The following is a 72,089-nucleotide window of genomic DNA, read 5'->3' as shown; positions in this document are numbered from 1 at the left end:
CTACCACTAGAGCCACAGTGCCACTTCCGTTTTTTTCTGCTTATATGGTGCTGAAAAATTGAACTCAGGGCCTCATGCATGCAAGGCAAGCACTCTACCACTGAGCCACTTTCCCAGCCCAGCTATACAGTTTTTATAAATCAAAATGTAACAGTTTAAGTATATTTTAATTGTCATGGAAATATTTTCCTTGCATTATTTTTTATTTTATGTTTTTACAAGTGTATTTAAAATAAAAGAACAATATGAATAAAGTACATGCTTCATTTTTTCAGTAACAAGGTGAAATAGACAAACCAAATTGACTATATGTTGGTAAATGTTTAAGATCCTTTTTCCTAAACTTCGGCACATGACTTTATCTGAGATGAAATGTGGCAGCTGTAATACTGTTGTCTGTCTACAAGAAGTGAAAAATACAGTGTTTACTTAAAAATTCCAACACCTCCAGATAAACAAGTTAATCCGGTTATAGTATATTACCTTTTTCTAAAACTCAGTAAAAATTTTCAATACTACAAACCATTTTCAATATTTGCTCTTCCTTCTTCATACACCAGGCTCATTAAAAATGTGCTATCTCTTAAATATTATATTAGGATCATACAGTAAATTTTCCAACTGTTTCTCTTTATTCCAGCTAAGTACCGTAAAGAAGGTTCTAACATATAATGACCCTCCCCTGCTGGGAATACTACCACAAGATCTAAAGCTGTGGCTGTCCATTAGCCTTCAACTGTGGTCTTTATTTCTTGTGGTGAAACGATGTGCTTTTCCTTGCCTAACTCCCTTCCTGGTGTGTATCAACATTATTTTATGTCTTCTGATTTAGTCATTTCTTATAAATATGTCTATAAACATTGAACATTGAAAATTTTATTTATTTATTCCATTACTGTAGCATTTGACAGATATAAAAATATGTAACTAAGTAATTTCTTACTATATCCTAAATCTGTCTTTTTAAAAAAAATAAACTTAAAAATGGAAAAAAATTTTTTCATGAAAAAATTAAAAAAAATAAGCTGAATAATGAATATCTTGTGCATTATTTATTTTATCTTATTACTTTATGTTTTAAAACCTCTATCGTATTTTTATCTTATTTCACAAAAGTGTTCTCTGGGAAAATACATCACAAAATAAGTAAATAATATTATCTTTCTATTACATGTCTATACAGACATTTGGACATAACTCCACATTCTAAATTTATTAATGTTGTAAGACTGAACAACCAATTAAGCATTCAGTGATGCTTGTCATATTTCTGATCATCTTTATTTCTGGCTATATACATATTATAAAAGAATAGACCTTGCTATTCAAAGATATTACCAAAAGCAGGAAAGAAGACATCTAAGCAGAAATCAGAAACACAAGGCTACCTGTGCTGAATTAGACATTTCTAAAAGTACTATGGAAGGACAGTGACCTGGGTGAAGAGTTGCCAGTAAAATAATGTTCAAAGAGAAGCAAAAAAGAGAACTCTTATCATTTTTATGTGATAAAGCTCACCTTTATTGTCATTTCACTGGTGATCAGATCCTGTCCTTAAGTCAATTAATATCAATTACCATGTATTTAGTACTTCAGTGTTGTACTTAATTAACTGTACAGCTGTGTTCTTGTTTGGGAAATATTAGGGTGATAGGAGGTCATACATACACTTAATAGAAGACTCAGAGCTAAAAATATAGATGAAATAAAAATATGTAATGAAATATGTAATAAAAAATATGAACTGAAAAATAAAAAAAAACTCTCAGTGAAAGTAGAAATCTTATGCTCAAGCTAGGCGCTGGTGGCTTATGCCTGATGGCTGGTGGCTACTCAGGAGGCTGAGATATGAGGATCGAGGTTCAAAGCCAGCTCGGGTAGGAAAGTCCGTGAGACTCTTATCTCAAAATAAACAACTAGAAAACTGGAAGTGGTGCTGTGGCTCAAGCGGCAGAGCGCTCGTCTTGAGCTGAAGAGCTGAGGAATAGCACCCAAGCCCAGAGTTCAAGCCCCACCACCGACAAAAAAAAAAAGAAATCTTATGTTCATTGATAACTGGTTTCGCTCTGTTTCCTGATCACACAGTCAAACATTTCCAAGTGCCTTTTGTTTCTAGGAGAGACATTACAGTCATATCCTGTCCAACAGAATGTGAGCACAAGTGATGTATGTTATTTCTAGGACCATTTTCTCTCCTCATCTCAGGTATAGAGTTTTCAGCAAGGTCAAGTTTATGATGTAATAGAATCACATTAGTTGTTTACTAGATTGCTGCTCAAAGAATAAATATCCAGGACAGCCTCTCAACAGGAAACATCCTATAGGCCTTTGTTTGAATTAAAAACATGTTTTTTCCTTTATCTTCTGATTCTTCTTTGTTAGTTGTTCAATCAACTGGCCATACTTGGCTGGGAAGGTGGCTCAGTGGTAGAGTGCTTGCCTTGTATGCATGAGGCCCTGGGTTCGATTCCTCAGCACCACATAAGCAGAAAAAAGCCAGAAGTGGCACTGTGGTTCAAGTGGTAGAGTGCTAGCCTTGAGCTAAAGAGCTGAGGAAAGGTGCCCAGGCCTAGAGCTCAGGCCCCACGACAGGAAAAAAAAAAAAGAGTAAAACTGGCAATACTTACTAACTAATTAACAAAATTCTGAGTGTCAAAACAAGCTTAAAGATGATCTATCTTCATTCATGTATCATATATGATTGCTAATAAATAAGGACCATGTACTAATTTTCAAGCACAGAATATGTCATCATCAGCAATTCAATATTATTGTTACTAAGTAGTAAAGTTTGAAGCTCTGAGCAAGGAACTGACAACATCGACATCTTCATGCTTGATGGACATCAGCTCTTAAAAGATCTCATTGTTAAGCTGGGCTTCTAGTTATTCAGGAGGCTGAGACCTGAGAATCTCAGTTCAAAGCCAGCCTGGACAGGAACATCCGTGAGACTCTTATCTCCAGAAAACCAGAAGCGATGCTGAGGCTCAAGTTGTAGAGAGCTTACTTTGAGCTAAAGAGCTCAGAGAGAGTGCCCAAACCCAGAGTTCAAGCCCCCAGACCAACAAAAAAATCTCATTGTCAATTTGGTCAACAGATATTCAAGCATAGTAATTGCACTAAGAAAATGATGATTACTATGACAGAAGCAAAAGCCAATAGATGCTAGGAATGTGAACAGAAACACGGAGGAGAGAACTTAAATTATACTTTGAAGAGTGATGGTAATGAAACTTAATAAACCATTTCTCATGAGTGATAGACACATTTAAATATCTTACAGTGTTGCCAGTCTATAGACTAGACAGAGGGCTTTTTTATCTGCTAGATAGACCTGGGTGTGAACTCAAGCTCTGCTACTTGCTAGACTTACTTTCTTAAACCCATTTTATGATTTTTCCTAAGTATTTAAGATATAATGTCCTTTAAAAAAAATTATTCCATCAGGGCACTGGTTGCCTGTGCCTGAGTAGCCAGGAGGCTGAGAGCTTAGGATCATGTTTCAAAGCCTGCCTAGGCAAGAAAGTCCATGAGACTCTCACCTCCAATTAACCACCAGAAAATGGGAAGTGGAGCTATGGCCCAAAGTGGTAGAGTATTAGCCTTGAGCAAAGGAGCTCGGGGACAGTGCCCAGGCCCTGAGTTCAAGCCACATGATCAACAACAGCAAAAATTATTCCAGGAAATTGAAGAACTATCTCTCAATACATGATGATCATAGGTTAGATAATAGTGTGTTGACTATGCCATCAAAGGTATGATCTATATTAGGAAAACTGATTGGATATCATCAAAATGACAAATAAAATACATGTTAAGAAAATGAAAAGATAAGCCATAGTCTGGGACAAAATGTTTGCAGAACTGATAAAATTCTTTTATATAGGATATCTAATACAAAACTCTAAAATTCAGCTGGCTACCAGCAGCGAGTCACACCTGTAATACTAGCTAGTTAGGAAGTTGAGATCTTAGGATTGCAGCTCAAAGCCAGCTCTAGCATTGACACTCTTATCTGCAGTTTACCAACAAAAAGCCAGAAATGAATGTGTAACTTAAGTGGTAGAACAACAGCCTGGGCAGGAAATTCCCTAAGACTCTTATCTCCAATTAATTATCAAAAACACTGGAAGGTAAACTGTGGCTCAAGGGATAGAACTCCAGCCTTGAGCAAATAAGCTGAAGGACAGTGCCAGGGCTTTGGATTCAAGCCCCAGGACAACTGGCACACACACACACACACACACACACACACACACACACACACACACACACACACACACACACGCAGGAGTTAAACATGCACCTAAGAAGTCATTCTCCTGGTAAGTCTTATTTATCCAAAAGAAATGAAAGCATATGTCCATACAAAGAATTTCATACAAATGCTTATAGAAGCCATTTTTGAAATAATAGTCCAAAGCTGCAAATGACTCAAATGTGCATCATCAGATGGCTTACATCTATATCTGTATATTGATACACCACTTAAAAAACCAAAATGAATAATTATGCTGAGTAAAACAACAGATGCTGGAGGGGATGTGGACAGAAGGGAACTCTACTGCATTGTTGGTAGGAGTGTAAACTTGTTCAACCACTTTGGAAAGTAGTTGGAGGTTCCTCAAAAGACTCCACATAGAGCTCTCCTATGACCCAGCAATCCCACTTTTGGGCATTTACCCAAATGATCACAAACAAGACCATACTAAACCTACCAGCACAACTATGTTTAATGCAGCATTATTTACCATAGCTAAGATATGGAACCAACCCAGATGCCCCTCAGTAGATGAATAGATCAAGAAAATGCGGTATGTATACACAAGGGAATTCTATGCCTCCATCAGAAAGAATGACATTGCCCCATCTGTTAGGAAATGGAAAGACTTGGAAAAAATTATATGAAGTGAAGTAAGCCAGGCCCAAAGAAACCTAGGTCCCATGGTTTCCCTTATTTGCAATAACTAGTATATGTCTGAGACAAGCAGAAAAGGTCAGATAAGTTGATGTTAGGTGAAATGAACCCCAAGATAAGTATTCAAATGTCTTTTTCTTTCATGCGATTGTGTCTAACATATTTATAAGATGATTTCTCTGTTGCTTTGTATGTCCCTCTCCCACGGTATAACACCTGCTTTCACTGTATTTGATGTTGGTATAATTTGTGGGGGGAAGGGAAAAAAATCATTTAACTAGGGATACAAGTTGACCCATTGCAACAATGAGATGTACAAGTCGTTATGTCGAAAAAACGAACTTTGCAACTTTGGCCGGTGGGCGGGGGAGGGGGGAGATGGGAAGGATAGGAAGGGGAAACAAAGGAGGAGGCAACAATGATAAGAAATGTACTCATTATCTTGCCCATGTAATTGTAACTCCTCTGTACAGTATTTTCATAAAAAAAAGATACAACAATTACTTTAATTTTGGTGAAAATTTGCAAAAAGTTTGTGTGCCCTTGCTGGGGCTTGAAATCAAGGCCTGGACACTGTCCCTGAGCTTTTTTGCTCTAGGCTAGCACTCTACCACTTGAGCCACACCTCCACTTCTGGCTTTTTGATGACTAATGGAGAAAGAATTTTACCCACAGGCTGACTTTGAATCACAATCCTCAGATCTCAGTCTCCTGGCTGCAGGTAAGTTTTATATACCTTAAATATATGTGTTTTATTTTATACTAATTATGTCTCAAAAACTGGGGAAAAACAATGATAGGGAGATATAATATCTTGCCAATGCAATTGCTATTTTATAATATAATTGGCAATACTTAGGGCAGGGGAAGATGCAGTAAAATAGACCATTCCAATTTCTTTCACTACTAGTGATGCTTAATAAGAAATGACAGTACAGTTGGAGAAAATAAGGATGGATATATACATTTAAATTTAAATGCACGAAACCATCCAAATTAGTGATTCCATGACTGAAAGTTATTATATCTAACTAAATGGACAGATAGCTAAACATTACAGAATGATGACAATTTGTAAGTAAATAGTGGTAGGATAATAGTGTAGCAAATTATGGTCCAGTGTGTATAATATTATGAAGTAAAATCTCTATGTGTGCCTTAAGATCCTCAGGTCACATTGATAAAGAAAATATGAAATTTAGAATGGTTTAAAATCACAAAACTACTGTGTTTATGTTACTCTGATTTCAGCTGCTGAAACATTCTGTTCTATTTGAATTGAACACTTTTCCTCATTCTTTTGCAGCTTAGTTCCTTTAAGCATTCATATTAAACTTTCCCTAGTTACATTAAATTAAGCTAGTTTCCTCTATTTCATGCCTGTATGCATAATCTGGGATTCAACTAATCAAAATTAGGACTTTATAGCTCATTAAATTTTTTGTCTCTAGATTATGACTTCATTCTCTCTGTCTCTCTCTGTCTCTCACTGTGTCTCTGTCTCTCTGTCTGTCTCTCTGTCTCTGTCTCTATGTCTCTCTCTTTCTCTGTCTCTGTCTCTGTCTCTCTCTCTCTCTCTCTGTGTAAATGTACATGAACACATGCATGCCAGTCTTGGGGCTTGAACTCAATGCCTGGGTGCTGCCCCTTGGCTTTTTTGTTCGATGCTAGTGCTCTAGCACTTGAGCAACAGTTCCACTTCTGAATTTTTGGGGGAGGTTAATTGGAGATAAGAATCTTAGGGATTTTCCTGTTTTGAAACTCAGGCCACAGATCTCAGCCTTTTGAGTAGGTAACTAGGATTACAGATGTAAGCGACTGGTACCCAGCTATATAAGCCCATTAAGTGGACCATTGCCTAGCACATAATACGGGTTTTGTAGATAGGATTGGTACATAAATAAAATGTCTGACACATGGCTATTATTATTGTTACTACTCTGGCTAGATACTGTGGTACAAAAAAAGTAGTTAATGAAGATATTGAAGATAATTGAAGAATTTAGATGTTGAAAGAGAATTCTGAGGGTGGTACTGAAATTTTGATATAACTAGAGAGACACTTAGGAGACCATTTACTCAGAAGCACAGAGGTAGTTATTCAAGATTTCCTGAAAACCCAACTTTGTTCTCTGCACTTTACATGTATTAGGTAATTTGATCCTAAAAAAAAGGCAAGTTATCTGTCTGGGCACCCGTGGCTCACACCTGTAATCCTAGCTACTCAGGAGGCTGAGATCTGAGGATCACAGTTCAAAGCCAGCCAGGTCAGGAAAGTCCATGACACTCTCATCTCCAATAAACCACCAGAAAACTGGAAGTGGCATTGTGGCTCAAAGTGCTAGAACACTAGCCTTGAGCAAAGAAGCTCAGAGACAGTGCATAGGCCCTGAGTTCAAGCCCCATAACCAACAAAAATAGTTATCTGAAAGGTATAGCCTTCTATATTCTTTTTTTTGGGGGGGGGGTCCGGTCATGGGGCCTGAACTCTGGGCCTGGGCGCTGTCCCTCAGCTCTTCAGCTCAAGGCTAGTGCTCTTTTGCTTATGTGGTGCTGAGGAATCGAACCCAGGGCCTCAGGCATACAAGGCAAGCACTCTACCACTGAGCCACCTTCCCTGCCCGCCTTCTATATTCTTATTCACAGATAATAATAGGGAAGTGTAGAAGGGCTCATCAATATAATCTAATGTATGATGGAATCTGGAATTGATCCTGAGCAATCTTCAATCTGCCTTCACAGCCCAAGCCTTTAATCACTGTGCATTAGTGCCTCTTCCTAGATGATCAGTAGACACTGTGGAAATCCTTTCTTATAGCTAAGCAGAAATGAATAGTATCCGACAACTTTATAAATGAGGCTAGGAGAATAGGTGACTAATGGGAGATAGTTTATGGTAGATATATATTATGCAGATAGGCTACATAATATTCTAGAGTTAACTTTCACAAAGATGGAATTTTTAACCCTGGGAATATTTTGATAATTGATGTCGATTGAAACGCTCTACCACTTGGAACCAAGCTCCACTTCCAGTTTTTAGGTGGTTAACTGAAGAGTCTCACAGACCCTGTTTGGGCTTGTCTTTGAACTACTATCCTCAGATCTCAGCTTCCTGAGTAGCTAGGATTATAAGCATGAACCAACCAGTGCCTGGCTTCCTACTGGTTTTTATCTTGAGGTAAGAGGACAAATTTTGATTTATTATATTTGTTTTGAGGATGAAGAGCTTTATTCAGAAAAAATGCATCTCATCTGAAGGCTGATGCTACTCCATTTCTGTATGCAAAATGGATTTTAAATCAAGCATGAGATATTCTGAAAATAAATTTAACTGTTATAGTCAGTTGTATATTTTTCTTATTTAAGAAAACCCTAGTAAATATATGACTGTAACTTTTGTAACATTGCTTGAAGAAGGAGAAATAAGGAGGAATAGTGTAACTCTCAATAAATAAAGTCCTAAAGAGATAAGTTTAAAAAACACTTCAAGGAATATAATTAGTCCCTTGGGATGAAGGAATTAGAGGTGTCAGCTGATCATATATCACTGTTGATGAGGAAACAGGATAAAGTTGAAATAATATATAGAATGATCCAAATTTTGTAAATGAAGCAAAGCAGAAAGACATGGTCTATCTAAACACGTACATACAGTCACACTCAGTAATTCTAATCATAGATGCTGATTGTAGGAAACATCATACATGAGGTTGGGGGATTTAGCTCAGTGGAAGGGCACTTGCCTGGAAGTGCAAGACCCTGAGTTCAATCCACAGCTCTGAAAAAAAAAAAAGGAAAAAAATGCCATGCATGTATCCACAGATGAAATTTACAAACATACTAAAAACAAAACAAAACAAAACAAAAACAACAGATGAAATTTACAAACACAATAAAAAAGAAAAGAAAATGCCATGCATGTGTCCACAGATGAAATTTGCAAAAATATTTTTTAAAAACCAAAACCAAAACTAAAAACAAAAACAACAGATGAAATTTACAAAAATACTAAAAAAAGGAAAAAGAAAACGCCATGCCATGTATCCAAAGATAAAATTTACAAAAATACTAAAAAAGAAAACTGAAACCAAAACAAAAATAAAAAACAACAGATGATATTCACAAAAATGCTTTAAAAAAAAGAATAAGAAATTTACAAGAATACTAAAAAGGAGGGGGAGAAGAAGGAAGAAGGAAGAGGAGGAGGAGGGAGGAGAAGAGAAGGAAGAAGGAGGAGGAGGAGGAAAAGGAGGAGGGGGAGGAGGAGGAGGAGAGAAGGAAGGAGAAGGAGCAGGAGGAAGAAGAGGAAGAAGAAGGAGGAGGAGGAAGAGGAGGAGGAAGAAGAAGAGGAAGAAGTGGAAGAAGGAGGAGGAGGAGGAGGAGGAGGAGGAGGAGGAGGAGGAGGAGGAGGAGGAGGAGGAGGAGGAGGAGGAGGAGGAGGAGGAGGAGGAGGAGGAGGAGGAGGAGGAGGAGGAGGAGGAGGAGGGGGGGAGGAGGAGGAGGAAGAGGAGGAGAAGCTGCTGCTGCTGGCGGCTCACTCCTGTAATCTTTCCTAGCTACTCAGGAGGTTCAGATCTGAGGATGGGCCTTGAACTCCAGGATTCAGTTGACCTTTGCTGCTCAGGGCTATCGCTCTATCACCTGAGCCACAGCTCCACTTTCAGTTTTCTGATGGTTCACTGGAAATAAGAGTCTCACAACTTTCCTACCCTGGCTGGCTTTGAACCGGAACCGCAATCCTCAAACCTCAGCTTTCCTTTTTTTTTTTTTTTAAATGTTTTTTGTTGTAAAAATACTGCACAGAGGGGTTACAGTTGTATGAGTAAGGTAATGAGTACATTTCCTATCTAGCATTGTTACCTCCTCCTTTGTTTTTCCCCTACCATCCCTTCCCTTTCCACCTCCCCAACTCCTCCCTCCACCCTAAGTTTTCAACATAGTGTCTTGTACATCTCATTGTTACAATGGGTCAACTTGTATCCCTATTTAAGCATTTTCTTTTTTCCCTTCCCCTCCCCAAATTAGAAAAAAATGTATATACAAGATGCAGGGCACCGACATCAAATACAATGAAAACAGGAAACCTCAGATTTCTAAGTAGTTAGGACTAACTACCCAACACCTGGGTAGAGGATTGTGTTTTGAAGATAAGAAAAGTCCACCAAACAGTCAGAAGTGGACCTATGGTGCAAGTCGTAAAACTGACAGAAGTGGGTCTGTGCTCCAAGTGGTAGAGCACTAGCTTTGAGAAAAAAAATCAAAAGGGATGGGAAGGGGAAACAAAGGAGGAGGCAACAATGCTGGATAAGAAATGTACTCATTATCTTGCCCATGTAATTGTAACTCCTCTGTATGGTATTTTCACAATAAAAAAAAAAAAACTCTGGGATAGTGCCCAGCCTTGAATTAAAGTTCCAGGACAGGCACACAAACACAAAAAATACTAAAAAGAGCTTTATCAGTTCTAGTAAATTTAAAGAATATTAAATACAAATCATCAGCAGAAAATATTGCAGATATTAAGTGAAATATATAAAAATAACGTTAATGAACTAGACCTACTGGTATCCATATGGATAAAAAGTGCATTTTTAAACTTAAAAAAATAGTGCACTTTTAATGTAATGTGCATGGGCATATATATAGGTAGCAAATACATAACAATTTGATTAAATTTATGATAGCAGATCCCAGTGAGAATGGAGATAATACGATAATACAATGAGTCAGGTGAACAGAACATTTGGTGAATGTATTCTATCTGCAACATAAAGAATAGGGAGAAAATAGAATTTAATATTTAAATGAATACAAGTAGATACTGGTCATGTGGGTGTTTATTATATTAATTATTATTATATTATATTATTAATATATTATTAATTATTATATTAATCTCTTCTGCTTCCTTTAATTTGCACTAAAATACATTTTATCCCCCAATCAAATAAGCCACAAAATAACCCCACCATTTTTGTTTCAAGATGATAGGAATAGACACAATCTGCACTTCCTCATAATGCTCAATTGCCTTACAATTGTAAAAGTAAGTCCATACACATAGTGAAAAGCAATGTAGACAAATCACCATGGATTGGATTGGAATTCTGAGAAGTTCTCAAATGAGAGAAAGCACATGGAATGAGAGTCACTTGTTTAGGTAAGGCCAGTAATTTTTATATCACATTGAGTGCAAAGGTTGTTCCAAATGAAATAACCAATAAGAGTGCTCAATGCCCTGGAGAAGTACTTGTGGCTATGGAAAAGATGATTTGTGCTCCACAACAGGAATATCCCCTAGCATTTAGCTTCATGCAGTGGTGAACAGCTGGGACAATGCCTGGGAGAGATCAAACTACTAGATAACAACCAGAGAAGGAAAAAAGTACATCTACGCTTGCAACATATCCAGTCCAGTTCAAGTTTCACTCATGTCATTTCCCATACTTTAATTAAAAATATTCTAGAAATATAAATACAAATTCACCTCAGCAACAATCAGAGCTCTTATTCATTAAGTATTTGCCATAAACAAGGCACAAATGGCTTGTCTATTAGCTTCCTTATGGTTAGGTAGCAAATTGCAACAACTTTTGGAGTTTAAATGACTAATTTATTATTTTGCTAATCTGGAGGGAGGTATTAACTCTAAACTATGTATATGGAACTGTATTTCTTCTAGGGATTCTAGAAGATAACCCATTTTCTTGTACTTTCCATCTTCTAGAAGCTGTCTACATTGCTTGGTTATGTAGCTCCTTCCTTCATTTTCAAAGTCAGTAGTGTATCATCTTTTCTCTTCCCTGCTCTCTTTCCAACCTGAAATGTCTTATTGATTGTAATCTTACTTTCTTCCTTTTCTAAGAATTCTAAGAGCTCAACCTATAATCCTAGCTACTCAGGAGACTCAGATCTGAGGATCACAGTTCAAAGCCAGCCCGGGCAGAAAAGTCTGTGAGACTCTTATCTCCAATAAACCACTAGAAAACCAGAAATGGAGCTGTGGCTCAAGTGGTAGAGCACTCGCCTTGAGCTGAAGAGCGCAGGGACAGCGCCCAGGCCCACAGTTCAAACCCCATGACCAACAAAAATAAAAATAAAATAAATAAAAAGCCAGAACTGGAGCTGTGGCTGAATTGGTAGAGTGCCCCTTGAGCAAAAAAAGTTAAAGGACAGCCCCCACTCAGAATTCAAGTCCTAGTACCTACACACACACATACATACAGATAATCTCTGCATCTTAATATCCTAACTTCGTTACATTTGAAAGGTTTTTGGTCATATAAAGTCACTTGTTCACAGGCTCTGAGGATAGGAACAGGGACATCTTTGATAGCTGGAGGTCTGTCACAACCTATACAACTTACATTTCATTCTCCAGACCATCATTATGATACATACATTTACAAATGAAGAAATTTAGGCTTAGAAAGGTTAACAAATATTCTGGACTTGGCACAGCTTGAAAGAGAGAGAACCAACCAAGGATAGAAAATTTGGCTAGGTAAGTAAAAATCCTAGGAGTGCTCTTGCTCATATCTGTATTTTTCCTTGTTGCCTTCCCATCTGCTCTTATGAGAGCACAAAGATCCCCATGTTAAGCCTCCTTGTATCACTGAATATCTACTGAAGTGGATCAGCTAAGGTATAATGGCAGAAGTTAGGGTTTGGAAATCCAAAGGTGTGAGCTCAAATACTGACACTCAGAAGTGGGGGCTATTATCTTGGGAAAAATTAGTTAACCTCTCTTTCATTGGTAGTAATGATTTTAAAGATTCCAAATTGGAGGTAGGTTAGACAAATAACATGGTAGCCTATAACGTTTAATGTTTGGTTTCCCTCCACTTATTGAACTCTGAAAGTCCCCACAAATCACTTGTCTTCTACTATCACATATATCTTACCCCAAACATAAATGACCAAGCTGGGCATTGGTGGCTAATACCTGAAATTCTAGCTACTCAGGAGGCTGTGATCTGAGGATTGCCAGCTCAGATCCAAAAGACTCTTATCTCCATTTAACCTGCCAAAAGCTGGAAGTAGAGATGTGGCTCAAGTGGTAGAGTGGCAGACTTGAATGAAAAAGGAAAAGGAAAGGGCCCTGAAGTCAAGCTCCAGTACCAGCACAGACACAAGATCTCTAACTTCCCAAAGCATGATTTTATGATCTCCTCCTGTTATTTCCTTGTTGCCAGACATGGTTATATTATTACTATAAGCATACTGTTTATTGAGCAATAATTTCTGTGTCCTTGTCTTATAAATGTGATTTAAACTTTTAAGAACACTGACAATACCCTAGAGCCTAATTTCTGATCCTGATTATTCCACTGGAGAAAGTGGATAGAAGTTCAGGCCTTAAGTTGCACATTTCAGTAGGCTTTGGCTATAAAGAAAATTTCTGTAAGAAAGAGAACTTAGATAAAGAGTTTACATATCACATTTTCACGAGATCCCATCAGAATAGGGACAAAAATCTCAAAGAATATGCCTGACTTTGCAATGTTCTAGGCATACAGAATGCCAAATATGAAAATAAAGAGATGGATGGCTAGATGATGAAATCATGGAAAACTGCTTCAATTCAGAATTTGTGTAAGCTGTTGGTCTCCCAAGACATTGAACAAGTTGGACAGACAAAGCTAGAAAGAGATCAGACATTCCTGATTATATAGAACAAATCAAACCATAAGGGCATTAGGTGAATGCATCAGGGTCAAAGAGCACTTAAGTGGCACAGACTGAACTAGATGTTATGCTTCCAGGTCTGATTTTTCTGCCTGTTTCTCTGCATGAAGTCTATCCCAGAATCATTCACTCAATGCAGCCATATCTTATTCTACAAAATACACCAAAACCTGTGAGATAGCAAAGACCCTAGTAGGGTTGCAAAATAGGGATATGTCAAGCAAGAATGTACTCCTTACATGCAAAGAGGTAAAGAGAATTCACTTGACTTCTAAGAATTTACTTAAGAACACATGTAAAAAATTTCCCACTATGTGTTTTGTTCAACTTCTATTTATGAAAGGCCACTCTCACTGCTTGAAACACTTGGAGGGTCAAGTCTATGCTTATTGTGTGACAAAGTCTCTTCATTTACTATCTAATTCATACAACCTATGAAGGCAGTATTTTAATTACCTCCACCTATACTGATGAGAAAATACCCTTGAGGCAGGTTAGCTTTAGAGAAAGAATGCTTAAACCAACCCTTCTTTTAATCATGCCTATAGGAGACCCTTGAATTCAATTTCCTCCCTAGTACCTCCCATGGCCACTCACCTTTGGGGGTAATTAGTGGTCAATTTGTGATTAGGATTTCTCTCTAAGGGGGGCAGGGGTAACCTCTGGTTTAGTTCTAAACAGGACAGCGCTGGTATAGTGGAAACCTATGGTTCCTTAGCCTTACATTTGTGTAGCAAACTCCTATTTAAGACTTCATACATATGGGTTGCATCTCATATATACACCTAGAACTATAGGGTAGCAATCTTGTACATGCACAGATCCCTTCTAAAATATCTGTGAAGTTATGATCCTCATTTTCCGTAAGATCAGCCCACTCTCATTACTATGAACTGCTCCCACATTATTTGAAATCTAGAAAGCTGAAATTTTCTTATCCACGTTTGTTCTTGGGCCATCTAGCTCAGCTCAGTCCTGCCATTTTCCTTATGGAGTTTCTTTCCCTCTCCCTCTCTCCTCCCCTCTCCCTCCCACTTTTATTTATTTGTTTATTTTTGTGCTGGAGTCTGAACTCGGGGCCTAGGTACTGTTCTGGAGATTTTTTGCTCAAGATTAGTACTCTACCACTTGAGCCACAGCTCTACTTCCCACTTTTTTGGGTAGCGAATTGGAATCTCTCAGACTTTCTTGCTCATGCTGGCTTTGAACTGCAATCCTCGGATCTCAGCTTCCTGAATAGGTAGGATTACGGGCTATTGGTGCTGTTGGTGCCCTGCTCTTTTTAATTAATTGCTTTGTCACTTTACTTCTCTCTTTCCCTCTCAATTTTTGTCTCTGTCTCTCTGTCTCTGTCTCTGTCATCTCTATCTGTCTGTCTCTCTCTCGTTCTCTGTTCATTCATTTCTTGTTGGAGATACCAAAAATCTGGGATCTTCATTCCCTTGACTACCCACTGGTAAAAGCCTCAGAGAGGTGAATCTATTTGAGCAAGCCAGTATCTGGAACCTGGAATGATATTAAGAAGAAGAAAAAAAAACCCAGCATGATAGCTGTAGGGCCTCCCTCAAGGGAGTAAAAATGTCCCTTTGGGAGATAGAGATAAGCTTGGGGAGGGAGGTGGCTGTACGCTAGCAGATGGAATCTGGATAGTTGGAAAGGGAGGGGAAGGCTGTTCAGGCTGTGTAACTGCACAAACAAATGCAAGATGTGGGTAAGTTCAGCGTGTTCTTTGAATAAAGCAGGTCGAGTAAGGTGGTATGTAGGTAGAGTGGAGTCTAGAAACCCTGGAGCCCAGCTGCACTCCATCTCTGCTTCTCTATTCCCAGTTTCCATTAGGTCCTTACAAGATCACTCTTAAAAATGCCTTTCTGCCTCTTCATCCCCATGGCAACAGGCTTCAGACTCACTCCCCTCCCCCTTGCTTCGTAGGTGGTCTGCCTGCAGGCTGCCTGGGAGATTGCAGAAATTGAAGTCTGGTACTGTCACTGCCCTGTTCAATAACCTAGTCAATATATATCTGTGCCCTGCTCGCTTGACATCCCCATCCCAACTCTCCCACCTAGGCCATGACCTTATCATGTAATGGGCTCACAAATGAGATACACATAAGCGCCTTCTATGTATGAACGTGCTCTGTAAGCCAGGACAGGAAAGAATTGTGGTCAGCTGATGCCCCTCCCTTCCACTATTGGCCTTCTGTGTGAGTGGATTTGAGACCCACTGCTTTGGAAGACCTGGGAACCAATCTCAGAATGTCTGTGTCGGACTGAAGAATACAAGAACACTATAAATACAAAACCATTATGCATAAGAATGCACAAGCACTGTGTGCATTGTTCCTTGAATACCCCATTCTCCACCAATCCCTAGTGTCAAGTCCACCTTTGTCCCACCCCATCAGTAAGCCTACTCCTTTTCCTATCTGCTAGCGGAAGTCCCTGTGGAGAGTCTGCCCACTTCCTCTTTGGGGTTCCGGCGTGTGCGTGGCAGGAGAGGCGGGGCCAATTTTCTCGCGCGCTAGCAGCTGTGGCGAGTGCCGGCGGCTACTGCAGGCACTAGGCAGCTTGCCGGAGCTGGAGCTTTGTGGCTCCGTGCTGTGCTGCTACAAAGACTATTGACATTAGTGTTTTCAGCGGCAGAGGCTTCTTAAGGCAGATCGCGCCGCTTTCCACCAAAGCTACAGGCATTCATCGCCATTAGGCTTTGAGCGCCTAGCCAGAAACATGCCACGGGGACGAAAGAGTCGGCGCCGCCGTAACGCCAGGGCTGCGGAAGAGAACCGCAACAATCGCAAGATCCAGGCCTCAGAGGCCTCCGAGACCCCAATGGCTGCCTCTGTGGTCTCCAGCACCCCAGAAGACGAGCTGAGCGGCCCAGAGGAAGACCCAAGCACTCCGGAAGAGGCCTCCACCACTCCTGAGGAAGCCTCCAGCACTGCCTTAGCACAAAAGCCCCCTGTAGCCCGGAGCAATTTTCAGGGCACTAAGAAAAGTCTCTTGATGTCCATATTAGCCCTCATCTTCATCATGGGCAATAGCGCTAAGGAGGCCCTGGTCTGGAAAGTGCTGGGGAAGTTAGGGATGCAGCCTGGGCGACAGCACAGCATCTTCGGAGATCCCAAGAAGGTCGTCACAGAAGAGTTTGTGCGCCGAGGATACCTGATTTATAAGCCAGTGCCCCGCAGCAGTCCGGTGGAGTATGAGTTCTTCTGGGGCCCTCGAGCACATGTGGAATCCAGCAAGCTGAAAGTCATGCATTTTGTAGCAAGGGTTCGTAATCGATGCTCCAAGGACTGGCCTTGTAACTATGATTGGGACTCAGATGATGATGCGGAGGTGGAGGCTATCCTGAATTCAGGTGCTAGGGGTTACTCTGCACGCTAGGGAAATTTGAGGCAGACCCTTAAGAGTGGAAAAGAGAGTTCAAGGTATCCCAAGGAGTAGATGGCCTGGGTCTTGTGTTGACAGTAATGTGGATCGGGGGAGGGAACTGTAATTGCTATTTGTGATCAGTGCTAATTGTTTAACTGAGAAATAGAATGTTTGCTTTAGATATTGTAAACTCATAATCATTTTACAATGCTTTGATTAAGGATGACAATATGTTTCCATTTAAAATCGGTGTTTTTTTTCTGTCATTGAGATCTGTTATAATAGCTTTGTTATCACTCTGAAATGATTTCTTTTCATTATATTTTGTGATGTGGTAAACGATTATATCATTGAAATAAGCTGTTCTTTGGAGGTTTGATATAACCAGTAAAATGTGGAAGGAAGATGAGAAAATTGTTCATATCTGACCTTTCTGAAATCCTTTCTATCTGCTGTCTTGTAAAGAACACACTACTATGAATATGGTTACTTACACAAAAATATAGACAAAATAAAAGCATAGTAACTAATACATGTTGTCATTTATTGCCCACCTGTTATGTGAGACGAAAGTGTATCTGTTCTGAGAAGAGATCCTACCACACAGCACAGGTTCAAAGGAAGGTTCTGGATTGTGTGGGAGACAAAATTATAGAAACTGGCAGAACAATAATTGATATGCTACAGAAAAAAGCATGGGGTTCAGTAAAATACAGAAAAGCAAACACCACCCACAGGGAGATGCAGAAGACAAAGGGAGCATCACACTAGGATACTTGAAAGTTCAAGAGATGCTCACAGATGCTAAGGGAAGACTGAAAGGGGCATCAGTGCATACTGGGCTGTGGTCTGCGGTTGGATATCTATTACATACGAACCCAGATAGGCAGAAGGAGGTGTCGCCAAAGAGCAGGGAATATCATTTGGGTCTGTGGAAATAGAAAGCACCCTTAAATAATCTTGAGAGGAGGGAGCAGACTGAGGCATGTTTGGATGAAAAAAGACTACTGTGGGGCATTAGAAAAATGAGATGGTAGTGTTGATAAACAACACTCTGAGTTCTGAAATGCCTTGGGAGGTGGGGGAGGAAGGAAGTTGAGGCACTGGAGGCAGCATGGACACTGGGAAAATCACACTGAACTAAAAGGGTTCTGCCAAGGGGAAAGAAAGAACAAGAAATGAGGCAGGGAAAGGGGAACAGATCCACTGCCCCCAAAGGAGGGGTTGTCACTGACTTTATTCATAATAACATAGCAATGAGAATGAACTTGTATTAAGGGAAGAAAAGCTCTTAACAAGCAGAGAGACTGGAAGAGACACATGGAAGAATGAAATTGTGACACATCTGAAAGGTAAACTCAGAACTCTCTCAAGACTTACTGATCCTTTTAGTACAAACATTGTGAGAATTGTGTGTGTGTATTAGACAGAGGGGGGAGGGGAGGGCCAGAGGGCACTAGTATTTTCCCTTAACCCAGTTTAAGAAGTCAGAAGGTCACCCTCCCCTAGTATGGGGCCTAAGGTGTACTAAGTCACATAATAGGGTCAAGTTTGAGCTGTCCCACTGTGTCACCTTTGAGAGCAAAGAACTCAGTGTACTTCTCATTTATTCTACCATAGGCTCTCTGAATCCTTCAAATCCTCAGCCCCTGCCAACAAATCAGGAGATGTGGGAACCACCTCTCCCACTCTGCTTAGCTAAACACTCACTAAAAGCTTTGGCCAGCTCTAGACTCTACCATATTTGCCCTGCCCCCAGATCTCAATGAGGGAACTGAGAATATCCTCTGCTAAGAGAGCCAAGAGCCTAATCTAGATAGTCTTGTGGGGTTGTCAGGAACAACTGTCACACAGAACAGTGCGACCACGATTCTGCCTACTTTTTAACCTCCAGGTTTACTCAGAGGGCCAGCTGGATGCAAGCCAAAGCTCTGGTACAGGGTAGACAAGATGAAGAATTTTCTGTCAATGCCCAGAAACCCACACTCATGAGCCTGCAGGCCAGGAAGGCTTCAGACAAAAGTGATAGCTATGAAGTCACAGGAATTCCAACTTCATTCAGTAAGCCAGAAAACAGTGAGAGCCTTCTGGGATTCAGGCAGCATGAGAGAAAGCAGACACAGAAAATCAACAGGCATTCTGAGGCCCTGGGAGGGCCATGTTTGTCAGACCAGCTCCAGAGGTAGACAAGCTGCGAAGTCAAGGTAGAGATTACCAGATGACTTTCCTGCTAGAGACACAAATGGCAAGAGACCAACCCTAAACAATATATCCACATATCCACTGCTTGTAGTCCAGCAGCTGTCCTCCAGGCAAGCGCACTGTCTCTCTCTGCCTGCCAATTCACTCACAAGATTGCTGCCCTCAAAGAACCCTGAAGTTCCAAGCTTCAGCCTCCCATACTGTGGGGAAGGAGGCCCACTTGAACTTCTCCCTCATTTACAGAAGGAGGTTCTTCGAAGCTGCTCAGCTCCAGGTAAGTTAGACAGGAAGTGGCAGGGCCTGCAGATGAGAGCTGTCTCCAGGAGCTGCTTTTGGCTAGAGGCTGGTCCCATACATCCCTGCCAGACCTGATTGCCTGTGGCTCATTTTATAGGAAGCTCCAGCTACCTCAGGGGAGGCCTTATGTCCTTCCAAAGACTATGTGAATCTGTGAATTCTTCAGCTCTGGTGGGAATACACATCCAAGTGTTTATCCAAGGGCTTGTTAGCAAGTGCAGGCCAAGAAGCTTCATGCAGTCAGTGTACCAGCAGTATCAGGAAAAGGGGGAGAAATCTGGGAGCAAGTCTGCCTCCAGCCATACAGCAGGACAGCTGACTGCTGGAACACTGAGATCCTCAGGCAGAATCTCCACAGTGATTAGCAAAGGAGGACTGGCGAACTTCCCTAGCCAAGAGAGGGAGGACTCCAAGGGTTAGGTCCCCTCTCCTGTGGCCTGAGTTGCAGTCAGTCTGCACTGCAAAGAGTTAATTTTGTTTGGATGAGGTAAAAGCTGAAATAGGGAGGGGTTTCCGGTGGCTGTGAAATGAATGGCAGGGCTGAGGCAGAGGCAGGCAAAGGGGCTTCTGCAAGGTGCTGAGCAAAAGGAAGACTCATTGTACTATTTACCCCACATCTTTGAGCTTGGAGCTCTGTGCAGAGGAGCCACCATGCTGTGAATCTTTGGCTCTGTAAATCTGAAATGAAGCAGGCCCCACTCCAGCAGAGATTTCATTTCCAAGAAAGGAGTGGGAGAGCTGCAATTTTAGTTCCAAGGATCACTGTCAAGCTGCAAGGAGTTGCTGGGTCCTAGAATATTCCAGTTGTTTAGATAACTGAAGAGTAGAGAGACCCCAAAACCCCAAAGCAATCAGAAGTAGCATCTGGCTTTACTGATTCCCTGAATTATTCCAGGCACGTTTGATTGCTGTGTTTAGCATTGTCTCTCACCAGTGCACCAGGTAGGCACATTAGGTGCCCTCAGATCACATGTGGCCAAGTGACCAAGTTAAAAGCTCAGTCAGATCTCTCAGGGAAGCTACAAGTGTCATTTGGCTGGTCCTGACACCCACTCTGCAGTGTTACATCAACAGACTTCATTATTCAGATACCTGGGATTCTTCCTAAGGGGGAGAGTCCTGTGTGTTCAAGTTCTCCTCCAGCCCAGGGTGAGAATGACCTATATGATGCTGAGACAGAACCAGGAGGTATGGGAAATAAGCTTACTACACACTCTGGTGTTTGCTGTCAGTTTCCCATAATCCTGATTTGCCCTGACAGCATTGGCAAGTTTTCTTCATGGGTATCAGGTGTTGAATGATTTTTTCTTTAAGGTGCCCACCCCTGCACAACACATTTCTCAGAAGTGTGACCATACTGTACACTCCATCAGGCCTCAGACCCTAGATCCTAGCTTTCCCACAGTGGAACAAGTAAACAGTAAGAATTCTGAACCTGTAACCTTCCCCTGTAACACTGTTGCAAATGCAGGGTACAGAATGGGCTAGATGGCTTTAGTCTTTGAAAAAAAACATCTTGGGCACGATGCTGGCAGCATGATAAACAGTGGGCAGCTGCCCATGAAAAAAATCACAGATGAATGGCAGCTGCCTTGCAGGCAGTATATAAGCCTTGACCTCAACAGCCACATGCACAATAGACAATAACCATGGTGAAAATAAAAGAGAGATGGATTCAGTTTGTGTGATCATTGTTCACAGGAAGGAGGTTTGACGTCAGGTTCCAACCAAATCGAGGCATAATTCCTCTTTTCTGAAAGAAACAAGTTTCAAGTAGCCATAAAAGTATCCAAGAACAATTAGTATCAAGATGTACCCAGGCCTGCACAGAGTTTACTCCAGGACAATTGAGTCACAAAGCTGTTAAACATGAAGAAGCTAATGAAAGGTCCTTGGAAATCAATGTGAAGCCAATTTGGCAGAACAGGTTTTGTTCAGCCAAGACTGCATTGCATTGGAGAATAACTCAGGAGTAGCCTGGCATTCAAGAACCAATTCCTGGGGGTAAGTGGACCCAAGTCTGGCACTGCTGATTGGCCAACAGGAAAAAGTCTCACACGGGTGAGTTGGAGGAAAGAAAGAACCCACAGTTAATGAAATTAGGCTCAATTCTTGACTGTAGAAATTCTCCCAGGTTACTAGACACATGACATACTTGCCCATGTCACACCAACTCACAAAGTGCAGAAGAAGCAGCAAAATTCCCACCTACAACTCTGACCAAATAGACTCTGAGTCTTTCTCTCCCAGTCTACTCTCAGAAATCACATAGCCAATATTCGTTCACAAGCTATAATATCTAACAATTCATTTATTCACTCATTCATTTATTAATCCTGCTGTATGCCAGTCATGCTGGTTGTTAACCTGTGGTATACTGTTGAATAATTCACAAGTTCTTTTGCTTTCATGCTACTGTAGCAAGAAAACAGAGATGAAGTAAACTTGAATTTAAAGAGTCATCACTTCAGGTATGGGGTGGAGGTAATGAAGGTGGTGTGAGCTAACACTGAGCCTAGTAGAGAAGATGGCAGAGGTCACAAGAGACGCTAGCACAGAGAAGGAGTATGCGATAGTATTGGTCAAATAGGATCATCCTCAAGGAAGGGTGACATTGGAGGATGGGATGAAAGAAGTGAAGGTGTTCAGTGTTGTTCACGTAAAGGAAATATTGTCCTGGTATTGAGACCATCCTACAAAAACTCTAAAATCAAGTAACATCTAGCACATTTGAGGAGCAGAGAGTAAGTGGGCTTAGCATGTAGTAGGTCCAAGGGAAAAGAGAAGATAAGGTCAGGGAGATTAACACAATTCTGATTTATGTAGGTCCAATTGGGCCATTTGAAAGAAGCTTCCTATTGCTTGTTATAAAGAATGAGAAGAAGGCAATGAAAGGTTGAGCAGAGGAATAACTTCTCTTAGGAAGGATCACCCTGATTACTCCATGTGTTTGTTGAGAGGATAATGAATGAAAGCAAGGATGGTGGATAAACTCAGTTAGGCAAGAAGATATACTTGTAACCCAGATAAATAATGGAGACTTGTACCATTCAGATAAGAGGAGCTAGAACATGGGGAGCCATGCATGTTATGGCTGAACCCACAGAATTTTGTTTCTCCTTTGGGTGTGGCATCCTATGAAGGAGCAAGGCTCAGGTTAGGATGACCCCCAAGCAACTGATGGACTGGACTTTGTATAAATGCATAATAGGGAGCCAGGCACCGGTGGCTCATGCCCGTAATCTTAGCTACCCAGGAGGCTGAGATCTGAGGATCACAGTTGAAAGCCAGCCTGGGCAGGAAAATCCATGAGACTCGTATCTCCAATAAACCACTTGAAAACCAGAAGTGGTGCTGTGGCTCGAGCGGTAGAGCGCTCTCCTTGAGCTGAAGAATGGAGGGACAGTGCCCAAGCCCAGAGTTCAAGCCCCATGACCGACAAAAAAAAAAAAAAAAAAAAGAATAATCGGGAATGGAATAGGTTTACAGATGGAGAGGTGACCAGGAATTCAGTGCTGCACATGCTGAGCACAGATGTTTCTTTGGCATTTTTGTGAATTGAGTTACAGTTGCATATATTACTTGGGAATGTGAGTGAAAGGTCAGATATATAGGTAACATCCTCAATTAATGAGGCAGCCTTAGCTCTGCTTCAGAGTAAGTATCCCCAGGAATGGACAGAAGATCATGAACACAACATGGCAGCATAACAGGATCAGAGAGAACAGGAGACACCAGTGGACCAGATGGACCAGTTGTAACACATGTTTTAAGGAAAGAATGCCAATCATATGGGAGAAAACATGGGAAGGAAAGTGTATCAAGAGAGAGATGGGCTGGGAACGTAGCTTAGTGGTAGAGTGCTTGCCTAGCATGCATGAAGTCCTGGGTTTGATTCTTCAGTACCACATAAACAGAATAAGCTGGAAGTGGCACTTTAGCTCAAGTGATAGAATGTTAGCCTTGAGCAAAAAAAGCAGCTCAGGGACAGTGCCCAGGCCCTGAGTTTAAGCCCCAGCACTTGCAAAATGAGAGAAACAGAAATATGACAGTTCACATGCTCAAAATACTAATTCCGGGGGACATAAGAGGAGGATGGAAAAAGGGCATTTAGAAATGTGGATGTATCTGGGGACCTTGTAAGAGCAGTTTCACTGACGGACTGGCTGATGAAATCTGTGTTGGACAGGATTCATTGAGAGGAGGATGAGAGAAGTTCATTTGTATAGAAAGTCTTAAAGGAGTTATTCAGTTACCAGGAAAACACATTGGGGCTGAGCTGGGGAAGAGGGACTGGGGAGCAGATGCAATCCAGTGGATGCAATACTATTGGGTTGAGGGAATGTACAGAGAGGAGTGAAATGAGTACTACAAGGGTGGCAGAGGGCATCCTTGCTGAAGTACACTGGGGAAGCAGAATGGCCCAGGAGTTCTGAATAAAGACAAGGGCTGGGCACTCACAGGAATTGCAGTTTGGGGTTTTCTTGGCTAGCTTGAGCTCTGGCCGCCATTCTGGTTACCTGATTTGAGCTACTTGAAGTCAGGCCCCCAACTATTTGCTGAGTCCCCATAACTGTGGAACATCCAGTGTGTACCAGAAAAACACGCTAGGGCAACTCACCTCTGCTTAATCCTTCAAAGAAGCCATTGTGGGGGTGATGCCATGATGCTCCTGTTACAAGTGAGAGATGGCTGTACAATGGGGGATATGGATTAGTCAGGGCTACTTTACTAAACCATGTGCACAATGATGCTTGGAGCCCAAACACTCTACCGCCAGGCCTTCTGATAACCAGAGGTCCAGGCCTGTAGAAAGCTTTCAGTGTAGTATTACAGTGTAGGATGTCCCAGTTTGGTTTTCTTTGTTAGTTCCAAGATTTGCATTCCAGACTTTGCTTTGCTTTGCTTGCTTCCTGACCTATCACTCTACCACTTGGGCCACACTTGTAGCCCATTGCCCACCCATAAAGTGGTAACAACTCTGCTCTGAGTGCCACAGCCACTTGTAATAACCAGATGCAAACCATGCCTATATGTCTGAACACCTTCCTAGTCTTCTGGGTGGCTCGGCTATGTAATTATACCCATGCACTCTGTTCTAAGGCTGAACGGCAGCATCATTCTATGATCTTGAGTTGCTTACATCAGACCCATCTTGTGTTGGCTCTTCCTGCTCAATGTGGAGAGCCACAACACAACACTGAGCTGCTCTTGCAGTGGTATCTAACACAACCTTACTACACAAGGGTCTGTTGCCTGATTGATGCTGAAAACCCTGACTAACCTTAAAGGTCACTAGGCTACTTGGACTATTACCATTTCATCGTTGTATACAAGCATACATACTCACAACATAAAAAATGCGATCAATTACACTGAGGTTTTGTGCATATGTGTAAGTCTGTGTGGGTGTTCCTTTGTGATCTGACCCACTTTACCATATATGTCAAGGGTTGATCCCATCTGATATGACCCCAAGAAATAATAGTCTGGTAAGATGCTGCCAACATACTGAGTAAGCCCAGGACCAGATATGGGCTTCACAAGATTGAGTCTCAAGATTCAGAATTCAAGCTCATGTCAGAAATAATAGACCTGTCCTATTCTGTTCCAGGGACAGTAGCCCGAACTCCATCAGAAGAAAGAGCAGAGGAGAAGAGTCCTGCAGCATCACAGTGCAACATTTAGGGTGAGGGGAGATGACTTTCCAGATGAGCTGCTCTGAGTCACACAGTCACCTCCAACCCACTCCAACACCCTCAAGCAGAAATGCCAATCAAGACCTTTGGTGCTTACCTCCCTGCCGATGGACACTTAGCATCTTCTCAATCTGCTTTCCCTAAAGCAGTGCTTTAGTTTCCACATTTAACTACATCTCTGACTGTCCTGAGGCCAGCTCTTCCCAGATGCTTCCCATCCCTGTTGCAGTGTCTGCAGTAAAGGTTGCCAAGTTGGTTTGAGGCCTCTCTACACCCTGAGAAGCTATGAGCTACAGAGCAGCTGCCAGACCTGGCTTATGGGGACCACTGATGTCCTGATAAGCAGCAGTGGATGTAACCCATGCAAGTCAAGTAGAATTATGCTAGGCCCAAGTTTGTGATGTCTATCTACCTGATACATAGCTTGAGGTCCCAGTTGAAATTATCTATGTATGTCACCCTAAGATTCCACCTACAAATCATGAACAATATGTCTTGCTTTGTAGACATAAGGAAAAAATAAATCACCTGATCTTCAAAAACTCCCAGACTTGGACTTGGCAAGGTGGCTTTTGTCTGTCATTCCAGCTACTTGGGAGGTGGAGATAAGAAGATAGCAAAAGCTTCCCTGTACAAAACGGTGAAAATTTACTTGAAAAATAACGTGAAGAAAAAAGGGACGGAAACATGCTTTCAGTGGTAGAGCACTAGAAGAGAGATGCCCTGAATTCAAACCCTAGCAGCACCTAAGAGGGATAAAGAATTCTTTGTTGAGGGCTTGTCAGACTAACTCTTTGGCAGGAAAAAAACCTTCAATTTTTCCACATCAATCACTCACAGACGAACACATTTGCATAATCATTGATACTTGAATTCTAGAAAGAAATCTGGCAATACATTAATAATCTAGGTCCCAATAATCTTTTTCATCATCAAAGGACCCCCCCATAATGATCAGGGCTTTCCCAAATGTGCCCCTTAAGTTCTGTACTCACCACAGACCTGTGCCAAGCTTTTGCAAAGGGTCGAGTCCACAGACGGCGCTTTCATCTGTACCCTCTGGCCCCGAGCCTCGCTGTAAAATGTATTCCCCAGTGGGCGCTATTGCTGGACATTACTACAAAATGTGTTTCTCACCACCACAGAGCTGAAATCACAAGAAATAGCAACTAGAAAGAACAACAAAGACTCAATTTCTGATGGTCTCTTGACCATGTTGTCCTCACAGCAATTCCAAAAGCAGATTATCATTGTGCTCAGGCTTTCACTGGGCCCGGATGGTCAAGGATGGAGTTTACTTTGTAGCTTTTAGTATTTTATGATTGTGGGAAAACTTCAGATCTTTGCAAAATTTCTGTAAGCACTGAAAAATGAAAGACGCTGGGAAATATTAACTTGAATTCCACAAACCACAGGTTAGCTGTGCTGACACTGGGGTGGAGACTGTCAGCGGGAAGATGATAACCATGATAACAAAAATCATAACAGCACACATGTGCACACATCCCCTGCTGTACATACTCATTTGTTTGCAACATGTATACCAGCTTTCTGTACCTTGAGACAAACATTCCCTTTTGACTGTGAGCACTGGCTATTGCCATTACTGATCTCCCTAGCCCCAGGGTAGAGTTTCCATAACTGCTGCACCAGTGGGAACCAAAAGAGCAACACAAGTGATTAAGCAGAGCTATCTGAGCCTCAGGTGTCAAACAACAATCATGAAGACTCCTCAGAGTGCCTTGCTGTGGCCACCAGCTAAGAGGATGTGCCTTGGGGTGTTAACATGCCTCACTAAGAAGCCAGAACCCGGTGTTCTGTCTCATCCTTGTACCAAAAGCTGAATCTCAAAGTAGCCCTGCCAAATCCATATTATTTTCCCCTTGACAGGAGTCCACTCCCCTTCTTCTGTACAATCATGTTCATTTGTAAACATATCTGGTTACTTGCACAAGTCACAGGCCATTTTGCTGACATTCTCAGATATTTTCTTGATATGTCTTACCCTCATCTGGTCCACAGACAGTATTTCACATCCCTATAACCACTAAAAATGACCTTGAGTGGTCAAAGCTCACAAACTGTAGATACACACATACAAGCTTAGTTTCTTCTCTCCTCTCCAAGCCTCTTATATCCTTACTCCCTTTTCCTCCCCTTCATATGTAATGTCTGAGAGGACCTCAATCCAAGGTGATTAGTGTCTTCATTAAATAAGCAGAAGACAGAGAGAGTCAGAGATACAGAGGGAGGAGAATGCCATGTGAAAGTGAAAGCTGAGGTTTGATAGAGGCATTTTACAAGCCAAGAAACTCCAGCTAGAATCTGCAGGAAGACGGAAGAGGTAAGGAAGTAAGTTTTTGAACCCAGAAGGTAGTATGGTCCTGTTCTTGTCATCTTGCTGTCACATTCCTAGCCCCCAAAATAGTAAGATAATGCATACATCTTCTTGCAGCCACTGCACCAGTGAAAATTGGTAACAGGTGTTTTGCCAGAGGCTTCTTTCTTCCATTCTATGTATATATGACCATATATCCTGATGCTAAGCGAAATGAATCCCAAGATAGGGACACAAGAGTTTTTATCTTTGTTGCTGTTTTTTTTTTAATGTACTTACAATGTACTTTGTGATTTTTTTTGTTTCTTTGTATGTTCTTCCCACATGGTACAACCCCTGTTGTCACTGTATTTGATTCCGGTCCTGAATCTTGCATATACATTTTTCTAATTTGGGGAGGAGAAGGGAAATAACGAAATGCTGAAATAAGGATACAGGATGAACCATTGTAACAATGAGATGTACAAGACAATATGTTGAAAATGAACTTTACAACTTTGTTTTTTTTGGAAGGGGGGAGGGAGGGAGGCGTTGGGGAGTTGGGGAGGAAAGGAATAGTAGGGGAAAAATAAAGGAGGGTGTAACAATGCTTGATAGGAAATGGACTCATTACCTTGCTCATTTAACTGTAACCCCTCTGTACAGTATCTTTACAATAAAAAATATTTATTAAGAACAACAAAAATAGAGAAAATTGGTAACAGCAGCTGGGCTAGTGGCTCACATCTATAATCCTAGCTACTCAGGAGGCTGAGATCTTAGGATTCCAGTTTGAAGCCAGCAAGGGCAGGGAAGTCTGTGAGACTCCTATCTCCAATTAAACACCAGAGAACTGGAATTGGTACTGTTACTCAAAGCAGTACAGCACTAGCCTTGAGCAAAAGAGCTCAGGGATAGCTTCCAGGCCCTGAGTTCAATCCCCAGGACTGAAAAAATAAAGAAAAGAAAATTGCTAACAGTAACCCTGGAAATGAATACACGCAACAGTAAGAAAAGATTATAAGCAAATTTGTACATTTCTAAATTAACCCTATGTATACTGTGACACTGATCCTATTCAATTATTACAAAATACAACAAAATTAGACTTTTGAAGGGATGTGACATGAAATAAACATAATAGGAATTTTCCCTATTTTCTTGCCCTGTTATAATGGCTTTATGAGTATAGTCTTTGTGGGTCCCAAACCCATTTTGCAGACAGACATGCTACAAGAGTCCTTCATCTAAAGTAGGGTGATTATATCATGGTCACCAGCAAACATCTGTATACCTTCTGACTCCTTCCATGACTCTGGTGAGATCATCTTTTCTTTTCTTTTTTTTTGGGTCTGGTCGTGGGGCCTGAACTCTGGGCCTGGGCGCTGTCCCTCAGCTCTTCAGCTCAAGGCTAGCGCTCTACCACTTGAGCCACAGCTCCACTTCCAGCTTTTTTCTTTTTGCTTATGTGGTGCTGAGGAATGGAACTCAGGGCCTCAGGCATGCAAGGCAAGCACTCTACCACTGAGCCACCTTCCCAGCCCTGGTGAGATCATCTTAATTTCTTTTAATAGGAGCAAATGAAAGCTGGTCCAGGGGTGAAGATATGGGTACCCTACAGCATATCTGCTCTGCCAAACATATCATCACACATTTACTGAGATGAATCTCCCACCTTCCAGCACCCATGTTGTGCTCAATGTTAGGGAGTTGGTGTATGAGGCTTCCATAGATGACTGTCCCACCAATCAAATGCCTCTTGACATTGGGACCTATTCTAGTGTCTGTGTTTGTGACTCTCTGTGTCTTTCTGTGTTTCTTGTCTCTTTCACTGTAGATGTCGTTTATTTTCTGTTTGATTCTAACCTTTCTTATGAGAGATAATAAATTTGTTTTACTTCACTTATATGGTGTAACAGATGGAATTCCCCTACATACAGTTACAAACAGTGCAAATTCACTTTCCACCAACCAAGGGGCCATTAAAGCACATCTGAATGCCAAATATAAATTGGAACAGAATGGCAAATTAATATCCACATCATACAGCTTTGCATGAGGAAAGACACAATGCTGAGGCCAGGAGGAGACCATCACCCCATTATACATACACACACAGACACACAGACACACAGACACACACACACCTGGTCTATGTGTTCTCCGTTCTATTCCTATTTAGAAGAGAAGGTCAAATGTGTAACTGCTGTTTTCTGGAAGAGAAGTCAAGAGGGAGAGGTGGTCAGCTCCAGAGGAGAAAAGGCAACCTGATGCCCTGGGCACCAACTTCTACACCTCTTTCCTGGATAACCTAGTAGGACATGAATGGTGTAAGTCACCTTCTGCAGACATTGTAGGTAAGAGTCAATTGGTCCTCTTGTTCCCAGAAGCAGACAAATAGAAAATTCATCCATGAATCTTACTCTTGGATAGAGGATAGCAAACTAGGCAGGAGATCCAAGCAGGATACACCAGTTGTGTGGTACACTAGTGGTCAGAATGGAGGGAGAGTCACTAACTGACAGAGATGCTAAGAAGGATCACATAGAGTTAAGGAGAGATGAGGCCTAACTCCTCTGAAATGTGGAATGTATGCCCATCTCAGTGATGATGATATCCAGAGCACATGGTTTCATGCAGTTTCATTGTTTCTAGTTGCTTATGTATTTGTAACATTTCCATTGGCTCACTGATTAGAATAAGAAACATATTAAAGTTCAAGTTCACAGAGAAGCAAGAAGAAAAGAATTATTCCAAAGTTTATTAGGGTCAAGGACTACAGAAACTATGGCTCCCATTATTTTCCACCTATGTTTCTAAACCTAGATCTTTTTCTCTTCTACGGGCTTGACCAAAAGGAACAAATTAGGATTGCTTTAACAAAGAAATATATTTGCTTCAGCTCTTTGAGGTATCCCCAACCACAGGAATTGTGTGGAGGTTTTCAGGACCTGTAAAAATCTTTCAAGGAACAATGGAGGGAATGGAAAAGTCAGTGGACTGTAGATGTGTTGAGTCACTCCTGATCATTTGGGTTGTTAGATGCCCTGGTATGGTGGTTATGCTTTGAAAAGTCCTTATCTGTTACAGTGTATTCCTGGAGGAAACAATTAGTTGTGAATGCTTGCCTGCCTCCTATTTCCAGGTGAGGGCTGAGTGGGGGCTGAGTAGGGTAGGGAGAAGGATGGTGGAGGGAAGATGAAAGAAGAATCAAAGAAAGTTAATGATTGTTGGAGCTGATGGATCTTAAACTTAATGAGAACAAGGTGGGCATTACATTGGAAGACAGTCTCTGCATTTTTTGTCTTTAACTTTTCTTACTAAAAAGCTAGTATTTTTTAAAAAATCAAGTACACTCAGATTAGTGAGTTTAATGGAGAGTAAAGAAATGAGGAAGAGAAAGCAATAGGAATGGTTTACTGATGACAACTATGTGAAATAATGAGAAAAGCACCTGTGTTCTCTGCATCATCGAACCATGGGCATTTTCCATTTGAAAAATTGGACTGACATAAGACACTTTCAAATTAATGGTGCCCCATAATGAGAAACAACAATGACAGAAAGGAGGGAATGCCTTCCTCATTTGTTAGCCATATTTTATTTTAAATGGGCATCATTCTTTGGCCTCATTGCTGTAGAAGAACAAATAAGAACAAATAAACAAAATTGTGTTTATGTTAGTATGTTCATCTGGTAAGAATGCTGAGTGCATTGTGCTTGAAACTTTATACCTAAAAGAAGTGAAGTAGAAGCCATAATTGTTGTGTGACCTTAGAATATACATATATATATATATATAAATGTATATGTATCTGTACTGCAATATATCCCATTCCCTTTATACTATTTGCATACACATACTTCTAAGATCATGCCCCAAATTAGGTTTTGTATTTCAGTGGTTTTGCTTGACTTTTTCTAAATCAGTCTTGGGCTTGAACTGGGGGCCTTGGTGCTGTACCTGAGATCTTTTGCTCAATGCTAGCAGTCTACCACTTTAACCCACAAGCCACTTCCAGTTTTCTGGTGGTTAATTGGAGATAAGAACCTCACAGATTTTTTTTATTTGTTAGGGAAAAAAACGTTTCGCCGGGTACTGTTAGCTCATGCCTGTAATCCTAGCTACTCAGGAGGATGAGATCTGAGGATCCAGGTTCAAAGCCAGCCCAGGCAGGAAGTCCGTGAGACTCTTTAATAAACCACTCAGAAAACCAGAAGTGGCACTGTGGCTCAAGTGGTAGAGTGCTTGCCTTGAGCTGAAGAGTTGAGGGACAGCACTCAAGCCCAGAGTTCAAGCCCCACGATAACAAAAAAAAAAAAAATCTCATAGACTTTATTGCTTAAGGCTATTTTTGAGTCATGATCCTCTAATCTCAGCCTCCTGAACAGCTAGTATTACAGGTATGAGACACTGCCGCCACCTGGCTTGACTGTATTTTGAATTATGAAAAGGGACAGAGAGTTATTACTGTGATATTAACATTGAAACTGTTTTGTACACTCACTACAAAGACTGTTGCTTTCACATGATAGTCACATGTAATCAAAGCTGCCTCTGGACATCCTGAACCTCTCCTCTCCGTTGACCTGGTTGATTCTAATGACAGAGTAACAAGTCGAAAAACAAGTCGTTTAAGGATACAGGTGGACCTGTTGCAACAATGAGAAGTACAAGTTGTCATGTCGAAAACGAACTTTACAACTTTGGTGCGGGGGGTGGGGGGGGGTGGAGGGGGGAGATTGGGTGGGTGGCAAGGGAGGCTGTGAAGGGATGTGAAGGGTAAACAAAGGAGGAGGCTGCAATGCTTGATAAGAAATGTACTCATTATCTTGTCCATGTAATTGCAACCCCTCTCTACAGTATGTTCACAAAAAATTAAAATTAAAAAAAGAAGTCTTCAAGGCCTTGAAACACAGTCAAATTTGAGGTGTTCCTGGCAGTGGCAGCAGAGGATGTGACCAAAGGTCAACACCTAATAATGAGCACACTTGCTCTTTCTACCATCCAGCTCACACAAAGTAAATCAAGCTTTCTTCTGCACATGCGCAAACTCTCTCTTTCTCTGTCTCTCTCTGTCTCTGTCTCTCTCTCTCTCTCTCTCTCTGACAGACACCACACACACACACACACACACACACACACACACACACACACACACGCTTACAAAAGAAAAACAGAGCCACAGGACAATCAATCATAATGAGGAATCTGTGAAGCAACTGAGAGGTGAAGAGAATGGGCCCTGATTTCTAGAACTCTTTCCACCTCCAATGGAGAACCAGCATAGGGAGTAAATCTAGACATACCTAGAGGAAATGGTGACATTCAAACTGAGGAACAAAGGGCTTGCCCATCAGATGAGTACACAAATCAACCTGTAAACAAAATATTGAAATAAAGTGCTTTTAGTCCTCTAAATGAATGATTTATGGTAAAAACAATCGAGCCCATGATAGACAGGGTAGACGAACAGCCAATTTCTCACAAAGTGCATGGACACTGCTGACAGAATTTGGAAACTCTTGCACAGCCCATTGCCTGCTGTGAGGAGGCCAGGCAGGGTCAGATATTCTTCCTACTGTCATTTCTTCAGTTTCTACCTTCTCAGAATGTTTACCTTGTATGCTGGTAAGGCCCTGAAGTCAGGGGGTAGACAAAAAGTATTAATAAAATGGTTGGGGGTATTTTCTTTATGCCATTTATGGTACCACCCAGAGATGATTGATCAGAATTATCATCAAAGTTGTGAAATTCTGTGAAATGTTGAGAGAAATTCCAGACTTTCTCCCTAGCCTTATGATCGGCAACATGTTTCAAATTCCAATATATGCTTCTCTAAGTAATTTCTCATTAGCTCTCTTACCTCAACCAGACAATGAAGTCTGGTAAATTATTACACATGGAATTCTTGCCTAATTTCACATTAAATGAAAATTTTACAAAGGTTTTGATTCAAAGTGTAGAAAGTGACTGAGATTCCTGTGCCCTAAGAAACTTAAGCAGAACATGCCAAGTCTCAGGCTTTACTCTTCATGATAAGCCATTGAGGGGAATATTTCAGAAACTTTATAGCAGCCTCTCAAATAGGGGCTGCAACAGGACTGGTGCTGGTCCTATGTTTTATCCTAATGATATCAACATTCTTCTGGAGATCTCACCACCTGCTATGTTTTCTACAGATTCTCCTGTGAGGCCTCATTGCAAGGGGACCCATCAAATCATGTCCTTGGGTTCTGGGCAATTTGATTTCAAAATGAATTTTCAAGTGTTCCTCTTTGTCCTGTGAAGATTTAATGAAACCATGGATGCAGAAACACAGAAGATTGCCAGGGATTGGGGCATATGCCTGGAATCCCAGCCCTCAGGGAGAATGTGAGTTTGATGACAGCCTGGGCTACATAGTGACCAGCAGCCTCCACAAGAAAACAAAATGAAAAGTCAGAAGGAAAGAGAACACACACACACACACACACACACACACACACACACACACCCCACACACACTATTCTTAACATCATGTCCTATGACACACTGAACTCTGCTTCTCAACCACTGATTTCAAACACCAGACAAATGGAAAATTCAGCTTATTAGTTCTTATCCAAGAAATAGATCTAACCTGCTCATTCAGCCACACACTTTGTGCTCACCATTGATAAAAAGCAGTCTAATCTGCTGACATGTTTGCTATTTTGAGATTTACAGAGTAAAGCATTATGAGCATTTTTTCTTTGTGTACCTGTGCTGGGGCTTCACCTCGGGGTCTGGACACTGTCCTTAGTTTTTTCACTTCAGTGCTCTACCACTTGAGCCAAACCTCAACTTCCAGCTTTCTGCTGAATAATTGGAGATAAGGTCCCACAAACTTTTCTGCCTTGGCCAGCTTTGAACCCCAGTTCTCAGATCTCAGCCTCCTGAGTGGCTAGGACTACAGGCATGAGCCACTAGTGCTCTGCTGACTATGGCCATTTTAACATTTTCTTTTACTTATTTATTTTAAATTTGCTCTTCTCATTATAAAGTAAAGGTGATATACGGAGGGATTACAGTTACTAAAGTCAGGTAAAGAGTTTATGTCTTTTTGGACAATGGATTGTGACCATTTTTCAGGTTGTTTACATCATGCCAAAGCAGGTACTGACCTTGTGGTGAGACATGAGACTACAACATGGCTGCCACTGTCTCCTTCCACAGAAAACACAACCACTTGTCCCCTTGCTCATCAAAACCTATTTTGACCATGTGAGACCAAAAGGACATTCTTCACCGTTTGGAAACATACAGAGGATGAGAATGATGAACATCATGTGCTGTTTCCCCCAAAACACATGGGGGCCTTGAAGAGCTCACTAGAGGCACGGGGGCCTATCAGCTGGCTTATCTCTGCTGTTGCATGGCATGTATACATGACAACAAGTGCTTGCTTGGCAACAAGTGAGTTGTTTCTGGAAAAGAAAACTCCTTAAGCACTCAAGGGAACAAATATCCTCTCTTCTAAAGATAGTCTTCTGACACTACCCAAAGGGTCAATAAATGTACAGGCTTCATTTGGCTGACTACACAACAGGCCTGTTTCCATAAAGCCACAGTATTCTAGAGACATGGGTATCCAATCCTACCCTCACTGCAAGTAAATATCTCCTCTGTGAAGATATTTATTGCCATCATTTTAGATTGGAGCAAGATTTCAATGTAACTCATTATAAACTCATGTTGCAAGTTAAGCTGAATTTAAAGTTGGATTGTATACTCAGAAAATTTTAAAGGAACTTTTCCTACTGAGAGCTCACTAGTCTAATATTAAAGAAAAAAAGGTGCAAATACCTTTGTTTACCTGTTTTGTTTTTTTACACTGTGTGTTAATATCTGTTACTAGTTTTTTGTGTTGTTTTGTTTCTATAAAAAATTAATAAGTGTTCATTATAAACTGTAATCCTTCCAAACTTGTTGATACTCTAATGATGTGTTTGAAAAAAATTAAGTTACTGCTGAGGACTGATAGCTTATACCTGTAATACATGCTCCTCAGTAGGCTGAGGTCTGTGAATCATGTTTGAAACCAGTCCAGGCAGAGAAGTCCATGACATTTATATTTCCAAAATCTGGAAATAGTGATGTAGTGCAAGTAAAAGAAAGTTATCCTTGAATGAAAAAAATGAAGCCGGAATCAATTCCATAAGATAAAGCTCTGCAGCAGTAAAAAGTAGACAAAAGTGGTTGTTAAAGGGCCTTTCACATGCTAGGCAAGTGCTGCACCACTTAAGTCATGCCCCAGCTTTATCTCTATGTAGTTTTTTATGTGGAAGATTGGATTAATTACTTTGTCTCATTTGTGAAATGGGCAAGATTCTAGCATGTGGCACACCAAGCCTTTTTTTTTCCATTTTTATCCACATAGTATTTTGGAAAGTTCACATATGCCGCATCCTCTTCTAAGAATCAGAAGTGCAGTATTTAAGAGGAAGGTGCAACTCCCTGCCCTTGGGACATTTTGACTCAATTAGGGGATACACAGTAAAAATACATATTTTGCAAAAGAAATGAGGTCAAGAAAATTAACAGAGTAGGTAAAAATCTCAGGAAATGGAGATGGACTGGGCTTTAATTGAAAGGTTTCAAAGAGAATCTCTTCGGGTGATGTTTCAGGTCAATCCAGAGTGAAGAGAAGGTAAACTATGGGGAAAAGTCTATCCAGACAGAGTAATGCTTGCAAAGGCCATGAAGTGAAAATAAGCTTCTGTTTTGATAGGGAACATAGACTTTACAGACTCCGGGAGTTTTCTAGGCAGCAGAATTTGTACTAAGCACTTGGTATTTCTTTACACAATGCATATTCTCCCCAACAGCAGCACCTGGGTGTTACCAGCATAATCAGGCTCATTTCACACATGAGGGATGTAAGGCAGAGTGTGGTTAGGTTTCCTGTGACACAAAGCCAAGTGTGGAGAGTCAGGAGAAAACCCATGTTGATCCATAGCCCATGCTCTCACCCATTAATCTACCTTATCAGGCCATGGTTGCTTCCATATCACTCAGCGAAAGAAGGCCAGAAAGGGTGATGACTGGCTCCTCAACACACAGCAAATCAGGGGACAAGTTGGGAAAAATCCCAGGATCCTGCCTCACATGTCAACCTGAGTGTCAGAATGGAAGGCCTATCTACTGCTCCCTATCTACTACCCCTCACCCCACCTCCCCAAAATAAATCTTTACCGAGTCCCCTGTGAGGGCAAATACTGTGTCTGACACTGGATGAGGTGTACTGGCCTTGTGTTAGAAATGATAGGGTGGATGTTACTCTCATTTGGTGGTTTGTGTTTTTCCCTTGCTGTACCTGACATTCCCCATTCCAACCCTGTGTACTCCGGGCTATTTCTGTCATCTGATGCATCTGTCTCTCCTGGTGGACTCTGAGCTCTTTGATGGCAGGGAGCAGGTTTGTCTCATTACTCTTGTGCCAGGCCTGCACCAGACTCTCAAGGGAAAGCTTATGAATAGATTTCCAGATATTTGTCCCATTGACAGATACCTAGCCAACTGTGGGAAGTGAAGATGTAAGAGGATATTCATGGCAGTGTCAACTGCAGTGACAGAAGTCACTACATGCTGGCTGTCCTGCTTTTGCAGTTTCTCTGTGCTCTGGGAGCCATCTACCTGCCTGATGTGGGGTGTGAGGAGACTGCTTGTAGGTTGGATCAGTGGAGCTGGGTGTAAAGGTGGGAGAAACTGGGAGAGAGGCCAGAACTTGGAGGAGACTTGCCACATGACAGGAGTCCACACTGGACTTGAAGCCAGTTGAGAACACTTTCCCTGCAGTGCTAGTCAGGGGCAGTCTCCTTTTTCGGAATGTTTACCCCAAGGTAGGAATATCTTTGAGATCCCATGAGAGAAGGCAGATTGTGTGGCGTACAATGAAGGGGCAATTTAAAGGTCCCAGGAGCTGGGAGCTGGTGGCTCACACCTATAATTCTAGCTACTCAGGAGGCTGAGATCTGAAGATCGCAGTTCAAAGCCAGACTGGGTAGGAAAGTCCGTGACACTTATCTTCAATTAACCACCAGAAAACCAATGTTGCTCAAAGTGGTAGAGTTCTAGCCTTGAGCAAAAGAGCTCAGGGACAGCACCCAGGCCCCAACTTCAAGCACCACAACTGACAAAAATAAGTTCCAGGATACCAAGAACAAAGTAACAGCAATTTTCCCGTTGACACTCCTATACCAGCCACATCTAATGTTCTTCCAACACCTGCTGTGGATGGAGATCTATGAGAAATAAAGTAGTGCTAGGATCCATAGCATCAGACAGGGTTCATGGTACTGGAACTAAATCGCTTGTCTTGATGCTATTGGTATACATACCCCACAGCCATTGGTCTAAAAGTATAATCCCTATTCCAAAAGCATCAGAGTCACCCAGTATGTTTGTTAGTACTGAGTCAGAAACTCTGGACAGGGATCTTCTTATGTGTGTAAGTTAAGTCCACCAAGATATTTCAGAAGTATACTCATGTGTGGAACCACTGAACTCTTGAAGAGCATAAACCATCCAGACCCATTCATTCCAATTTTTTTTGCCAGTTCTGGGGCTTGAATTCAGGGCCTGGGTGCAATCTCTAAGCCTCTTTGTGTTCAAGGCTAGCGCTCTACTGCTTGAGCCACAACATCACTTCCAGCTTTTTCTGAGCAGTTTATTGGCAATAAGAGTCTCACAGACTTTTCTAGCTGGGTTGGCTTTGAATTTTGAGCCTCAGATTTCAGCCTTCTGAGTAGCTAGGATTACAAGCCTGAGCCACCCAAACGCAGCTCATTCACTACAGGTTTGACAAGCATATTGTATCATGCCTGTCTGAGGTTTTCCTATATGACTGTTCATTTTATTTGTTTATTAATAAGAGGGTATGTACCAGCTGAAGAATTTTATTAACTCTTTGAATCTCTGTAGAAATTGTACTTTCCAAGTGTCAAGTTGTAGATAGCAAGTGATCCTTGTGCATTTACTAACATTAATTTTAAAGGACTGTCTCGTGTGTGTGGTGGGGGAGGGGGGGTGCGCGTGCGCGTGCTTGCATTGGGGACTGAACTAAGGGCCTGGGCACTGTTCCTTAGTATTTTCACTCAAGCCTGGCGTTCTACTATTTAAACCACACCTCCAACTTTTAGCTTTTTGCTGGCATATTGGAAATAAAAGTCCATGATCTTCCAATCTCAGCCTCCCATGTAGCTAGCTAGCACTGGAAGCATAAACCATCTCACCTGGCTTCTCATTTGCTTTGTGTCCAGTTGTTTGGTTTTGTATTTCTAGTCGCTGGCATAGTAAGAAGTACTTTTCTTCAATCTGCTGAATAAAAGAACCTGTAGATACTGCCTTGACTGTCACTTTGTATGTAACAAAATAGAAGGTTAGAAGATATACAAATAGTTATAAATTATTTTTTGTTTGTTTTTTTGTTGCTAGTACTGGGGCTTGAACCCAGGACCTCATGTTGTTACTTAGCTTTTTTCACTCAAGGATAGCACTCTACCACTCCATTTCCAGCTTTTTACTGGTTAATTGGAGATGAGTCTCAAGGACTTTTCTGTTCAGGCTGGCTTGGAACCAGGATCCTCAGATTTCAGCCTGCTGAGTAGCTAGGATTACAGGCCTGAGCCACCAGTGCTTGGCTATAAATTAGTTTTTGTCTGCCTATCTCCAATAAAAGATACAGGGAAGTCTTAGAGCAGCTAAGATCCAAGCCACAGGCTGCAAGGGTAGCAAATGGCCTAGTCAGCAATTTCTTCTCAGCCTGCTAATCCAGAATTGAGCAACACTTTACTCAGCTATAGCTGAGCAAATACCCTTACTGAGGGGCAAAGAAAAAAAACCCATCACATTTCCCTTCATAAGTGTGCAATTCTAAAGTACTTTCCTTCAGTGACTTCTATCTGAGGTCTAGGTCTGTTTGGCAGGTATTCTCAAATCATCTTCCTTCTTTGTCACTATGAAGGCCTCCCTCTGCTTACAGAGGGGCAGGGATATGAGAGGTAAAAATTGGGACTAGGGTCCAATCTAAATGACCCAACTGCCCCCTCTTTGTATACTGGAGTCCTGTCTGGGCAGTGTTCATTTGTTTTCAAAGCCCTTCCCCCCTTACATATTGAGATCTGAGAAGCTTTACTGGAGGATGTATCACTGGAGATAGCTGTAATATGGTGGAGCTGGAAGGGGAGTAAGATAAATGCAAGTTGTCCAGACAAGGCTTACTTTTATATGTGGCTTTGTGGCCAAGGTACAATCTTGTCTTCCTGTCTTCCTTTCTTTGTTGTACTCTCTCTGGGTTCTACCATTAAAATGCAGATCAAAGCCGGGCGCTGGTGGCTCACACCTGTAATCCTAGCTACTCAGGAGGCTGAGATCTGAGGATCGCGGTTCAAAGCCAGCCCGGGCAGGAAAGACCGTGAGACTCCTATCTCCAATAAACCACCAGAAAACCGGAAGTGGCGCTGCAGCTCAAGTGGTAGAGCGCTTGCCTTGAGCTGAAGAGCTGAGGGACAGCGCCCAGGCCCACAGTTCAAGCCCCACGACCGACAAAAAAAAACAAAAACAAAAAAACAAAAAAAAATAAAATGCAGATCAAAATCAATAGAGCCATTCTGACTGAAGCAGACTGGTACATGCATGTGATATCTGGGTTATTTTCAGTAGAAGTGGCCTCATTGGGATTCCCAGGACCACTGAGATGTTCTTATCCTTCCCAAATTTCTGTCAAAGTATAATATAGAGTAATTCTGTAGGAAGGTAAATGGCCAGTAAGGTAGGGGAACTACCTCTCAGGCCATCAAGGGCCTTCTCATTCCTCATTTGCTACTTAAACATCAACCAGAAAAAAATAGGTTATTTGGCTATTTCCTCTTTAACCTACTTCCAAACCCAAATCCCCATGTTCCTTGGCCACATCTGTTAGTGATTTCATTTTTGTCTCTCCTGCAACTTTGGATATGTACTTCTTATCACTTTGTGTGAATATGACAGCACTGGGGCTCGGACCTAGAGCTTAAGCGCTGTCTTTTTTTTCTTCCCTCAAGTCTGGTGCTCTACCACTTAAACTATAGCTACACTTCGGACTTTCTTTTGGTAGTTAATTGGAGTACAAGTCTCACAGACTTTCCTGCCTGGGCTGGCTTCAAACTGTGTCCTCAGATCTCAGCCTCCTGAATAGTTAGGATTACAGGCATGAGCCACCAGCACACACCTCCTTCATCTCTTTATACATGTTATTCAAATTCCACATCTAAATTTTCAATATGTGCACAGGTCCAAATTTCAAGGTACTGAATTCATTAATTCATTTTGAACAAATTGCCTTGAAAACTCCATAGCAAGACAAACTAATATTCAAAAGTCATCACAATTTGATGGGGGTCATATTATGTCATGAGGCTCTTTCTCAAGGTATTTATAAGCAGAGCTCGTCTGTCTCCACAAAAATAAAAATTCTCATGTGGCATGACTTAAGGGATAAAGCACCTGCCCAGCAAGTGTGAGGCACTGAGTTAAAACTTCAGTACAACAAAATAAAAAATGAAAAATACAAACAAATCTCACCTGAAACGAGTCTTCCATTCCGGCTGTGGGGATGTGGCAGGCAGAGAGCCATGTGATTGGCAGTCATCTTCCCACTCACCTTCATAGATATTATGTACACTTAGGAACTGCTATATCTTCAGTAATTCCTACGTTGAAAAGTAATCCCCAATACAACAGTATTACGTATATCCCTTTGGAGGTGATTAGGTCAAGAGTCATTCAGCCATCAAATATGCCAGTTTTCTTATAAAAGGACTAGAGGGAACCTAGCCAGGTCCCTGTTTGCCTTTCTGTCCTTCTACCAACATAATATTGGACATAATGTTCCTCTCTCTGGAGGCAGCAGAGTACTATCTTGGAAAAAAGCAGCAGCCCATGGTCCAGACACCTCTAAAGCAGTGGGAAATAAGATCTGTTCCTTTTAAATGACTCATTTCAAATGCTTTGTTGTATAGCACAAGAAGACTAAGACAGGGGCCAAGTTGGAAACTGCTTTAGGATTCTTGCTAAACTGTCAACAGTTTAAGTTAACAACTGCTAAGCGGTTGCTATGGTTTGAACTTAAATATTCCTTAAAGATATGCCTTAATAGACTTAGTGTGAATGACACGCTTATGGCTGATGCCTGTAATCCTAGCTATTCAGGAAGCTGAGATCTGAGGATCACGGTTCAAAGCTATCCCATGCAGAACAGTCGGTGACACTCTTATTTCCAGTTAACTATGAAAAACCAGAAGTGGAGCTGTGATGCAAGCTCAGGAACAGCACCCAGACCAAGTTCAAGCTTAGGACGGGTGCACGCACATGCACACACACATCCCCCTCCCCCCAAATGATTTAGTGAATATGGCACTTTAAAAAATAGTGAAACCTCCAGGTGAAGTAGAAGGAAGCTCTGTCTCTGTCACTGAGTGTACATTTTTTTCCCAGTGCTTGACTCAGGGCCTCTCTCTCTCGCCTGGCTTTTTTGCTCAAAGCTGTCACTTTACCTGTTGGGCAGCTCTACTTCCACTTCTCAGGGTGTGTGTGTGTGTGTGTGTGTGTTGCAGAAGGTGCAGGGGAAGGGACGGTGGTGTGCTCTTGAAGGGGATACTGGGACCCTGGCCCTTTCCTCTCACTTTGCTTGTAGGCAAGCAGCTTTCCTCTTGTGAGAGGTTTATGGAGAAACTAAACACTAATCAGGCCCAATCTGAGGGATGTGGCCACTATGGCTCGCAGGGGAGAAACAGGGCCAAGTGATTCATAGCCCTCCTACTTGTACTACAAGGAAGGGTGGAAGAATGAGATTGCTAAGCAAGTAGACTGTAGTCCCCATAGGTTCTCTAATAACCAAAGCCACCAGACACCATTCTTCAGTGGCAGAGACATGATGTGCAATAGCTGTCACTATCGAATGGTCAAAGTATGCTGTCTCATGGAAAAGGTAAACGAATGTGGTGTATTCTATATAGGTGTACTGTAGTGCAACATACTGAGGTGAGCTAAGGGCCACTGGATGAGGGGCAGCATTACCACATATATAAGAGGAGTCAGCTTTACTTTCAGCTGCTGTTTCCCACTTTCTACCCAGTCCCCCACACTGCCAACTTCCATGTCTCCACTCTTCCATACACTGTATCTGGGCTTCCATCCACAATCTAGCTATTTTTTCTTATTGAGCATCTCATTTCTTAAGCCATTCCCTGTAGCCACATGCATTTCACATATTACCTTTGGGAAAGATACATTGATCACATTATATTACAGCACTGGGCACTTAATGAGAGCTTGATGAGTGAGGGAATGGGTGGAAAACACATTATTGACAAGGTAAATAAGGTAAATAACAGAAGTCACTCTCACGTTTAACAAACATTTATTAAAACAAAAAAAAATGAGTAAGGCATGGCCCTCTGTTTTCAGGATGCCTGGTGAAGAGAGGCAGACAATCACAAAGCTACAGTAGGATCACAGTAGAATAAGTACTATCACCAAGATATGGACAATGTACTTTGGAGGCACAGTAAGTAGGATAAAGATGGGGAGGGAGGAACAATTATCTAACTTATACTGGCCTACAATATCCAAGGCAGAGAAGTCATCTGTGAGGGCTTAGAGGAACCACTAGGTGAATGGTTAAGGAAGCCTTAACCAGCCATGTGGGCTGGGGCTCAAGAGACCTATAAAAGGCCAGGAAAGTGAGGGGTTCAGGGAACCAGGCATGAGTGAAAGGGATAAGGAAATAAAAAGGGAATAAGGAATGAGCAGAAGGACTGCTAAGCACAAACCCATAGCTCTACTGCAGAAATAAAAAAAAAAAAAGAATTTTCCCATGAAGGGAAAGACTCAAAGCAGAGAGGGTAGGCCACAGGTCCTCAGACATGGGTCCCTACCACCTCCTCAGTCAGGCCAGGAAGTTCAAATCCCAAAAGCAGAGCTTCACAGTTGTAATCTGATTTCACTAAGCTGCACAATTATCACAACCCACCTATCAGAAGCTATGAAACAAACAAAACAAAATTAAAAAAAACATTTAAACGCATTTCTGAAAGGCAAAGTCCCTAAAGTCTTTATCTTTGTCAAATGAATTGATTTGTCTAAATAGCTCTACTTCCTTTAGGAAATTAGAAGGAGCACGAATCTGAGAGAGAATGGTGGACTGGTGATTAGGCTTTGCTGTTATCTCACAACTGGATGGTCAGATAAGGGTTAAAGGGTCCACCTTTTTTCACATTGTATTTATGTATTAACATAAAAACCAAATAATATCTATAATATCAAACCCCTTTATCTTGTAACTCCTGCCTCCTTACTTCTTTTATACCCGTCTGTCTCTTAAGATCCGTAAATAAAAAAATAAAATTTAAAAACTTTTCAGTTTTATTTGAATGGTTTCTTGTCTTTTATCATTTTTATGTAAATTTTAAGCTTATTTGCTTTTCCTTAAACTATTATCCTTCAATATTTAATGTTTTCATTTAAGTCTCTACTAATGTAAGGTTCTTTTTACGTTTTCAAATTGTCTTTCTCTAATCTTTTTAAACTTTTGGAACAACTTTTATTTGTGTGGTTCTGAAATTTCAATCTCAACAGTTTTTCTGAATTTAACTTGAATTTTCACTCCATTCTGCACATTGTGAAAATTTAATAAAACATTAGGTTTTAAAAGATTTTCCCCCCAAACTTTTAATTAAAACAAAGTGTCTCTTTCACTAACTTGCTTGGTAAACTTTCTTTTTAACTTTATTTCACCTCTTTCACAAAATTTTTGGTAAACTTTCTTTTAACTTTGTTTTATTTCACCTACCTTAAATTTTAAGATTTTCTAAATATTCTATGTTTAAACACCAGTAATAATTTTGAATCATTTTAAAATCAAAAAAATATTTTTAACTATTTTCTTCTAAAAATATTTAACTTAAAGTTCTTAACATTTAAAAACGTTCTTTCAAAACTTTTAAAAATGGGTTCTTTAAAAAATGTTTCTCTTTTAAAGCTTTAAATTTTTTCTTTTAAAATATTTTTTCAGTATTTGGCTGGTTACCCACAGCTGGTACATCCATTCTAAAACCTTTTTTTTTTCTAATGAATGTTCCCAGACTCTCCACAATATTTTTGTAGAAATAAATGGCATATAGTAGTGTCAGAATATCTCTTCCCTCACCTTTTGCCTTTTTGAGCATTCTTTTCACTTTAACTATATTCACTGTGACCATTTTCAACCTGGTCTCCCTCCCTATCTCTTAATAAGGCTGAATGGTCACTGGTTAGTATTCAGTTCTTTTCTTCTACAGACCCAGGGGCCATAGTAAAATAAGTCCTTTATATCCAGGTGCCACATGTCATATATAGGTATTATTGTCATTGTCCATTCTAAGTAGATTTTCCTGTTACTTCAAGAGGTGCTCATTGTTATAAGGGTATTGTTATAATTGTCCATTCCAGGTAGATTTGTGTGTCACTTCAGGATCCTTAACCTAATCATTTCTTTGAATTTTTTTTATGGTTAGCGCTCTGGTAAGACTAGTCTTTCTCTAGACATTGCTTGTGGTAGAATAGTAAATACCCTTCACTGTAGAGTAAGTCCTCAATGGTAGCCTTGGTGATGATGGCATCATCACAGCTGAACCACTGATCCTCTTGTTGACGGATGAAGCTGGTGTAGTGGCCACTTTCCAAAGTCCCATGGTGGTTAATCACTGCAAATAAGGAATACTTATTCTCATCAGACACACAACTTGTTGGTGGCTGGCCATCTTTCATGATGCTCTCTTTAGTAGAGGCCAAAAATGGAGTCATGTCCAGCTCCAGGGGAAAAGAGATAAAAGTATTAATCTTTCGCCTCTGTTTGCCTACATGTTCAAACCGCTTGAGGTGAAAACAGGCCACCTTAGGCAATTTCTTCATTGTGAGCTGTTTGGTAGATTCTTGGTAGCTTTGGCAACTACTGCACTTGATTTTGGCACTGCTTCCTAGGGGCTCTGGCCTTGTAAACCACTGTAGGCAATCTGTAAGGGAGGGGATTCCTGGTATATGGTCATCCCTGCTCATTGTACTGTCAGCCCACTCTGAGTTCTGGGAACTGAATGTGGCATAGGAACCAGGCAAATCCAAGCTGATGTCCCAACATGGGTCTATGGTGGTGGAGACACTGTGACAGGCTTGACATGTCACATCTGACTGTAAGCCACCTGTAAAGATTTGGTCTATGATGCAATTACAGCAGTTGGGATTGCTGGCTTCCTGTTCATCACTATCATCTTTGCTGTGTCTATGCAGCACGTCTAATATTGCAATAAGAAACTCGTGGGCATCCTGCTGCCTGTACCCTGCTAAATGTTCTGCATGAATCCATATCAGGTGCAGTAACTTATAGGGAATATGAGGAGTTCGGCTCCCAGAGTACATAGCATGAAAAAGTGAAGACATTTCACATACCAGACACAAACTGGGGCTTGTCATTATACATTTGTGCTTATCAGATAGGAAGAAATCCTTCAGCAGAGGAATATGAGTAAGTGCCTGCACAATACAATTCATAAAACAGGTGTTCCCAAGGTTGATTAGCCCTCTCAAGCCTACAGTATAGACTACCTTTTTTCTCCTCTTTTTCTTGGGTTTCACCAAATTGAGCTCCTGTTCCTTTGATTCACAGGTTGACTGATTATCTTCAACCCCCAATGGCATAAACTGTTCATAGGAAAATTCTGTTGAGGTGGAAGTTAATCCTTTCATAATTTTCTCTTTTGTTTCTTTGGCAATCTGTTCTATATCTTTGTCATATACATAATCCTTACACATAAAGCAATATATAACTCCATGATAGAGGTCTACTGCTAAATTGTGCTGTTTGGCTTCTGCATGTTTATGAATATGTTTCTCAGTAAAGCAGCCAAAATAAACACAGGACAGACAAGAGTGTAGTCTGTTCATATGGGTACTACATACATGACAGATGCATGACTTTGCCTTACGTTTCCTAGTCTCCGGGGTTCCACTCCAAACGAAACGCTGGTAGATCATTCGCAGATTCTTCTGCCAGTTTTTGGCTACTTTAAAGCTCACCACATGAGAGCAGCCTGTGGGACCCTGATCAAACTCAACTTCCTGCAACCAGTCCCCAAAGCCGCCTGGATCGCTAAAGCCGCCTAGGTCACTAGGGCAGCTTCTCCGTGTCTGGGGCCTGGATATAGGCCTGTATCTACGCCGGGATCGGCGCCAAGCCGGGGCACGCGATGGGGGCGGCGGTGGCGGCGGCGGGAGCCGGATTGGAGGCGGGGGTGGGACTAAGAACCTTAGAGGGCCGCGGGAGCGGGACTGGGGCCGAGGGCGGGGCTTGCGGCGCGGGCTAAAGGACGAGATGCTGCTGTGATAGGAAGAGGGGGTTGGTAGGAGCACCTTCTCATCGCCACCGCTGCTCCATGGCAAGTTCTCCTCATGCGCGGGTTTGGTCTCTTGTTCAGACTCCAGCTTCATTTCGGCTTCCTGGACCGCGTATGTCTGCGCTGCCCCCATCGCCTCCTCCTCCATTTTCCCCGCCTTCTCAGCCGCCTGCTCTTCAGAGGCTCCTCCCCCGCCGCCCGAACTCAAGCCCGCATCACAGTCAGAGGACCGGGAAGCTTCTGGAACCTGGGCCATGATCAGCCCACTTCCAGGCGGGTGAAGAAATGCGTTTGCAAACGACCGGCGCCTGTAGATGAAAGGAGATAGGAACTTCTGAGAACGAGATGCCCGGCGTCATGGCCGCAGTGCGCCGCTATCGCCCTGGGACCCCTCCCACTGCCCTTAGAGCTCCGTCTGCCGCTGCCGTGGGCTCCACCCCCTTAACTCAGGCTCCCGGAGCTGGTGTGCACCCGAGATGGTTACCTGTTTAAAAGCAATCGGTTCATGCGGCTATTGGGGCGGGGGCGGCGGAAAGGAAAAGGAGAAAAGGCGGGGGATGGGAAGGGGAAAAACAGCCTAAGCTTTCAGGGTAGAAAGAATGGAAACTTCGTTTTAAAAGGCACCACCCTCTGACTGCCCTTTTCTTGCGCAGCCTCGCATTGGTACAGCTTTCTCTGACGTTCTTTCCCTGTATCTTAAAAAAAACAAAAAACAAAAAAAACCACAACCCACTAAGGTCAACATCGTATCTTAAATATGGCTGAAAGGAGGCTACCTTTGAGAAAGGGACTCAGAGAAAGAAAGTGACCCGCAGCCCCGCCGGCTCCTAGCTTACCTATGCTTCTGGGCCCGGTCTGCTCCATCTTCTGCCCTTCCCACCAAGCTCACTTTCGGTACTCCACGCTCTAGCGCCCTCTCTTGCTCTTTCGCTCCTGTGCTCTCGCACCTTTTTTCTCGCTTCAGTCCCTTCATTTCCTAGGATTTCTCCTACTGTTCAAATCGCTTCTCACTCCCTCCAAGCGTCGCTGGCTCCAAGCTACCGCCATCCACGATGCACGACCCGCAAAGTCTCAGCTTCCTTCCCGAACCGTCCCCGCAACGCCCCCAGCCCCGTGTTTGTATAAATGCCTTGGTTACCTTGGGCCCCAGGCGCGTGATATGGAACGTCAGCAGCTGCTGCTGTCCAGGCGCTTCTCAGCCAGTCTTCTCTCCTGACCTCTCCTCAGGGCTGGTCACAAGGGGGCCGCCCCCTGGTCCCTCCCCTCTCGACGTGCGGGCCCCCAGCCCCGGATTCAGCCCTCCAGCAGTGATGAATGGCAAGGCTGTCCTGCTCCTGCAGACAAATCTCTTCCTGAAACAGATTTTTTTTTCCCCCTGGAGGCAACAACAACGATAGATTTTCTGAAAAGCTCCAGGAATGGAGGGTTCAGGCTTCACCTGCCTTTAAGCCCATTATTTTCAGAAAAACAAACAAATAATCAAGATTCAGATGGGGAGGTATGGCAAGTCCGGCATAAATCCTTCCAAGACCCTTTAGAACCTGATCTCTGGGAGTCAAGTGGAGAGGGGATATTATACTAGAGAAAAGGGGAGGAGAAGCATGAACAAGGGATTAAAGACCCAAACCCAGCTTCTCACTGCCTGTGTGACACCAGGCACCATACTTAAACTCTCTGAGCCTTAGCTGTAATCATTTGTTAAGTGAAAATGGAAATAATCTTAACATTTAACAACACTCTCAGTGGATGTAAAATTTTAAATAAAAAGGTCTTTATATCAGCCTTTACCTTTCACCGCAGTCTTTCACTGTCCCACCTTGGGATCTGCACACAACACAACACCAGGCAGTCTCACAAAAGTTTCTGCTCATTTGGCCCTAGCATCCCAACGAGGCAGTTTATATACTGGAGCCGGAAGCCAACATTGATACAAATCAACCTTCACTAAGAGGCTAGGGTGCATTGTAGGGGGCACACATAACAATTTGTATCCACACAGATGGTTCATAGGCCTGGAGAACTTTCCCACCCTCTGACAGAAACAAAATTCAAGGTTACAGCCCCCAGGAAAGCTGCTATCTACAGGTCATGCTGCCCTTCCTGTCTACTCTCAAGATTATTGCTTTTTACCAGCGAAATATTTAGTGGCATAGGAATCTCTCCGGGACACTTTTGCATCCCACTCTCCCTTTATACCTCAAGATTAAGATTTCTCTCTCCCAGGGTCAAATGTAGCATCTACTAGATGCCTCCTTTCTATCAATGTCAATGATTTATAACACTCGGTAGTAGATCCATGAATCTTTCTGAATCTTCTGACCGAGTGCAAAGCAACATGGACTCTGAGAAAAGAATTGCCTTAATTCTCCAATTCCCCACAGTGATTATAGGTTAAGAGGTTGAAATAAGAGTCAGGCTTCTTCAGAGGAACTTCTCAGCAGGAAAAGAACATTATAAAACTTTCACATCATTATAATGTTTCCAACCATGGGCAAACTGTGTATCCTCTGTGAAGCTCAGAAAGCCCTAGTAAGAGAATAATAATAATAATAAGCTGATAATAAGATGTCTCATAATAAGCTCTCCATTTCCGTAGCAAATACCTAATACCAATCAATTTAAGAGAGGAAGGGTTCACCTGGCTCATGCTTTCCGAGGTTTCATTCTATGTTCATTTGGCCCCTCCACCTTTAGGCATGTAGTAATAGTACATATTGCTGGTAGGGTGTATTGGAGCAAAGCATCTTAACTAACTCATGGGAAGAGGCCCAGGATGTGAGGCGTCAGGGGACTGATTATAAAGGCCTAGACACATTAAACATGAAAGTGACATTTTCCTGCTCCATTTTTTACTACCACTTGTGACAATGGGTCTAGTAAACTGTGTGAAATAGTAATAAATAGCAGGATTAACTTCATAACATGTGTGCTACATTATGATTTGTGTGTGTGTGTGCGCGCGTGCTAGCACTAAATTTAGAATTCAGGGCCTCAAATAATCACTTGGACTTCTCAATCAATGCTAGTGCTCTATCACTTCAGCCACAACTCCACTTCAGGCTTTTTGCTTGTTAATTGGAAACAAGAGACTCGAAAACTTTTTCTGCTGGCGTGGAACCATGATCCTTAGATTTTAGCCTGCTTAGTAGGTAGGATTACATGTGTGAGCTACTGCCACATAGCAGCAACTTTTTTTCAAACAAACCAATGGAATTTCAAATTTTTGGCAGGATTACTGTTTATAATGAACATTCATATTTGGAAATTTTTATATAGAAAACACAATACAGAAGGGGTAATAACATAGACAGTTACCTTTTTTCCTCCAAAATACAGGAGTACTCTATTCTGCTTCCCCCCCACCCCCACTGAAGTGAAACATTTTTTTTCCATAATAGGTCTTGTTATAATGGTGTACTCTCATTAGGAAAGTCTTTTGCATTTTCTGGGAGCATACAGAAAATCACCATGATTTCCAGTTTGCTTTATCAAGCACTAATTATATTGACCTCTTGTTTTACTTCAGGGTGATGGCAAGAAAGTATATACCCTCCTGACAAAGGAGACATTTTACTTGCAGTGAGGGAAGGAATAAACACTCAAATCTCCAGAATGCTGTAGCTTTCAGGAAAGAAGCCTGTTGGGTAGTCACTCAAACTTTGAGTAGTGTCCTAACTAGAGAAGATGAGAATGTCCTGTTGAACTTGGTTGTTTTTGCGTTTGCCAGGAGGAGGTGAGGGTAGTGGTAGAGGTTTTCTTCGCCATGAGTGCTTAAGGAGTTTTCTTTTCCAGAAACAACTCACTTGTTGCCAAGCAAGCACTTGTTGTCATGTATACATGCCATGCAACAGCAGAGATAAGCCAGCTGATAGGCCCCCGTGCCTCTAGTGAGCTCTTCAAGGCCCCCATGTGTTTTGGGGGAAACAGCACATGATGTTCATCATTCTCATCCTCTGTATGTTTCCAAACGGTGAAGAATGTCCTTTTGGTCTCACATGGTCAAAATAGGTTTTGATGAGCAAGGGGACAAGTGGTTGTGTTTTCTGTGGAAGGAGACAGTGGCAGCCATGTTGTAGTCTCATGTCTCACCACAAGGTCAGTACCTGCTTTGGCATGATGTAAACAACCTGAAAAATGGTCACAATCCATTGTCCAAAAAGACATAAACTCTTTACCTGACTTTAGTAACTGTAATCCCTCCGTATATCACCTTTACTTTATAATGAGAAGAGCAAATTTAAAATAAATAAGTAAAAGAAAATGTTAAAATGGCCATAGTCAGCAGAGCACTAGTGGCTCATGCCTGTAGTCCTAGCCACTCAGGAGGCTGAGATCTGAGAACTGGGGTTCAAAGCTGGCCAAGGCAGAAAAGTTTGTGGGACCTTATCTCCAATTATTCAGCAGAAAGCTGGAAGTTGAGGTTTGGCTCAAGTGGTAGAGCACTGAAGTGAAAAAACTAAGGACAGTGTCCAGACCCCGAGGTGAAGCCCCAGCACAGGTACACAAAGAAAAAATGCTCATAATGCTTTACTCTGTAAATCTCAAAATAGCAAACATGTCAGCAGATTAGACTGCTTTTTATCAATGGTGAGCACAAAGTGTGTGGCTGAATGAGCAGGTTAGATCTATTTCTTGGATAAGAACTAATAAGCTGAATTTTCCATTTGTCTGGTGTTTGAAATCAGTGGTTGAGAAGCAGAGTTCAGTGTGTCATAGGACATGATGTTAAGAATAGTGTGTGTGTGGGGTGTGTGTGTGTGTGTGTGTGTGTGTGTGTGTTCTCTTTCCTTCTGACTTTTCATTTTGTTTTCTTGTGGAGGCTGCTGGTCACTATGTAGCCCAGGCTGTCATCAAACTCACATTCTCCCTGAGGGCTGGGATTCCAGGCATATGCCCCAATCCCTGGCAATCTTCTGTGTTTCTGCATCCATGGTTTCATTAAATCTTCACAGGACAAAGAGGAACACTTGAAAATTCATTTTGAAATCAAATTGCCCAGAACCCAAGGACATGATTTGATGGGTCCCCTTGCAATGAGGCCTCACAGGAGAATCTGTAGAAAACATAGCAGGTGGTGAGATCTCCAGAAGAATGTTGATATCATTAGGATAAAACATAGGACCAGCACCAGTCCTGTTGCAGCCCCTATTTGAGAGGCTGCTATAAAGTTTCTGAAATATTCCCCTCAATGGCTTATCATGAAGAGTAAAGCCTGAGACTTGGCATGTTCTGCTTAAGTTTCTTAGGGCACAGGAATCTCAGTCACTTTCTACACTTTGAATCAAAACCTTTGTAAAATTTTCATTTAATGTGAAATTAGGCAAGAATTCCATGTGTAATAATTTACCAGACTTCATTGTCTGGTTGAGGTAAGAGAGCTAATGAGAAATTACTTAGAGAAGCATATATTGGAATTTGAGACATGTTGCCGATCATAAGGCTAGGGAGAAAGTCTGGAATTTCTCTCAACATTTCACAGAATTTCACAACTTTGATGATAATTCTGATCAATCATCTCTGGGTGGTACCATAAATGGCATAAAGAAAATACCCCCAACCATTTTATTAATACTTTTTGTCTACCCCCTGACTTCAGGGCCTTACCAGCATACAAGGTAAACATTCTGAGAAGGTAGAAACTGAAGAAATGACAGTAGGAAGAATATCTGACCCTGCCTGGCCTCCTCACAGCAGGCAATGGGCTGTGCAAGAGTTTCCAAATTCTGTCAGCAGTGTCCATGCACTTTGTGAGAAATTGGCTGTTCGTCTACCCTGTCTATCATGGGCTCGATTGTTTTTACCATAAATCATTCATTTAGAGGACTAAAAGCACTTTATTTCAATATTTTGTTTACAGGTTGATTTGTGTACTCATCTGATGGGCAAGCCCTTTGTTCCTCAGTTTGAATGTCACCATTTCCTCTAGGTATGTCTAGATTTACTCCCTATGCTGGTTCTCCATTGGAGGTGGAAAGAGTTCCAGAAATCAGGGCCCATTCTCTTCACCTCTCAGTTGCTTCACAGATTCCTCATTATGATTGATTGTCCTGTGGCTCTGTTTTTCTTTTGTAAGCGTGTGTGTGTGTGTGTGTGTGTGTGTGTGTGTGTGTGTGTGTGTGTGTGGTGTCTGTCAGAGAGAGAGAGAGAGAGAGAGAGACAGAGACAGAGAGAGACAGAGAAAGAGAGAGTTTGCGCATGTGCAGAAGAAAGCTTGATTTACTTTGTGTGAGCTGGATGGTAGAAAGAGCAAGTGTGCTCATTATTAGGTGTTGACCTTTGGTCACATCCTCTGCTGCCACTGCCAGGAACACCTCAAATTTGACTGTGTTTCAAGGCCTTGAAGACTTCTTTTTTTAATTTTAATTTTTTGTGAACATACTGTAGAGAGGGGTTGCAATTACATGGACAAGATAATGAGTACATTTCTTATCAAGCATTGCAGCCTCCTCCTTTGTTTACCCTTCACATCCCTTCACAGCCTCCCTTGCCACCCACCCAATCTCCTCCCTCCACCCCCCCCACCCCCCGCACCAAAGTTGTAAAGTTCGTTTTCGACATGACAACTTGTACTTCTCATTGTTGCAACAGGTCCACCTGTATCCTTAAACGACTTGTTTTTCGACTTGTTACTCTGTCATTAGAATCAACCAGGTCAACGGAGAGGAGAGGTCCAGGATGTCCAGAGGCAGCTTTGATTACATGTGACTATCATGTGAAAGCAACAGTGTTTGTAGTGAGTGTACAAAACAGTTTCAATGTTAATATCACAGTAATAACTCTCTGTCCCTTTTCATAATTCAAAATACAGTCAAGCCAGGTGGCGGCAGTGTCTCATACCTGTAATACTAGCTGTTCAGGAGGCTGAGATTAGAGGATCATGACTCAAAAATAGCCTTAAGCAATAAAGTCTATGAGATTTTTTTTTTTTTTTTTGTTATCGTGGGGCTTGAACTCTGGGCTTGAGTGCTGTCCCTCAACTCTTCAGCTCAAGGCAAGCACTCTACCAATTGAGCCACAGTGCCACTTCTGGTTTTCTGAGTGGTTTATTAAAGAGTCTCACGGACTTCCTGCCTGGGCTGGCTTTGAACCTGGATCCTCAGATCTCATCCTCCTGAGTAGCTAGGATTACAGGCATGAGCTAACAGTACCCGGTGAAACGTTTTTTTCCCTAACAAATAAAAAAAATCTGTGAGGTTCTTATCTCCAATTAACCACCAGAAAACTGGAAGTGGCTTGTGGCTTAAAGTGGTAGACTGCTAGCATTGAGCAAAAGATCTCAGGTACAGCACCAAGGCCCCCAGTTCAAGCCCAAGACTGATTTAGAAAAAGTCAAGCAAAACCACTGAAATACAAAACCTAATTTGGGGCATGATCTTAGAAGTATGTGTATGCAAATAGTATAAAGGGAATGGGATATATTGCAGTACAGATACATATACATTTATATATATATATATATATATATGTATATTCTAAGGTCACACAACAATTATGGCTTCTACCTCACTTCTTTTAGGTATAAAGTTTCAAGCACAATGCACTCAGCATTCTTACCAGATGAACATACTAACATAAACACAATTTTGTTTATTTGTTCTTGTTTGTTCTTCTACAGCAATGATGCCAAAGAATGATGCCCATTTAAAATAAAATATGGCTAACAAATGAGGAAGGCATTCCCTCCTTTCTGTCATTGTTGTTTCTCATTATGGGGCACCATTAATTTGAAAGTGTCTTATGTCAGTCCAATTTTTCAAATGGAAAATGCCCATGGTTCGATGATGCAGAGAACACAGGTGCTTTTCTCATTATTTCACATAGTTGTCATCAGTAAACCATTCCTATTGCTTTCTCTTCCTCATTTCTTTACTCTCCATTAAACTCACTAATCTGAGTGTACTTGATTTTTTAAAAAATACTAGCTTTTTAGTAAGAAAAGTTAAAGACAAAAAATGCAGAGACTGTCTTCCAATGTAATGCCCACCTTGTTCTCATTAAGTTTAAGATCCATCAGCTCCAACAATCATTAACTTTCTTTGATTCTTCTTTCATCTTCCCTCCACCATCCTTCTCCCTACCCTACTCAGCCCCCACTCAGCCCTCACCTGGAAATAGGAGGCAGGCAAGCATTCACAACTAATTGTTTCCTCCAGGAATACACTGTAACAGATAAGGACTTTTCAAAGCATAACCACCATACCAGGGCATCTAACAACCCAAATGATCAGGAGTGACTCAACACATCTACAGTCCACTGACTTTTCCATTCCCTCCATTGTTCCTTGAAAGATTTTTACAGGTCCTGAAAACCTCCACACAATTCCTGTGGTTGGGGATACCTCAAAGAGCTGAAGCAAATATATTTCTTTGTTAAAGCAATCCTAATTTGTTCCTTTTGGTCAAGCCCGTAGAAGAGAAAAAGATCTAGGTTTAGAAACATAGGTGGAAAATAATGGGAGCCATAGTTTCTGTAGTCCTTGACCCTAATAAACTTTGGAATAATTCTTTTCTTCTTGCTTCTCTGTGAACTTGAACTTTAATATGTTTCTTATTCTAATCAGTGAGCCAATGGAAATGTTACAAATACATAAGCAACTAGAAACAATGAAACTGCATGAAACCATGTGCTCTGGATATCATCATCACTGAGATGGGCATACATTCCACATTTCAGAGGAGTTAGGCCTCATCTCTCCTTAACTCTATGTGATCCTTCTTAGCATCTCTGTCAGTTAGTGACTCTCCCTCCATTCTGACCACTAGTGTACCACACAACTGGTGTATCCTGCTTGGATCTCCTGCCTAGTTTGCTATCCTCTATCCAAGAGTAAGATTCATGGATGAATTTTCTGTTTGTCTGCTTCTGGGAGCAAGTGGACCAATTGACTCTTGCCTACAATGTCTGCAGAAGGTGACTTACACCATTCATGTCCTACTAGGTTATCCAGGAAAGAGGTGTAGAAGTTGGTGCCCAGGACATCAGGTGGCCTTTTCTTCTCTGGAGCTGACCACCTCTCCCTCTTGGCTTCTCTTCCAGAAAACAGCAGTTACACATTTGACCTTTTCTTCTAAATAGGAATAGAAGGAAGAACACATAGACCAGGTATATGTGTGTGTGTGCGTGTGTGTGTGTATGTGTGTGTGTGTGTGTGTGTGTGTGTGTGTGTGTATAATGGGGTGATGGTCTCCTCATGGCCTCAGCATCTGTAGGTGTCAACATTGTGTCTTTCCTCTTGCAAAGCTGTATGATGTGGATATTAATTGGAAATAATGAAGGGAAGGATTTGCCATTCTGTTCCAATTTATACTTGGCATTCAGATGTGCTTTAATGGCCCCTCGGATGGTGGAAAGTGAGTTTGCACCCTTGAGGATGAAGGTAACTGTATGTAGAGGAATTCCATCTGTTACAGCATATAATTGAAGTAAAACAAATTTATTATCTCTCATAAGATAGGTTAGGTTGAAACAGAAAATAAAGGACATCTACAGCAAAAGAGACAAGAGACACAGAGAGTCACAAACACAGACACACAGAGCACTGTTTTGAAATGTGAAATATTATTTCTTGAATAGGCCCCAATGGCAGAGGTATTTGATTGGTGGGAATTTAAACTGCAGGTGGACAGTTCATGCTATTGTAATTCTTATGAAAAATGGTTAGAAACCTCTGCTATAACAAATGGCCCTTTGGCCACACACATTGGAGTAATGTTTGAAATATAATTAGATCTCAATCATGAGTTAGAAAGAGGACAATTTAGTAACTGCACAGTATTCCTGCTGCAAAGCCAGTTCAGCACAATGCAGAGACTAGAAAAAGAAAGTAGAACTTCACCCTCTGCTCACCTCACCTCTTGAACCAGTTGGAATGTATACTCAAAATTCAACATTAATTATGTGAAACAAATTGGTTTCTTTGAATTTGCACTACAACATGTTCTGCTGTAAAATTTGAGCTTCTGCGATCAGATAGTCTGGGTCAGTCCACTTTTTCAGTTTATGGCATCTATAACCCTCTGGATGTTTGAAACTTCATAAATCAAAAAAACTATTATATTCCATATGAGAAGTTTGGACCAGCTCACTCTGTGAGCTGGGCCAATGTGAGCTGGGCCAAGCAACATCATCCAATGCTTAAAAGCTGCAGCATCTTTTCACTCAGAGAGATGAGATTTCGTATTTTTGAGTCTTTTTGTATTGGTTAATATTTTGTGTGTGTGTGTGTGGTGTGTGTGTGTGTGTGTGTGTGTGTGTGTGTGTATATGTGTGTGCATGTGCGTGTGTGCGCTCGTGCGCGTGAGTCCTGTGGCTTGAAATTAGTAGTGCCTGGCCACTGTCCCTCAGTTTTTATTTTGCTGAAGACCACAACTCTACCACTTAAGCCACAGCTCCACTTTAAGCGTTTTGGGTAGTAGTTTTATGGAGGTAAATGCCTCACAGACTTTCCTGCCTGAGCTGACTTTGAGCCATGTTCCTCAGATCTCAGCCTTCTAAGTAGGCATGATTATAGATGTGAACCCCCTCACCCAGCTGGTTTATTTTTGTCTTTGCTTTGTCCCTTAGTACAGTCCCTTGAAGGGTATGTAATTCTATCCCCTATGTGTTAAAGAAAGGGGAATCTTTTCTTATTGTGAGTAAAGAGTTTGAAGTTCACACAGCCAGGCCATCTCAAACACTCCAGCTTCACAAAGAAAGAACAGTTGTGATAACAACTCTCTCCAAGTCAAGGCAGTTACTCTTCAACAACACATTGGTACTGGTACATACAATACTCTGTGTGTGTGTGTGTGTGTGTGTGTGTGTGTGTGTGTGTGTGTGTAAAGGTGAAAGGAGGAGGGTAGAGAAGAGAAGGAAAAGGATGGAGAGGTGAACTGAGAGGAGAGGAGAGGAAGACAGGAAGGGAAGAATTGGAGAAGAGAGAGGAGGAAAGGGAGGGGAGGAGTATGTATAGTTTCTGAGGTTAAACCTCTTGAGAAACTATCATAACACAACTTCCTTCAAGGTTGTTTTTCAAGTCTATATAATGATTTGAAATACTGTGTGTGGCCCATGTGTGGATGTAAAATATCTAGTGATATCTGAAAATGTCAGCAACAAGACCTATGACTGGTGTTGGAAACATTGATATTTGTTCACAAATGAGCATGGTTGTAGGGAAGAAGGGGAGGGGGACTCACTTATAGGGAAGAATAGTGTGAGCTTGGCTGACTTACTTCAAAATCTACCATTTGGTAAGAGGTTGAAAAAGAGCATGAATATTCTGGCTTTTTGTGAGGCATGTTACCATCCCAAGGCACATCCTCTTAGCTGGTGGCCACAGCAAGGCATTCTGAGGAGTCTTCATGATTGTTGTTTGACACCTGAGGCTCAGATAGCTCTGCCTAATTATTTGTGTTGCTCTTTTGGTTCCCACTGGTGCAGCAGTTATGGGAACTCTACCCTGGGGCTAAGGATATCAGTAATGGCAATAGCCAGTGCTCACAGTCAAAAGGGAATGTTTGTCTCAAGGTACAGAAAGCTGGTATACATGTTGCAAACAAATGAGTATGTACAGCAGGGGATGTGTGCACATGTGTGCTGTTATGATTTTTGTTATCATGGTTATCATCTTCCCGCTGACAGTCTCCACCCCAGTGTCAGCACAGCTAACCTGTGGTTTGTGGAATTCAATTTAATATTTCCCAGCGTCTTTCATTTTTCAGTGCTTACAGAAATTTTGCAAGGATCTGAAGTTTTCCCACAATCATAAAATACTAAAAACTACAGAGTAAGCTCCATCCTTGACCATCCGGGCCCAGTGAAAGCCTGAACACAATGATAATCTGCTTTTGGAATTGCTGTGAGGACAACATGGTCAAGAGACCATCAGAAATTGAGTGTTGTTCTTTCTAGTTGCTATTTCTTGTGATTTCAGCTCTGTGGTGGTGAGAAACACATTTTTGTAGTAATGTCCAGCAATAGCACTCATGGGAATATCTTTGATGGCCAGGCACGGGGCCAAAGGGTACAGATGAAAGCACAGTCTGTGGACTCGATCCTTTGCAAAAGCTTGGCACAGGTCTGTGTTAATACAGAACATGAGTGGCCCATTTGGGAAAGTCCCTATCATTATGGTAGGGTCCTTTTGATGATGAAAAAGATTTTGAGACAAGGACTTTGCTTGTGTTGCCAGATTTCTTTCTAGAATTTCAAGTATCAATGATTATGCAAATGTGTTCATCCGTGAGTGATTGATGTGGAAAAATTAAAGTTTTGTCCTGCTGAAGAGTTAGTCTCACAAGTCCCCCACAAAGAATTCTTTATCCCTCTTAGGTGCTTCTAGGGTTTGAATTCAAGGCATCTCCCTTCTAGTGCCCTACCACTGAAGGCATGTTTTGTCCCTTTTTACTTCACGTATTTTTCAAGTAAGTTTTCACCATTTTGCACAGAGAAGATTTTGGAGTCCTATCTTCTTATCTTCGCCACCCAAGTAGCTAGGATGACAAACAAGAGTCACCTTGCCAAGTCCAAGTCTGGGAGATTTTGAAAATCAGGTGATTTACTTTTTCCTCATGTCTACAAAGCAAGACATATTGTTCATGATTTGTAGGTGGAATCTTAGGGTGACATACATAGATAATTTCAACTGGGACCTCAAGCTATGTGTCAGGTAGATAGACATCACAAACTTGGGCCTAGCATAATTCTACTTGACTTGCATGGGTTACATCCACTGCTGCTTATCAGGACATCAGTGGTCCCCACAAGCCAGGTCTGGCAGCTGCTCTGTAGCTCATAGCTTCTCAGGGTGTAGAGAGGCCTCAAACCAACTTGGCAACTTTTACTGCAGACATTGCAACAGGGATGGGAAGCATCTGGGAAGAGCTGGCCTCAGGACAGTCAGAGATGTAGTTAAATGTGGAAACTAAAGCACTGCTTTAGGGAAAGCAGATTGAGAAGATGCTAAGTGTCCATCGGCAGGGAGGTAAGCACCAAAGGTCTTGATTGGCATTTCTGCTTGAGGGTGTTGGAGTAGGTTGGAGGTGACTGTGTGACTCAGAGCAGCTCATCTGGAAAGTCATCTCCCCTCACCCTAAATGTTGCACTGTGATGCTGCAGGACTCTTCTCCTCTGCTTTTTCTTCTGATGGAGTGCAGGCTACTGTCCCTGGAACAGAATAGGACAGGTCTATTATTTCTGACATGAGCTTGAATTCTGAATCTTGAGACTCAAACTTGTGAAGCCCATATCTGGTAAGGCTGCGTTAGATACAGAACTTACAAGGCAAGTTCTGGGCTTCTGGTGGGACTTTCCCCATGGAGCTGGAGCATCCATCACAAGAGTTGTCTGATACAAGCAAGTAAAGATCATAGAATGGCACTGTTACTGAGCCTCAGATTCTGAACAGAGTATGTGCATGCAATTACATAGCAGGACCCCCCAGAAGACTAAGAAGGTGTTCAGACATATAGGCATGGTTTCCATCTGGTTATTACAAGTGGCTGTGGCACTCAGAGCAGAGTTGTTACCACTTTATGGGTGGGCAATGGGCTACAAGTGTGGCCCAAGTGGTAGAGTGATAGGTCAGGAAGCAAGCAAAGCAAAGCAAAGTCTGGAATGCAAATCTTGGAACTAACAAAGAAGACCAAACTGGGACATCCTACAGTGTAATACTACACTGAAAGCTTTCTACAGGCCTGGGCCTCTGGTTATCAGAAGGCCTGGCGGTAGAGTGTTTGGGCTCCAAGCATCATTGTGCACATGGTTTAGTAAAGTAGCCCTGACTAATCCATATCCCCCATTGTACAGCCATCTCTCACTTGTAACAGGAGCATCATGGCATCACCCCCACAATGGCTTCTTTGAAGGATTAAGCAGAGGTGAGTTGCCCTAGCGTGTTTTTCTGGTACACACTGGATGTTCCACAGTTATGGGGACTCAGCAAATAGTTGGGGGCCTGACTTCAAGTAGCTCAAATCAGGTAACCAGAATGTCGGCCAGAGCTCAAGCTAGCCAAGAAAACCCCAAACTGCAATTCCTGTGAGTGCCCAGCCCTTGTCTTTATTCAGAACTCCTGGGCCATTCTGCTTCCCCAGTGTACTTCAGCAAGGATGCCCTCTGCCACCCTTGTGGTACTCATTTCACTCCTCTCTGTACATTCCCTCAACCCAATAGTATTGCATCCACTGGATTGCATCTGCTCCCCAGTCCCTCTTCCCCAGCTCAGCCCCAATGTGTTTTCCTGGTAACTGAATAACTCCTTTAAGACTTTCTATACAAGTTTACTTCTCTTGTCCCATTCTCAATGAAACCTGTTCAAAGCACATTTCATTAGCCAATCCTCCAATGAAGTTGCTCTTACAAGGTCCTCTGGGTCTGTGCTCATTGTGTGCAGCACTGAATTCTTTTTTATTTTATTGTAAAGATGCTGTACAGAGGGGTTATAGTTACAAGTAAGGTAATGAGTACATTTCTTGTTGAACATTGTTAAACCCTCTTTTGTTTTTCCTTTTACTATCACTTCTCTTCCCCACTTCTCCCCTCCCCATCCCCACCATGCTCTGAATTTTTTATTACTGGTCCATCTGTAAACCTATTCTGTTCCCCATTATTCACCTTTACAAATTCTAGTCCATTAGTTGCTTGGAGGGAAAAAAATTCGAAATGGAGCCTTGTTCCTTCCTAAAATGCCACACCCAAAGCACTAGGCATTCAGTGGGTCCAGCTTAAACGTGCCTTCTCTCATGTCCTATCTCCTGTTATCTTAATGGTTCAAATCTTCATCATATCATGACTGGCTTACAAGTATTGCTCTTTGCCTGGTCAAGTTTCCTTACTGTCCTTGTTTCATTCATCCTCCACATAGAGTAATCAGGGTGATCCTTCCTAAAGGCATGTTATTTCTCTGCTCAACCCTTCACTCCCTTCTCCTCACCTTTCACAGCAAGCAATAGGCAGTTTTCTTCAAATGGCCTAATTGGACTTACACAAGTCAAAATTGTGTTAATCTCTCCAACCTCCTGTATTCTTCTCTTTTCCTTTTTGCCCACTGCATGCTAAACACACTTACTCACTGCTATTCCTCAAAATATGCTAGATGTTGCTTGATTTTATAGTTTTTTTGTAAGATGTTCTCCATGCCAGGACAATATTTCCTTTACATAAGCAAGACTGAACACCTTTACTTTCTTCATTCCCATCCTCCAATGTCACCCTTCCTTTGATGATGATCATGTTTAACCTACACCATTCCACACTCCTTTTCTGTGCTAGCATTCCCTGTGACTTGTGATACCTTCTCTACTAGGCTTGGTGTTAACTCACACCACCAACTCCACTACCACCATCATCACCTCCATCCCATTCCCGAAGTGATGACTCTATTTCATGTTTGTGTCATCTCTGTTTTCTTTCTGTGATAGGTACCATTCATGAGAGCAAAGGGACTTGTGATTTGCTCATGAGTATACTACAAGTTGACAACCAGCATGACTGGTATGCAGTAGGCTTAATCAATAGGCGCTGAATTGTTAGATATTATAGCTCGTGAAAGAATATTGGCCATGTGATTTTTGAGAGTTGACTGGCAGAGAAAGACTCAGAGTCTATTTGGTTGGAATTATAGGAGGAAACTTTGCTGTTTGTCCTGCACTGTGTGTGTTGACATGACATAGGCAAGGATGTCATTCATCCAGTGACCTGGAGGGGGGGAGGGGCGCGGAATTTCTCCAGTCAAGGACTGAGCCTGATTTCATTAACTGTGGGTTCTTTCTTTCCCCTGCGTAAGACATTTTTCCTCTTGGCTGATCAGCAGTGCCAGACTTGGGTCCACTGTTTCTCTAATGCCAGGATTCTCCTGAGTTATTCTATGAAGAATTTGAGCAGAAACCCATTTTTGTCAAATTGGCCTCAATACTGACTTCCAAGAAAATTTCACTAGTGCTTAGATGCTTAGCAGCTTTATGGCTTACTTTTCATGTTTGAAGTAACCACTGTGCAAGTCTGTAAACACCTTGATACTAAGTTTTCTTAAGCACCTTCATCACTATCTGAAATTTCAGCTGGAATTGGGTGTCTATGTCTAAGGAAATTTGGTGGGATTTTGATGTTTATCAACCTCATTGGAAACAAAGGTTGCACAAACAGAGTCCCTATCTCCTTTTCACTATGGTTATTTATGATCTGTCTTGCATGTGACTGCTGAGGACAAGGCTTATATACTGCCTGCAAGGCAGCTGCCATTCATCTGTGCGTTTTTTTCAAGGGCAGCTGCCCACTGTTTGCCATGCTGCCAGCATCTTGCCCAAGTTGCTCTTCTCAAAGATTGAAGCCTTCAGCCCATTCTGTACCCTGCATTTGCAACTATGTCTAAGAGCAAGATTACATTCCCAGAAATGATACTGTTTGCTTGTTACACTGTGAGAAAGCTAGGACGTAGGGTCTGTGGAATGTTGAAGCCTCCAGTGAGGTGAAATATCTGAGAAATATGTTGTGAAGAGATAGATACATTTTCCTTGCAAAGAAATACTCATTGCACACCTGAAACCCATGGATGAAGCCTGACAATGACGCCAGGGCAAATCAGAGTGAAAGGACATTGACAGTTGATCCCAGAATGTGTATTAACCTCATTTTCCCATACCTCCTATTGTTTCCTCAGCATGAACTTGGTCCATTGTGACCCAGAATTGAGGTGGACTTTGAACACACATGACTCTCCTAGATTGGCGCTAACCCCAGGCGTCCTGCTGATGAAGTCTGTCTCTGAACAGTGCAGAGTAGGTTCAGGCTTGGCTGACCATGAGTTCATGTTAATATTTGCCTTGGACCAGTCAGTTAACACTTGTAACTTCTTTGAGAAATCTGATTGAGCTTTTACATTATTGAACCTGGCCAGGTGTGATCTGGGAGAACCTACATGCATACCTGGTGCACTGGTGAGAGACAATGCTAAACACAGCAATCAAACGTGCCTGGAATAATTCAGGGAATCAGTAAAGCCAGATGCTACTTCTGATTGCTTTGGGGTTTTGGGGTCTCTCTACTCTTCAGTTATCTAAACAACTGGAATATTCTAGGACCCAGCAACTCCTTGCAGCTTGACAGTGATCCTTGGAACTAAAATTGCAGCTCTCCCACTCCTTTCTTGGAAATGAAATCTCTGCTGGAGTGGGGCCTGCTTCATTTCAGATTTACAGAGCCAAAGATTCACAGCATGGTGGCTCCTCTGCACAGAGCTCCAAGCTCAAAGATGTGGGGTAAATAGTACAATGAGTCTTCCTTTTGCTCAGCACCTTGCAGAAGCCCCTTTGCCTGCCTCTGCCTCAGCCCTGCCATTCATTTCACAGCCACCGGAAACCCCTCCCTATTTCAGCTTTTACCTCATCCAAACAAAATTAACTCTTTGCAGTGCAGACTGACTGCAACTCAGGCCACAGGAGAGGGGACCTAACCCTTGGAGTCCTCCCTCTCTTGGCTAGGGAAGTTCGCCAGTTCTCCTTTGCTAATCACTGTGGAGATTCTGCCTGAGGATCTCAGTGTTCCAGCAGTCAGCTGTCCTGCTGTATGGCTGGAGGCAGACTTGCTCCCAGATTTCTCCCCCTTTTCCTGATACTGCTGGTACACTGACTGCATGAAGCTTCTTGGCCTGCACTTGCTAACAAGCCCTTGGATAAACACTTGGATGTGTATTCCCACCAGAGCTGAAGAATTCACAGATTCACATAGTCTTTGGAAGGACATAAGGCCTCCCCTGAGGTAGCTGGAGCTTCCTATAAAATGAGCCACAGGCAATCAGGTCTGGCAGGGATGTATGGGACCAGCCTCTAGCCAAAAGCAGCTCCTGGAGACAGCTCTCATCTGCAGGCCCTGCCACTTCCTGTCTAACTTACCTGGAGCTGAGCAGCTTCGAAGAACCTCCTTCTGTAAATGAGGGAGAAGTTCAAGTGGGCCTCCTTCCCCACAGTATGGGAGGCTGAAGCTTGGAACTTCAGGGTTCTTTGAGGGCAGCAATCTTGTGAGTGAATTGGCAGGCAGAGAGAGACAGTGCGCTTGCCTGGAGGACAGCTGCTGGACTACAAGCAGTGGATATGTGCTATTGTTTAGGGTTGGTCTCTTGCCATTTGTGTCTCTAGCAGGAAAGTCATCTGGTAATCTCTACCTTGACTTCGCAGCTTGTCTACCTCTGGAGCTGGTCTGACAAACATGGCCCTCCCAGGGCCTCAGAATGCCTGTTGATTTTCTGTGTCTGCTTTCTCTCATGCTGCCTGAATCCCAGAAGGCTCTCACTGTTTTCTGGCTTACTGAATGAAGTTGGAATTCCTGTGACTTCATAGCTATCACTTTTGTCTGAAGCCTTCCTGGCCTGCAGGCTCATGAGTGTGGGTCTCTGGGCATTGACAGAAAATTCTTCATCTTGTCTACCCTGTACCAGAGCTTTGGCTTGCATCCAGCTGGCCCTCTGAGTAAACCTGGAGGTTAAAAAGTAGGCAGAATCGTGGTCGCACTGTTCTGTGTGACAGTTGTTCCTGACAACCCCACAAGACTATCTAGATTAGGCTCTTGGCTCTCTTAGCAGAGGATATTCTCAGTTCCCTCATTGAGATCTGGGGGCAGGGCAAATATGGTAGAGTCTAGAGCTGGCCAAAGCTTTTAGTGAGTGTTTAGCTAAGCAGAGTGGGAGAGTTGGTTCCCACATCTCCTGATTTGTTGGCAGGGGCTGAGGATTTGAAGGATTCAGAGAGCCTATGGTAGAATAAATGAGAAGTACATTGAGTTCTTTGCTCTCAAAGGTGACACAGTGGGACAGCTCAAACTTGACCCTATTATGTGACTTAGTACACCTTAGGCCCCATACTAGGGGAGGGTGACCTTCTGACTTCTTAAACTGGGTTAAGGGAAAATACTAGTGCCCTCTGGCCCTCCCCTCCCCCCTCTGTCTAATACACACACACAATTCTCACAATGTTTGTACTAAAAGGATCAGTAAGTCTTGAGAGAGTTCTGAGTTTACCTTTCAGATGTGTCACAATTTCATTCTTCCATGTGTCTCTTCCAGTCTCTCTGCTTGTTAAGAGCTTTTCTTCCCTTAATACAAGTTCATTCTCATTGCTATGTTATTATGAATAAAGTCAGTGACAACCCCTCCTTTGGGGGCAGTGGATCTGTTCCCCTTTCCCTGCCTCATTTCTTGTTCTTTCTTTCCCCTTGGCAGAACCCTTTTAGTTCAGTGTGATTTTCCCAGTGTCCATGCTGCCTCCAGTGCCTCAACTTCCTTCCTCCCCCACCTCCCAAGGCATTTCAGAACTCAGAGTGTTGTTTATCAACACTACCATCTCATTTTTCTAATGCCCCACAGTAGTCTTTTTTCATGCAAACACGCCTCAGTCTGCTCCCTCTTCTCAAGATTATTTAAGGGTACTTTCTATTTCCACAGACCCAAATGATATTCCCTGCTCTTTGGCAACACCTCCTTCTGCCTATCTGGGTTCGTATGTAATAGATATCCAACCCCAGATACAGCCCAGTATGCACTGATGCCCCTTTCAGTCTTCCCTTAGCATCTGTGAGCATCTCTTGAACTTTCAAGTATCCTAGTGTGATGCTCCCTTTGCCTTCTGCATCTGCCTGTGGGAGATATTTTTCTGCACCCATGCTTTTTTCTCTAGTATAACAATTACTGCTCAGCCGGTTTATGTATTTTTCTCTTCTACATATTTCAGAACCTTCTTTTAGTACCTGGGCAGTGCTATCAGGCTTTTCCCCAGAAGAGATATGATGTCTGCTCACATAATAGGTAATCATAAATGATAAAGCATACTGTGCTTATATTTTCTGTATATTCTGTAGTAAGCATTTTCTTGGAAAATATCAATCTTTGCACAAAACAAACAGCAAATATGTAGGAGTATCACATAAATGAGCTTTATCTAATATATTTACTTATATTGGATGCATTTTTTTTTACTGCTGAGTCCATTCAAATGTACAGAGATCTGTCACTTTCCTCATATATATTTTCACATTGCCAAACATTTCTCAAAAAAACTAAAACTCTCATGTCAAATACCAACATCAACTCTGATCTTTTAGCAAAGTATGACTTATGAATACAAAATGTTAAGCTCAAACAAGTAAAAAGTGGAAAATCTGCAGTAAGAATTGCAAGATATAAATCTAAAGTGACACACATAAACTCAAAATCTAGTACCAAACACACTAATCTCTTCCCTTTCCTTTCCCCTTCCAAATAATTAATACTCATTTTCCTGGGAGATCTTCTGACTTTTCTGCTTGCCCTTTCTTACCAAGTATATTTCTCTATCACTAGCTATACCTGTGTTTCTGGTAGAAGTAGAGGATGTGTCTGTGCATTGTGACCTGGGGTTGGCAAAACACTTCTAGGAACTTGAACAACCGTCATTTGGTTTTTGTTCTTTGCTCTGGCTCTGGCTTCCTCTTGTTTCAGAGTCTCAATGGATTGTAATGGCTAATCCTTAGGATCTCTGTTATGGACTCTCACCACAAATTGTAGACTTTCCATTTTGTTCTTTCTTCATTTGCTTTGCCTCCTCAGAGGAATGTATACTCAAGCAGACTACCCTGGTTCACTAACTTATACTCCAGGTACCTGGGCATTACAAACTTTTTTGTTGTTGATCATGGGGCTTGAACTCTGGGTCTGGGTGCTGTCCCTAAGCCCTTCAATTCAAGGTGAGTGTTCTACCACTTGAGCCACAGCAACAATGCCAGTTTCCTGGTGCTTAATTGGAGATAAGAGTCTCACAGACTTTCCTGCCTGGGCTGGCTTTGAACCGTGATCCTCGGATCTCAATCTCCTGAGTAGCTAGGATTAAAGACATGAGTCACTGGCACCTGGCAGTACAAACTTTGGGTAATTACCTTCTTCAGGTTCCCAAATGTTCTGTTCATTTCTCCCCCCAGCAGCACCCCTAATTTCTGCAGAGACACCCACACCACACATCTCTTTAGCACAGATGCCCATCTTGAAAATGATGCCTCATATCATTTATTTGAAGCTTTTCTCTCATTTGATGGTGCATGAGGATTTAGTTTTTTCCAGGCCCTCAAACCACCTCAAGCTTTGGAGATTCTTTGTTTCTGAAAGACGCTTAATGTTTCTGAGGAACAAGGGATCTCTGAAATGCTTAGCTCCCTTGAGATTTCAGGGGACTCTGAAATTCTGATAGACTCAGACCTGATCAGGGAATTCAAGGTACTGAGGGATTTGAAGATGCTTGGATCTTTGAAGGTACTCCAGGCTTTCATTATACTTGGGGGGGGGGTCCTCCAGAATGTAGAATGTTTTAATTAATTTATTTTTTTAATTTAATTTAATTTTATTTGAGTAGAATGTTTTTAAAGTGGTGGGAAACCCACAAGTACTTGGGGCTTTCAAAATGGCAGACTTTCAATCTCTTGGAGGCTCTGAGATGCCTCAAAGGTCTTTGAGGCACTCACTGTCTCTGAAGTACTTAGAGTGTTCAAGGTGATTGAGTCCTCAGAAGTGCTAGGGGACTTCATGGTGCTTTGTTCCTCAGAGATTCTTTAGCATTTTTAAATAAGTTTTTTTTTTATTGTGAAAGTACTGTACAGAGGGGTTACAATTACATGAGCAAGGTAATAAATACATTTCTTATCAAGCATTGTTACCTCCTCCCATCCCTTCCCTCCCATCTCCATGACTATACTCCACCTCACTCCCTCATCTCCACCCCCCTTCCCCCCGCCAAAGTTGTAAAGTTATTTTTTCAACATAGTTATTCTCTAGCATTTAATGTTTTAAGGTTCTTGGAGCCTCAAAGGTTCTTAGGGCCCTTAGAAACTCTTGGGGTTCTTATGCTACTGGGATCTTTTGGGGGGTAAATCCAACTTTCAAGGTTCTTGAGATCAGAGAGATACTGGTAACCACTGAAGTGCTAAAGTTACTTGATAGACCTAGATGCTTGCATGTACCTGGGACCCTTGAAGTTCTGACAGACATAGATGTATTTCTACCACTGAGAGTACTGAGGGCCTTTCTATTGCTAGGGCTTTGTGAGGCACTTGGGTGTCTCCAAAGTACTTTGGAGATTCTAACACAGATAAACCTTGTGAAATTCTAGAAGTTTCAGAGGTACTAGGTTTCTAAGAGTGCTCTGGCTCTGAGAAGTGCTCCAGTCATGGGAATTATTCTAATTACAAGAACTGCAGAAGTCTTGGGAATTGCCACAACCCTTTGAAAAACTTGGGCTCCAGAAAGTGCTTGCATCCTCCATATTGCTAGAAGTCTCAAACATGCCCTGGCTCCATAGTTGTCCATGGCCTCTGGGATTATTAGGGCCTTGACATGTGCTGGAGTCCTACCAGGTGGTTAGATCTAGCCAGGAGGTCAGAGGCTGTAAAGTATTTAGTCTCCAAGCTATGGGACCTTTCCAGATAGTTGGGACTTTACAAGAAAGATATGCTCAATCCTTGTGAAGAACTTGGCCTTCATGATGTTAGGACCCCAGCTCATGCCCCTCAAAATGAATAGGGACTCAATGTTTCCAACTTGACTGGCATCTCCAAGGTGTTTGTGCAATGGGAGGCCCTAAAATTCCTGGAAGTGCGAAGCCATTTCAGTCCCGTCTATTGCTGTAGGCACCTCAGTATTTTATAACACATTATGAATTTTGGTGAGGCCTATTATTTTCCTCTTGTAGTTGGTGTCCAGTCAGAGTCTAGAAGTGGGGGATGGGCTTCACCAAGGTACAAGGAGAAGGCAAGGGGGAGAAGGTGGTGTACCATAAACTAACCTCAGCTGATACTGCTGCCACTGCTCTCACCTTGTATCATATGATTCCTTTAGTCTCTGCCACAGTCTCCTCCCCTAATCTCTCCTAAATTTTCTCTCTCTGCTGGGGCAGCTGACATTGCCTCCACTCCGGCAGATAATGCAGTCCCTTGTCACAGGTAACAAAATGCTACCACTAGCCACTATGCTATTTGTTTAGATTCTAAGTGGCAGTTTCCCAGCTACCTATGGCCCACTCAGACCCTCCAGATTTCCTTCCCAGCATCTTGAAGTCAGAAGTCTCCCCTCCTATCTCTTTGCCTCCTGCTCCTCACTTCCAGTGAGTCGCTGCTGCCTGATTTCTGGAAAAGAAGTGGGGTGGTGTGCTTTTATCAGCTTTTGCACCAGAAGGGAGAATGGGGAGGTCGGCAGGCCAGTAGGAAGAGTGACTGGGAAGAATTAGGGGATTGGGCAAAAGGGAAAGGAATAGAAACTAGTCCTTGCATTCTATAATTATCTCTCCTGTCTTGTGAAGCAGTGGGTCTCGAATCCACTCTCACAGAAGGCCAATGGTATGTGTGTAGGGGGAGGCTCGAGGAGGGATGTGACCCTGGGAGGCATAAACTGACCCCAGCTCTTCTTTCCTGCCTTGGCTTACACAGAACATTCATTTATAAAAGGCGATTATGCGTATCTTTTTCGTGAGCCCACTGGATAATATTGTTATGCCTCAAGTTGGGGGTGTGGGAATGATGACCGGAGGTGGAGATACCAAGGGAGCTGGTCACAAGAGCCAAGGAGGTTGTACAAAGATACAAGTTGGCGAGGTTACTGAGACAGGATCAGACTTGAATGTTTGCAGGCTCACAGAGGGGCAGGCAGTCTGCAGGCAGACCACCTAGGAAGCAAGGGGCGGGGGAGTGAGCCTGAAAGCTGTTGCCATGGGGATGGAGAGGCAGAAAGGCATTTTAAGAGTGACCTTGGAAAGGTTTCAGAGACCTAATGGAAACTGGGAATGGAGAGGCAGAGATGGAGTGCAGGTTGGCTCCAGGGTTTCTAAACTCACTCTACCTGCATACCACCTTACTCGACCTGCTTTATTCAAAGAATACGCTGAACTTACTCACATCTTGCTTTTGTTTAGTTTCTTCGGCCTGATGCCGTCTCCCTTTTCTCTGTTAAACTGTTTTTTTTTTTTTTTTGGCCATTTGTGTGTGTGTGTGTGTGTGTGTTCATTCAATTATTTGCTGAAGATCCTACATTTTTGGCACTTCCAACAACAACAAAAAATGAAGATAAAATAAAAAGAAGTAAAGTGGCAAAGCAATGAGTGTGTGTGTTGGGGGGACACCTTTAAGGGAAATGATGGGTCTAAGCTATGTAGCTTAAGAAGCAAATACGTAGTTAAAAATTTTCAGCTTCCTATGAGGGACAGTGCCCAGGCCCAGAGTTCAGGCCCCATGACTGGACCCCCCCCCCCCCAAAAAAATTTTTTTTTCACCTTTCTAGGGTTCAGAGTATGGGAGGAGTTTATAGTAATGAGAATGGGTTGATGTTAGAGGAAACAGAGATCATACTCTTCCAGAGTTTTGGAAGGGATCTGAGCATGTACAAGGTTGCCATATTATAGTTTTAAGTATGTATCTGTATCTATATCTATATCTGTATCTATATGTGTGATGCAATCCATATATGCATGAACACTTAGGTACAAGTTTGTTACAAAAACATCAGCCTAAGGACCCATACATTTCCACTGTGTAGGTTTCTCAATTTGTCTTCTCTCTCTCTCTCTCTCCCAGTCTCCCCCTCCCTCCTTTTCTTTCTTCCCTTTTTCCTTTCTTTCTTATTTATGCTGGGGATTGAACCTTGGACATTCATTGGACTTGCTAGGGAAGTGCTCTTTGCCACTGAGCCACATTCTAGCCCTAGGTGTTTCAATCTGGTTAGAACTGACCCAAAGTTTTTCTGCCTTTAAGAACAAATCCTAACCACAAACTGACCACTAATTACCCCCAAGGAAGAGAAGCCATGGAAAGTACTAGGAGGAGATAGAACTCATAGGTGTCTCCTGGGCATGACTGAGGGAGGGAGTCAATCTCAGTATTCTTTCCCTATAGCTTCAAAGCTATTTTCTCACTTGTAAAAGAAGAGGTAATTGAAGTACTGGTTTCATAGGGTTCTGTGAATTAAATATCACATGAAAAGCCTTTGTCATACACTAAGCACAGACATGTTTCAAGAAGTATTTGAGAGTGGTCTTCTATAAATTAAAGTTTAAGGAATGCATGGTGGGAAAGATTTTACATGTGCTGTTAAGTGAATTCTTTCTCTCTTTTGATGCTGGTCCTGGTGCTTTAAGTCAGGGTCTAGATGCTTCTCTGAGCTTTTGTGCTCAAGGTGTTGTACAG

General features: G+C 42.1%; 2 protein-coding genes across 3 annotated transcripts; one reads left to right on the top strand and one right to left on the bottom strand.

Annotated features, from left to right (window-relative positions):
* Window positions 1-16,093: 16,093 nt before the first annotated feature.
* Window positions 16,094-17,509, top strand: Mageh1 (MAGE family member H1). The gene has a single exon (XM_042702527.1). The coding sequence runs from the start codon at window positions 16,333-16,335 to the stop codon at window positions 16,990-16,992; it is 660 nt and encodes a 219-aa protein (XP_042558461.1). The 5' UTR covers window positions 16,094-16,332; the 3' UTR covers window positions 16,993-17,509.
* A 25,392-nt stretch (window positions 17,510-42,901) lies between these two features.
* Usp51 (ubiquitin specific peptidase 51) lies at window positions 42,902-48,151 on the bottom strand. 2 transcript variants are annotated; one of them, XM_042702552.1, is made up of 2 exons: window positions 48,063-48,151; window positions 42,902-47,232 (listed from the first exon to the last, which is right to left on the bottom strand). In XM_042702552.1, the coding sequence occupies exon 2, from the start codon at window positions 47,178-47,180 to the stop codon at window positions 45,066-45,068; it is 2,115 nt and encodes a 704-aa protein (XP_042558486.1). In that variant the 5' UTR covers window positions 47,181-47,232; window positions 48,063-48,151; the 3' UTR covers window positions 42,902-45,065. The 2 variants fall into 2 exon arrangements, with proteins under 2 accessions (XP_042558486.1, XP_042558485.1); XM_042702551.1 differs by lacking the exon at window positions 48,063-48,151 and adding an exon at window positions 47,761-47,955.
* Window positions 48,152-72,089: the final 23,938 nt, after the last annotated feature.

Source organism: Dipodomys spectabilis, unplaced genomic scaffold, assembly GCF_019054845.1.
Source record: "Dipodomys spectabilis isolate Male_0828 unplaced genomic scaffold, ASM1905484v1 ptg000328l, whole genome shotgun sequence".
Taxonomy (NCBI): domain Eukaryota; kingdom Metazoa; phylum Chordata; class Mammalia; order Rodentia; family Heteromyidae; genus Dipodomys; species Dipodomys spectabilis.
This window is presented reverse-complemented; position numbering and strand designations above follow the sequence as displayed.

Coding starts and splice junctions, on each gene's coding strand:
- Mageh1 (XM_042702527.1), top strand. CDS start 16,333: ATGCCACGGGGACGAAAGAGTCGGCGCCGCCGTAACGCCAGGGCTGCG.
- Usp51 (XM_042702551.1), bottom strand. CDS start 47,897: ATGAAGGGACTGAAGCGAGAAAAAAGGTGCGAGAGCACAGGAGCGAAA. Junction 47,233..47,760: donor GACCGGGCCCAGAAGCATAG/GTAAGCTAGGAG, acceptor TTTCATCTACAG/GCGCCGGTCGTTTGCAAACG.